General features: G+C 34.1%; 2 protein-coding genes across 2 annotated transcripts; one reads left to right on the top strand and one right to left on the bottom strand.

The window, feature by feature from the left end:
- Window positions 1–34,899: 34,899 nt before the first annotated feature.
- Window positions 34,900–51,020, top strand: LOC129887624 (uncharacterized). The gene is made up of 14 exons (XM_055962791.1): window positions 34,900–35,337; window positions 38,538–38,701; window positions 39,794–39,897; window positions 40,547–40,613; window positions 44,073–44,165; window positions 44,254–44,418; window positions 44,507–44,647; window positions 44,748–44,825; window positions 47,326–47,438; window positions 47,568–47,628; window positions 48,841–49,008; window positions 49,441–49,542; window positions 50,310–50,399; window positions 50,580–51,020. The coding sequence occupies exons 1-14, from the start codon at window positions 35,052–35,054 to the stop codon at window positions 50,640–50,642; spliced, it is 1,695 nt and encodes a 564-aa protein (XP_055818766.1). The 5' UTR covers window positions 34,900–35,051; the 3' UTR covers window positions 50,643–51,020.
- Window positions 51,021–52,737: 1,717 nt separating this feature from the next.
- On the bottom strand, window positions 52,738–60,656 carry LOC129887623 (mRNA-decapping enzyme-like protein). The gene is made up of 8 exons (XM_055962790.1): window positions 60,377–60,656; window positions 60,112–60,152; window positions 58,971–59,020; window positions 57,797–57,941; window positions 56,576–56,632; window positions 55,650–55,773; window positions 54,687–55,154; window positions 52,738–53,156 (listed from the first exon to the last, which is right to left on the bottom strand). Exons 1-8 carry the CDS (start codon window positions 60,533–60,535, stop codon window positions 53,100–53,102), a joined length of 1,101 nt encoding a protein of 366 aa, XP_055818765.1. The 5' UTR covers window positions 60,536–60,656; the 3' UTR covers window positions 52,738–53,099.
- Between the last annotated feature and the right edge of the window lie 11,433 nt (window positions 60,657–72,089).

The following is a 72,089-nucleotide window of genomic DNA, read 5'->3' as shown; positions in this document are numbered from 1 at the left end:
TGGTGATCCAAATTGGTATCTAACTACTTTTACTCTCTTATCCATAGATGGTTAATACAGGCTATAATGGTGTTTAGACCGTAGCTCAAGTTAAGCCAGAGGAGGAACCAGCTGTTCGAGGGCACGGGTGAGTAAAAACAGGATAGGGAGACGCGATAGAGGGCGAGGGAGAGAAGCACCTTCCAGGGTGAAAGTTCTGATTGAAGAAGTGCCAGTATGTGAGGCCCCTCTCATTCTCCAGAATAAGTTAGAGAAGAATCTACAAGTTGAAGAGGAGGAGAATATTGAGCATGTAGAAGATAACCAAATCGGGGTTGCTGATCTTCCCCCTCTGACCCCATACTAGCGCAACAGATCATGGACTTCTTGAGTGGGTTGGCTAGCACTGGAGCCATTCCCTCCATGCCCGCAGCACCACTCTCTATTGCTCATCTTTTTGGTTCTGCAACACTGCTAGTAGATGAGGTAATAGGCACTGATGTCTTCTTCAGACCACTTATGGGTCCTGTTATGACCGATACTGATCATAACATGCTCACCAAGTTTCTAAAGCTCAAGCCTCCAATATTCCATGGTACTGAGAATGAGGATCCTTATGAGTTCATCCTTGACTGCTATAAGAGGTTACATAAGTTAGGTATAGTACATCAGCATGGGGTAGAATTTATGACTTTTCAGCTACAGGGTGAGGCCAAGCAATAGTAGAGGGATTATGTGGAGTGTCGCTCACAGTGTTGCCTCCATTTACTTGAGTTCAGTTTCATGCTTTCTTCCTAAAGAAATATGTGCCACGTACCTTGAGGGATCGCAAGAAGGATGAAATCATGGCATTAGAGCAGGGAGGTATGTCAGTAGGTGCTTATGAGGCCAAGTTTCATGCGTTGTCCAGGTATGCTACCCAGTTGGTAACTATGAAAGAGGAAATAATTCGGTTATTTGTGAAGGGGTTGAACCCCGAATTGCAGGTGTTGTCAGTTCACATGACTTCGTCAGGCTAGAGTTTCAATGATATCACTGATTTTGTGAAGAAAGTAGAGGGTGTGAGGAGAGATAGATAGGCCAAGGCTTTGGATAAAAAAGCCCAAGAGCATAGGTAATTTTCAAGGATCCTATTCTAGAGATTCAGGCAGGCTGGTAATTACAGCCCGATCAATTCAGTCAGCTCTACCCGCTTCTACTGGCAGTTTTTCAGGTACTTCACAATAACATCTAGCCCTTAAGTGTCAAGGAGCATCGTTCCTAAGTAGTAGGTCATTCTTAGATCATGATTATTTTAATTGTGGAGAGCTGGGGCATATAAGGAGAAAATGTACTCACCTCCATATGATAGTTTTAGCACCCTAGTAGGCCGGAGCAGTAGTACATACATCCGAGAGAGGCAATGGTAGAGAGCATCTATAGGGTGGGCGAGGAGGAAATCAACAAGGTTGTGGAGGCCGGGGTAATGGTAGTGTAGATCGAGGAGCAGCCTAGTCAGGTAGGGAAGTGGCCCATCAGGATGATCGAACTCATTTTTATGCATTTCCGGGCAAGATCGAGGCTGAGGCATCTGACACAGTAATCACAAGTACTATTCTTGTCTGTGACCAGATGATTACTATTTTATTTGATTCGGGGTCTATTTATTCTTATGTCTCCGTAAAATATACTTTGGGTTTTAATGCACTATGTAGTATACTTGATGTCCCCGTTTATGTTTCTACCCCTGTTGGAGAGTCAGTCATAGTCACCCATTTTTATCGTATTTGTTACGTGATGTTTATAGGATTCCAAACTTGGGTTGACTTAGTGATTTAAGATATGACCGATTTCGATGTAATCTTAGTTATGACTTGGTTGTCCCCTTATTTTTTTGTACTTAATTGTAATGCAAAAACAATGACTCTAGAGATCCCGAGAAGGGAAAGGCTAGAGTGGGAAGGGATGTACAATCCTAAGCTAGCTAAGGTCATATCCTTTCTCTAGGCTAGATAAATGGTGGGGCATGGTTGTTTGGCCTATCTGACCCATATTCGGAATGTGGATGTAGATTCCCCCTTTATTGAGTCTATTCCAGCAGTGAGCGAGTTTCCAGAAGTGTTTCTTTCAAACTTGCCTGGTATTCCTCCCGACAGAGTCATAGACTTTTGCATTGACTTAGAGCTGGACACTCATCCAATTTCTATTCCTCTATATTGTACGGCTCCGACGGAGTTGAAAGAGCTTAAGGCTCAAATCTAAGAACTCCTTGATAAGGGATTTATCCATCCCAGTGCTTCTCCGTGGGGAGCTCTAGTGTTGTTTGTTAAGAAAAAGGATGGTAGCATGAGAATGTGTATTGACTACCGACAACTTAATAAGGTTACCATCTGAAATAAATATCCCTTATAGCATATTGATGATGCCTCAGTCTTTTGAAAGATTGATCTCAGGTCTGGGTACCATCAATTGAAGATTAGGCCCGAAGATGTGCCAAAAACAAATTTTAGAATCAGGTATGTGCACTATGAGTTTTTGGTGATGTCTTTTAGGCTGACCAATGCACCTGTAGGCTTCTAGATAATATTTTGGTGTATTCAAAGAGTGAACAGGAATATATAGGCCATCTTCGTATTGTTGTAGGTGTTCTGGCAAAGTAGAAGTTATACGAAAAACTCTCTAAGTGTGAATTCTGGTTGCCTTCAGTTGCCTTTTTAGGGTATGTTGTTTCCAAGGAAGGGGTAATGGTAGACCCATAGAAGATTGAAGCAGTTAAGAACTGGGATCAGCCTAATTTTGTGACTGAAGTTAGGAGTATTATGGGACTGGACAGTTACTATCACCGGTTCATGAAGAACTTTATTTCTATCGCTACTCATTTGACCAGACTGACTAAAAAGGAGGTTCCATTCGAGTGGACTGATAAATGCAAAGAGAGCTTCCAAAAGCTTAAGACTCTTCTGACTACAGCACCTATATTGACCCTGCCGGTCGAAGGTAAAGATTTCATTATTTATTATGATGCTTCACATTCAAGTTTGGGTATTGTGCTGATGTACGATAAGAATGTAGTAGCCTATGTTTTACTGCAGTTGAAGGTGCATGAGAGGAACTAACCTACTCATGACTTGGAGTTAGCAGCGATAGCGTTTGCCTTGACAAGCTTGAGACATTTTCTTTGTGGCATCTGATGTGAGGTATTTAATGACCACCGCAGTTTGCATCATGTGTTCACCCAGAAAGACTTGAATTTGAGATAGTGGATGTGGATGGAGTTTCTCAAAGATTATGATGTCACCATCCAGTATCATCCAGGTAAAGCTAATGTGGTAGCGGATGCATTAAGCCAAAAACGAATTAGCATGGGCAGTCTAACCTGTTTAGGACCCTGCAAGCATCCCCTTGCTAGAGAAATCCAGGTCTTGGAAGCCAGGTTCATAAGTCTAGGCATTTGAGAGAAGGGTGGGGTAATGGACACTGTTGATCTAAGGCCTACTTTTATAGAGGCGATTAACTCCAAACAGTTTGAAGATGTAAGCTTGAATGATATTAGAGAAAAAGTGTTGATGGGCAAGGCCCAAGATACAGCACTTGATATAGGTGGAGTGCTCAACTTTAGGGGAAGGATTTACGTTCCCCGAGTGGATGGCATAATTCAGAAAATTCTGTCTGAATCACATGGTTTGTAGTACTCTGTTTACCCTAAAGTAACCAAGATGTATCAAGACTTGAAATGTCTATATTGGTAGTTGGGTATAAAGAAAGACATAGTGGAATATGTAACCAAGGGCTAGAATTGCCAACAAGTGAAATATGAACATCAAAGACCTAGAGGCTTACTTTAAAGCATGTTCATTCCTGAATGAAAGTGGGAGAGAATAGACATTGATTTTATGGTGGGACTTCCCAAAACCTTGGGGAAGTATGATTTCATTTGTGTGGTGTTTGACAGGTTAACGAAGTCAGCACACTTTATTTCGATTAGAGTGGACTACAATGCACAATAATTGGCAAAGATTTATGTGAAGGAGATAGTAGGGCTACATGGAGTGCCCCTTTCTATCATTTCAGACCGTGGTATGCAGTTCACTTCTAAATTTTAAGGAAAGTTGCATGAAGAGCTGGGCATATAACTCACTTTCAGCATGACATTCCATCCATAGACAGATGGGCAATTAGAAAGGACTATCTAGTTGATGGAAGGTATGTTGAAGGCATGTGTGATTGACTTTGGGGGCATTGGGACAAGTTCTTGCCCCTGTATGAGTTCCCCAACAACAAAAGTTACCACTCCAGCATTGAGATGACACCCTTAGAAGCTCTTTACGGGACGGGATAGAGGTCTCCTATAGGGTGGTTTGAAGTTGGAGAAGTAGATCTATTGGGGGTATACTTAGGGAGGGATGCTTAGGATAAGGTAAGGAGCATCCAAGCTATGCTTCTACCAGCTCAAAGTCATCAAAAAGAGTATGTTGGCCGTAAGATAAGGGATATGACATTTGAGGCTGGTGAGAAAGTACTTCTAAAGGTGTCAGCCATTAAAAAGATAATGAGGTTTGCTAAAAATGACAAGCTCAGTCCTTTCTATATTAGCCCTTTTGAGATTCTTGACTATGTAAGGCCAGTTGCGTAAAGATTAGCCTTACCACCTAGCTTTTCTGGGGTGCATCCGGTGTTCCATGTGTCAATGTTGAAAAAGTACCATGGAGATGGGGATTTCATTATTAAATGGGACTCAGTCTTGTTAAATAGGGATCTTAAGTATGAGGAAGAGCCCACTGCAATCCTTGATTGTGATGTCTAATAATTGAGAACTAAGGAGATCAATATAGTAAAGGTTAAATAGAAGCATCGTTTGGTGGAACAAGCTACTTGGGAAATCGAAAAGGATATATGAGACAAGTATCCTTAGTTGTTCATCGAAGCAGGTACTACTATATCTCTACCTTAGCCCTATTTTCCCTAGTTGGTCACTCGGGGAAGAGTGATGGGTAAATTAGTATCTATTATAACGACCTGTCCCCATCGTTATGGATAGGCTAATAGAGAAGGAATTTGGGCCAAAAAACTTCAGGTAGTAACTTCAGAAAAATTTAAACTAGGCCAGACTTGGACGAATTTTGGGTCAAGTGAGGTCTAGGGTGACCTTGTGATAAGTGGAGGATCAAATCTTTAATTTGGTTGGGTTAGCTGATATCCAAGATGATACAAAGCATTTATGTCTTTAGGAAATCACATTCGAGTGAGTAAAACTCCCTGAATTATACTTGGCGTGAGGGGTATAAATTAAGACGTCTTGAGGAGAGGGTATGTTGTCAAAGGGGAGACTTGGAATCTCTTTACGAGCTCTCTATCTCCATCTATCTTATCAGAATGGGATTAGTGTCGCTAGGGCGGGGCCTCCAGAGTGGGATGATCCCCTTAGAGCGGGACAGTCGCGAACTTAAAGACGAAAAAAAACATAAAATGGTTTATTTTATTCCCACTTCGTTCTTTTAAGACCAGAAAAAACCTAGGGAGATTTCCTACTGGTTCCACTCTAAATTATCACAAATATAAATATTTACTCCCTAAACTTGTGAATTGATTCCTAGAACCCATAATCTATGGTAGGTGATCTTGAGGGGAGGTTTGGCTTGAAAACTAACTGTGGAAAGTAGCCCTAGAATAAGGGTTAGGATCATGGGGTTGTCCTAGGATGAGAATTGCGTTATAATTTATATTAGTTAGACCATTTTGTTGATCCTTTGTGTGTATTTACTATTTTTAGACCAACAACAAGCAGAACGAACCCGAAAAGGAAAAGCTCTTACATCTTAAAGTGGTTGAAGATCGAATTCGAGGTAGATTATGGTTTTGTTTCCTGTATGAATTTTATCTACTTGTTAAATTACTTCATGGCATGCATATGTGTATATAAATTGGAAAGCATGCTAGAAATTATGTGAAATGATCACTTACTAGCCTGATTTGTGATGAACTTGTTCTTGGTGGCATTATTTTGACTACTGAATATAATTCTGGCTACTTGTATATTTGAATCGGGTATCAAATTCCGACACACATTTGGATCGGGTGTCACGTTTTGACACACATTTGGATCGGGTCAAGTTTCGACACAAATTAAGTTCTTGCAAGTCCCATGAGAGGATCCTTATATGAAGTTACATAAGATTGAGGTTGTTGAACTTTAATCTTGCCGAGTACCAATTGATATGGAAATGATTAAGCTTATACTATATATACATGCTTACTATATTGAGTTTACTTGTCCATGATCTGTTAACTGGATACCCGCGTGATCCTACCAATACACTGTTGATTTTGTATACTGATACTATATTTGTTCTGTCTTTGTTGAGTACAAGGCATATTCAGCCGGCTACGGAGAGACCTCTCCTAGAAGAGTGAATTTGTTCGAGTTCAAGGGTGAGCTATTCTTTCAGGCTGTCGTGGACTCTCCCTTCTATTCTAGTCCTTTCTCCGGGACTTAGATTTGAAACACTTTTTAGTTTTGATGACTATGTTTTTGGGATTGCATTCCCTTGTCTTAGAGTTGACGTTGCTAGAGTTTTGGTACATTCTACTTTCAATTCCTAAGAGTTAAATTTCTCATACATATTGGGTTGTTGACTAGATTATTTCTAAGTTTATGAACTGAGTATTTTTTATTGATTAAGATTGCTTTCGTATCCTTATCTTGTTTATTTACTGCGTTAGCTAATTGTTGGATAGTTGAAATGGTTCTCCCACCGAAGGGTTAGTATGGGTGCCAGTCACAGAGGTCCGGGTCATGAAAAAGTTGGTATCAGAGCCCTAGGTTCATTGATCTCGTCATACCAAAATAAGTCTAGTAGAGTTTTGTGGAATGGTACAAAGACGCCTGTACTTTTCTTCTAGAGGCTACAAGACTTTAGGAAAGTTTCTCTATATTCTTTCCTTCGTGTTATAATTTGATTCAAATTGGTATTTGGTGATCCAAATTGGTAACTAACCATTTTTACTCTCTTGTCCACAGATGGTTAATACCAGCTATAATGGTGTTCGACCCGTAGCTTAAGTTGAGCCAGAGGAGGAGCCAGCTGTTAGAGGGCGCGGCTGAGGTAGAGGCAGGAGAGGGAGACTCGATAGAAGGCGAGAGAGAGCATCACCCGCCAGGGTGAAAGTTCCGATTGAAGAAATGCTAGTAGGTGAGGCCCCTCCCATTCTCCAGAATGAGTTAGAGGAGAATCTATAGGTTGAAGGGGAGGAGAATACTGAGCATGTAGAAGACAACCAAACTGGGGTTGCCGATCTGGGCGGCTCGGGGTCGTGACACCTCCCCTCTCGGATACCCTCTCTGATACATATCTATCCCCTTTCTGATGCATCCCTCCCCTCTTGGATATATCTCCCCCTTATTTATCCGGATGTCTATTGATGTATCCGGAAGTTCAGTTATGTATCCAAAATCCATAATTTTTTTAAAAAAATTATAATTTGAAAAAAAGTAGGGAGATAATGTAATTAGCACTTAACACCATGAGATTTATGTAAATAACACATAAAAATAATTATATTCGCTATATATATTGATTTTGTATAAAATATGTATATTTTATATTGATATACAAAATATATATATTAACTGGCTATTAATTGCGGAATTTTCACATATAGCAACTTAAAAATACATTAATTATGCTTCATAACTATAATTTGTTAATTACAATTCATAGCTATAGTTATAGCAACGTTTGTATATGTTTGTATAATTCGCTATACAATTCACAGTTTTTGTATAGCGTTTGTATATTTCACTAAATAATTCATGAACAACGTTTGTATAATCGCTATACAATTTGTATTGTTTGTATATTTCTCTATACAATTCGATTCGCGTACAACGTTTGTATAAATCGCACGAATTATACAAAATCCAAACTGTATTCGCGCACAACATTTGTATAATCGAGTACAATATTTGTATAATCGCGCGAATTATACAAAATTCAAACTGTAATTACAGCTAGATATTTGTCGCGAACCGTAATTAATTCAAATTATATCTATGTTAGCTAATTAACTAGTATATATTTGCTTATCCGCGTAATTTTCCCTTATTTTAATGAGATAGTTAAGTAATACAATGTAAAATTTCTTTTTTAAAATATCAAATGTTGAAATTCAAATAAAGAAATTAAAGCCTTTATGATGTGGAAAATCGTCATACAATTAAAACGTCAATCTTTTTTACTTTGGTCTATGTTGTTTAGACTCCCGGCAATCATGCCGAATTCTCTTAAAATGCATTACTTTTAAAGAAATCTAACACACATCTGTCGACATGCAAAGAGAAAGTTAAGAGTACTTGAATTGAGAGATGTCCTTTTTGGGATGAAAGAGAGGAACTAACCAAGCCTATACAACAGCGTAATCCGATAAAATATTGTAACTAATTTATTTCTTTCATAGGTTAAGCTTAAGGAAACGAATGACTCGAGTTCAAGTAGTTTGGCCAAGCCGGCAAGAGAGATGAAAAGAGCGGATTAATCTTCCGCTTCCCAAATGCTTTGCCTTAGTAAATATCGGAATGGATCATGAAATTGATAAGGAATGTGATTGGGTTTCATTGTTTTCTCCGAGGGGCCTATATCATATTGCAATTGGGAGAGGCACCAAATTCATAGACAAGACAGTCCTGAAAAAGAAAGTTCATACTCTCGTGCTTTGGAATTCCAACATTCGAGTTGAACAACAATAGTTCAATGTTATGAAGTATTTACTCTTCTCTAGATATGATCTTTTCAATAAAGCTAGATATGCAAAATCTATATTACATACAATAGATGTGTCGATCAACTAGATCAACTTATGTGAGGCAATGGTCGATTTTGAATACAAACTACAGATTTACAAGGACTCACTAGTTTTTACCCATATTCGGTATATATGTAATGAGAATCATCTTGAATATTTGAATATAAATTAAACTTAGTTACTATTATATATTAGTTTAAGATTATTTGAAAAATTCATAAACTTGAAATATTGAAGACCTTTTGATCTTTATTTTTGATGGTTTGAAGACGTCTTTGTATGTGTGATTAATTTATTTTTTATAATTACTGAGTGATAATATAAAGACAATACTCACAAAGTTACACAGCAAGTTGTGTGTGTTTATTAAAGAAATGATGTACCTCCAAACTTTCTAAATTCCAATAATTTGGATAATATGCTAGCTAGCCCATTTTTTATGAATCAAGACTTAGTGAATGCATTTTTTTATTGGTTATGTGAAGAGTCTTATATTGACGGTACGGTACAAAAGAAAAGAAGTTAATTATAAAGTGTCTAGCTTTTGAATGGATTGGTTTATATTTTGCTCCTCGTATCTCAGGTGTTTAAGTTTTGCTTCTACTATTTATTTAATAAATCAAATTCCTCGACATAAATATAGAATTTTTATTTTTTGAAATTGAATTTTTATCTTGCTTTACATAAGTTATGGAGAAATTAATTTATGCAATATAAGTTGTGCAGTATTTTTCATAATTTTATTGTTGTGTTAAGAAACTAGAGTTATGCTTCTGGGGACATGTATTTTTTCTAGGAAAAATTACCTAATTAGATAAATATTTCTACCATATTTATTAATTTTCCCTATAATTTAAATTAATTATATATTCTCACTAATTAATAATTTCATACCAAATTTCAAGTCAAATACACCTAGATACATGTATTTTTGCTACTAGATATACTAAAATAGGCAGAGAGGCGAGCGAGATCCCCAAATACATGCGAATCGCATTAGATACATGTATCTAGAATACGATATGTAGGGAGAGAGGCAAGCAAGAGAGGAGAGTGACGAGCGAGATAGGAGAGAGGTGAGCAAGAGAATCAAAAATATGTGAATCCACTTGGATACAGTGTATCTAGAATAAATTACACTTAATTTTGACCCCATGTATCTAGACTCACCATATATATGTATTCGAAGTTCAAAATCTGATAAGATTCGTAATATTATAAATCAACATGTATTTAAGTAATTAGCTCCTAAACTAGTGGGAGTTTTGTAAGTCACTCATTTTTTAAGAGAATTTTTCTTTTGATAGCTTATATGGGATAATAGAGTATATGTAGGGATCTATGTGATATTTCTTTATAAAATATATTATGTCCAGGCATATCTTGTGGGATATTAATTATGAAAATATATAAACTATGTTATGAAAAAGTCGTTTGTTATTTTGGTGTTAGGGACATAACTTTTTGTGCCTTTTACGATATTACTTATAAGAATATTATGATATGAATAAGCAATTTGCAGGAAGAAAACGAAGTCTTTTCTTTCGAAATCCATTCTTGAAGTCACGTCTTTTAGTACTCGGACTGAAGTAAAGTACTTTTGAGTTTCTCTTTGCCCAAAAGCTTTCCTTCTGACTTAGTTAGAAATATCAACTCTAAATAGCTTTAGCATTTCTTGAGTTGAAAAGGTATTTATAGATTTTAGGAGAAAATAGCCTAAAAACCCCCAACCTATACCCGAAATTTCAACTACACACTCCAACTACATGAGAGTCCTATCAACCCCCCTGAATATTTTTTAATCTATTTTTAGCACCCGTGAATGCTGACCTATCCATATAAACCAAATATAATGAGTAGCGTGTATACACGCGCAGATTTCACTTAAACATTATGACATTAGACCCACTCTTTTCTCTTTTCCTTTTCCTCGATCAGGGAGCAGGCGAAGCGTGTCGTTCGTAATGGAAAGAAAGATACCACTACTTCACATCTTTGTTGGACCGTCGGTGCGAACTCTTGAAGACCCACTCTTTTTTCTTTTTCCTTGATTTCTTCTCTTTTTTCTTGATTGATTACGCATTTCTGGATCATTCTTGTGTGTTTTCAGCTTAATTTTAGTGAAAGTTATCTGCTTAATTTCAATAAAGGTTAGTTCTTTGTTTCTAATTTGAATTTGTGCTTTATTAGAATTTTTTGTTAATTCAAAAAATTAAGAGTAACATTGTCTGAAATACTATGCGTGACTTACTATTATAGTGTGTAGTTGTTCAATTTAAGGTTAGTTATTTGTTCCTATTTTGAGTTTGAGCTTTATTAGGGTTTTGTGTTAATTCAAAAAAGAGCTTAAGAACAAATTTGTATGAAAAATCATGTGCGGCTATATGTTCATTAACTTTGGATACTATTTCTTTCTAGTTCATAATGTATGTTTTGTAATTACATTTCTATTTATTTGGTTGCCTCGAGGTAAGAAATGAATGGGTTTACTTTGATTACTTTAAGGTGGTACCATGGTGGAGCTTAGATTTTAGTAGTGGAGAATCAATATATAATGGTGAAAAAAATACAGAATTTTTGTATAGTAATGTAGATAAGATGTCATATTTTGAGTTAAAAGACTATATTAGAAAATTGAGATATAGCACAACTTGCACCTTTAATATTATATCACCTAGAAGTTGCATTTTGGTAGATGTTGATAATGACATGGACATTTTAGACATGATGTGTTCCTTGAAATATGGGAGTATTGTGGTGGTATATGTTAATCATTTGATTGATGAGGCAATTGTGGGACTCGTATTATTAGAAAATGATAGTCATGTGGATATGGGAGAATCTGATTCAACTTTTAATACAAGGCCTAATGAGAGTGAAAACTTTAACTTTGGGGTAAGTGAAGACTATTTAAACAGTGAAGACCCTTTTGCTGCTTTTTCAACCTCTTCTTCTTTCACTACCACACTTCATGCTACTGTAGAGGGTGCTACTACAGATGGTGTTACTGCAGATGGTGATGATATAAATATTGGTCCTGCTCGGCCTGATTTCTCAAAAGAAGAAGTAGAGGGTTCTGATTATTCAATTGAGAATAGTGTTGAGTCTGAAGCTGAATTAGTTAGAGATGATGAAGAGGAAGATTATGGTAGTGATGTACATAAGGAGGTTAGGGAGTCGAGGGATGAAAAGCAAACTTTTCAAAGAAGAAAGAGAAGGGAGAGAGTACCAGCTGACAATAAAAAGGTAGTAGGTGAAGCTGGACCAGATCTAGATTTTGATGTAATTGAAACAGGTAAAAGAAGTCATGAAGGAAGGCTAGGAGGTGATGAGCCTTACATTACAAGTTCTGATGAGGATAGTTTTGTGTTAGAAGAAAATGAGTGTTGTGATGATGATGAACTTGAAGTGGCTGAATCTAGTAGAGTAAGAAGGGTAAGGTTGTCAAGAAAGAAAAGGACAACAACAAAAAAATCATTCATGACTTCACTGCAAAGAAAGTTGTATAGCAGTTGAGTATGGTATTTAAAGATGTAAAAGAATTTAGAAGTGCAGTCACTAAATATGCAGTAAGAATGAGGGTTTAGGTAAAGAAGTGTGTGAATGAGCCAAAAAAAAGTTAGAATTAGATGTTGTAAAGATAGTTGTCCATGGCTTTTGTATGCATGTCTTGACAAGACAACAAATGATTTCATTATAAAAACTTACAACCTAAAGCATACTTGAAACAAGACAACTAAAAATTACTTGTGCAATGCAAAAATTTTATCTGAAGCCTACAGAAAAAGAATAACCAAGCAACCAAACATAAGAGTCTTCAAGTTGTAGGAGCTGATACAGAAAAAGTATAAGCTTTATGTTAGTCAGACTACTGTGAGAAGAGCAAAAGCTAAAGTGTTGAAAGATATAATAGGTGATCATGTTTTGAAATTTGGAAGAATTCTTGAGTACAAGGATGAAGTGTTGAGGATCAATCCAAGAACTAGTTGTGTTGTAAAATTTAGTAAATTTGATGCACTTGGCAAATTAAAATTTCAAAAATTTTACATTTGTTTTGATGCTTTAAAGAAGGCATGGGTACATTGTAGGAAGTGCATAGGTTTAGATGGTTGTTTCCTTAAAGGTGTTTGTAAAGGTCAATTGTTAGTTGTTGTGACCAAGGATAGAAACAATCAGATGCTGCCACTTGCTTGAGAAGTAATTGAAAAGGAGAACAGAAATTCATGGACTATGCTTGTCAAGTGCATAAGGGATGACCTAGGACTTGGAGATGGTGAAGGTCTCACCTTGATTATAGATATGCAAAAGGTATGTGAACAGTTTTGTTGTTATTTGTATATAATTGTGAACTATATGCAGGGACTGTAATTGTGACCTATCTGCAGGGACTTTAATTTTTACTTTTTATATGTAATTATGACCTATTTGTAGGGACTGTATACAATAATTGAAGTGGTATTACCTCATTGTGAACATAGAAAATGTGTTAGGCACATATTAGCTAATTGAGCTAAGAATTAGAGGGGTCTTTAGAGAAGACAATAATTTTGGAAGATAGACAATAGTACATTTGAGTCTCAATTAAGAAAAAATATACAGAAGATGAAGTTGTTAGGTCCAGAAAAAATGATGGATGACTTGATGTATTACAATATTAATTATTGGTGCAAAGTTTACTTCAACATTGAAGAAAAGTGTGATTCTGTAGACAATAACATGTCTGAGTGTTTTAATGCATGGATCTTGATAGCTAGGCACAAGACCATAATTATTATGCTTGAAGAAAGAAAAGTGAAGATGAGACAAAAATAACCAATTTAAGGGAGTTTTCAAGTTCTTGAAAGTGTAGTTTCTGTCCAATGGCTTTAAAGGTTTTAGAGGAGAACATTACTAGGTCTATGGACTATACCATTGATTTTAATGGAGTTGCTAGATTTGAAGTGAAAAAAGGGCTTTGTCAATACAAAATGGATATTTTCAAGAGGACTTGTAGTTGTAGGATGTGACAGTTAAAGGGTATACTATTTGCAAATGTTGTGGTTGCATTATACTTTAGGAAGTTTTCTCTTTATGACTATATAGACAACTCCTATAGTAAGGAAACTTACTTAAGGACTTATTCCAATGTTCTTGAACCACTCACAAATATTGAGATGTGACCAGTTTCTACAAAGTCCACTATTTCACCACCAGAAATAACAAACATGCCTGGTAGGCCATCTAAGGCTAGAAGGAAAGAAGCTGGAGAAACTAAGAAATCTGAAAAGCTGCCTAGAACTGGACTTGCAATGACATGTAGTATGTGCCATGCTAGAGGACATAACAAGAGAGGGTGTCCTAGTGCACCATCACCAATACCTAGTGCACCATTATCAACACCTACTGCATCAATAAGGGCAGAATCAACAAGTTCAGGCAGGGAAAGAGGTTGGCCAAAGATAATATTTAAACTTTTTTTAAATATTTACTAACTATTTTTCTTAGTTTATAACTTTTTCTTTATTGTATGTATATAAAACTCCATCAGCACCATCAGAAGGTGAGCCTCCACTAAAAAGAGAAAGACCAAAAATGCATCATCAATAGCACCTTATTCACCTCCTCTACCTACTACACCTATTGATTTTCCTACATCTTGTGCTGCTCCTTCTAGTTATCATGCATCATCTTCACTAGCTAGTACTATAAAAAGAGGAACAGGTAGGAACAGAGAAAAAATAGCTTCAAACAAAAGGCCAAGAGTCATGGGAATGGGTGTGTTCCAAGGTGCAAATAGATTCAAAGTTATGAATGTGAGTCTTTGTTATATCTTAAATTATTTTGTTAATTTAGACAATTTAAATTTTGAATTATATTCATAATCTTATTGTAGCCTGGCATGTCAAGCAGTAAAACCTACTCGACTGGTCAAGCAAAAATGATAAGTTCAGCTGATGTAACTGATGACATTGGTTATACACCAAGTGCTACAAGTAAGCTGAAATGGAATGGCAAAACAACAATCTCTACCAGAAAACTTCAAGAGTTTAGAGAAAAACAAAGAAAGAAGATAGTGAAAAGTAGTTCAAATAATTCAAGTAAAAATAGCACTTCTTCACATTCAAATATGCCATGAAAATTATAGTAATGTTGATGTATTTAATCACTTTTTAAGTTAGTCCAGTAGACACGATAACTATTTCTTATTTTGCTTTTTAGAATGAAAATGTTGAAGTAATTAAAGGCCTACTATTTTTAATTTTGTTTGTTGGTAAATTCTGATATGAATATTACTTTATTTTGGTATTGGATAGTAATGTTGAAGTATTAATGTGAAAGGTGATATTGTGTTCAGATGTGTTTAGAGATGGTGTTTCAATTATGTTGGCTATTCAGTTTGTTTACAGATGGTATTGTGTTGGCTATTCTATTTGTTGACTAGGCAGTATGCTATTCAATTGTAGATACAGGTGGTGTTTACTTGTGTTGACTATTATAGATGAAAGTGTAAGTAATTTAGACAAGCTTCAATTGGCAACATAGATTGAGAGAGAGATACAAAATTTGTCACAAATATTGAAAATTATTGTGAACATAGCAACAATACGAATCTATATTATTTTGGAACAGATTGGTTGCTGATGAACTTAGCAACAACACAAATCAAAATACACAAAAATATCATCCTATTGAACCTACATCATTTTCACCTTTCATTGAGCCTCCTCTCCAATATCGAATTAAAGTTACTCAAGTTGTCAATATGAACCTGCCTAATCAACAATTATTGCTCCAACTCATTGATTTTGTTCACCAATCTTGAAAGGATAAAATTTGATCTTGGATCCACTTCTTCTTTGTCCCTCCACCGAAAAAAATTACAATTTTTAGACTAAAAAATAGAGAAAAACAAAACACTAGCATCAATTAGATATAAAGCGAAGGAAGAATACTAGAAAAAACACGTACACCATAGCATTGGCAAGACCAAAATCTTTTTTTCGGATTTGATTTCGATCAAGAAGTTTGCAAATTCAGCAAAATTTCATGTTTGCATCTCACTTCTGCGTTGAGCAGTGGGTCTGATTCATTCATACAAAGCTTATTCAAGTTTACATTTGCCATATTTAACGAATTTAGAAAAAAATTAAAATTCAAATTAAAGACCCTAAATAAGAAATTTGAGCAGATTACAAACCATAACTTCAAGATTTGAAGTAGAAAGTAGTATTAACGACAAAATCCTAGCTATTTTTGGAAGAAAATTGAAAAACAATGAAGAAGAAAATCGTGTAAATTGTGGGGAAGAAGCATGGCTATTTAATGTTGGGAAGACGACCGTTGGAATTTCCCCCCCCCCCCCCCAAAAAATTACGTAGGTATACATGTGTATCAGGACTGCTGGGCAATTTGGAGCTTTTTTCCTCATCTAACGCGCCTAGAAGAGATGTTCTCACCTCTTATGACAGGTCATCATTTAGGAGTGTCAAAAATAGATTAAAAAACTATTTAGGGGAGTGATAGGACTCCCGTGTAATTGGATTGTGTAGTTAGAATTTCGGGTATAAATTGAGGGGGTTTTAGGCTATTTTCTCTAGATTCTAGAGCTCAAGAATAGATTTGGAACCCTAGTAGCACAATGAAATCAATTTACTGTAAACTTATGCCCCAATAAAAGTTATTTGCTATTTTGGTGTTAAAGATATTTTTGATCACATATTTATTATTTAAACACAGGGGAAAAAATGCCTTCATATTTGATGGCCAACTTAAAAATCGCCCAAAGGTCAAAATAAGTGAAAGACCCATTAGTTGTTGGGAAATTTAGAAAGATATACTATATTAATAAAATATTTATCATTTATAGAAATAATATTTTTTTCATTGGACACTTATAATATATTTATAATATAATTTTAATACATATTACTGAAATTATTTATAAAGTACATATAATACAAGTTTTATTATGGATAATACATTTATCACACACTTTAATACACTTATAATACATTGTATCAGTTTCTTACCAAACATGCATAATATATTTTAAAACACTTTTAATACATTTATATTGCATGCATAATTCACTTTTAATACATGACAGATTTATCATAATATTGCTATAGATGATGATAAATAAAAAATATCACTAAAATAAGTAATTATATATTAAAAAGTATTCATCGAGGTAGTTTCCCAATTGTTGGGATACACTAAAATGGATTGACATATAATCATTTCTAATCATGCAAAAATAATATTCGAACAAAAGTATCCCAACTCAAAAAAGCAATAAAATTCATTTTTTTTTAAATTCAAATGTTCTATAATTTGGAAATTCCTTACATGTTGTCACGATTTAAATATGGCACTTGAACCCTGACAGGTGCTCACTATCATTAAAAATTAAGGTAAAATAAATAAATTGTTAAGTGGAATATCCACATATTAAGTGGAATGTCCACTACATATTATATTAAAGTGGGGCCCACTAAAAGTGGGAAGCCCACTAATCATTTTTCTTCATTCATTTTTCTATATATACATTGCCATGAATTGGCAATGAAACAACGGTGAAGAACAGATACAACAAAAGTTTTCCTTCTCAGTTTTTCCTTTCTTCTCTGTTATATTTCTTCGCCTTATTTTGTTGAATTTAGTTTATTTCATAACACGTTATCAGTACGAGGCTCTAGCTATTTGTTTTTGAAGGTAACAAAAAGTGGAAAGAATTTTATTTAATTTTCTTTTCATATAATGGCAAATATTTCAAAAATTGAATTTGTTGCTTTGGATATCTCTGGAAAAGATTACTCCTCATGGGCACTAGATGCCGAAATTCATCTTGAATCGATGGGTCTGGCAGACAACATCAAAGATGATAACACGGCATCTAGTCAAGACCGTGCAAAAGCTATGATTTTCCTCCGCCACCATCTTGACGAGGTCTTAAATTACAATATCTTACATTAAAAGATCCCTTGAAATTGTGGAAAAATTTAAAAGAAAGGTATGACCACCTGAAGTTGGTCATGCTTCCACAAGCACGTTATGACTGGTTAAATTTGAGACTGATGGACTTTAAAAATATAACTAAATATAATTCTGTTTTATTTAGAATTATAGCTCAGTTAACTTTATGCGGAGATGAAATCACGGAACAAGATAAACTTGAAAAAACATACTCCACATTTCCACCCGCGAATATGCTCTTGCAGCAGCAATATCGCGAAAAAGTCTTTAAAAAATATTCTGAATTACTTTCTCACCTTCTTATTGCTGAAAGACATAATGAACTATTAATGAAAAATTATGATAGTCGGCCAGTTGGTTCTTTGCCACTCCCTGAAGTGAATCAGGCAAATTCTAACCAACGAGAAAAAGGCCATGGCCCCAGTCGTGGTCGTGGTCGTAGTCAAAGAAGAAATTTTAATCATGATGATCGGCTGGCACCGAGAAATAACCAGCAATATAAAAGGCAGGGTAAAAAACCAGAAGCTTTATCGAAGAATAATTCAGAAACAATATGTCATAGATGTGGAGGTGTGGGGCACTGGTCGCGGATTTGCCGGTCATCAAAATGCTTGGTTCAGCTATATCAGGCATCGTTAAAGAGGGCAGAAAATAATCCAGAGACAAATTTTATCTTTGAGGACAATATTGAGCCCATGCATCTGGATGTAGCTGATTTCTTTAATTTTCCAGAAGTAAATATGAATGTTGATAAGTCCGATAATATTTAAACAATTCTCTTTGTTGTTGTATGTATTAAATATTATGTTTGTATTTTTCTAGATCCATGTAATAAAATAAAAATTTGTATAATAAATTATGTATTAATTATAATATTTACTTTCTTTCTTTGTGAAGAAAATATGGAAATGCCTCAAATCTTGTTTGGATCAATTATAAATCACGAGGATATTTGTGTAATTGATAGTGGAACAACCCATGCTATATTTAAAGACGAGAAATATTTTTCGAATTTACTTAGAAGAAAAGCTAATGTTACTACAATTTCTGGTAATTCAAAAATGATAGAAGGCTTCGGAAGAGCTACTATAATTCTGCCTAAGAGAACAAAAATTGTTATAGAAGACGCACTATTTTCTTTTAAATCCCCAAGAAATTTGTTAAGTTTTAAAGATATCCGCAGAAATGGATATCATGTTGAGACATTGAATGAAATAAATATTGAATATCTTGGTATAACCAAGAGTGTCTCAAGCCAGAAATATATTTTGGAAAAATTATCAACTCTGTCATCTGGCCTATATTATGCAAAAATTAGTGCAATTGAAGCAAATATGATCGTAAACCAGAAGTTTACTGATCCAAATATATTTGTGTTATGGCATAATCGAATAGGTCATCCTGGATCAATAATGATGAGACGAATTCTTGAAAATTCAACTGGACATCCTTTAAAGAACCAGAAGATTCTTACAAATGATGAATTTTCATGTGCTGCTTGTTATCAAGGCAAATTAATTGCCAGGCCATCGACCCTGAAGGTTGGCATCGAATCTCCTGGATTTTTAGAGCGTATACATGGATATATATGTGGACCTATTCATCCACCAAGTGGATTGTTTAGATATTTTATGGTCCTAATAGATGCATCATCTAGATGGTCTCATGTGTGCCTGTTATCATCTCGCAACCTGGCGTTTGCGAAGTTGTTAGCACAAATAAATAGATTGAGAGCGCAATTCCCAGATTATCTAATTAAGGTCATTCGCCTTGATAATGCTGGAGAATTTACATCCCAAGTATTTAATGATTATTGCTTATCAATTGGGATAAAAATTGAACATCCTGTTGCTCATGTTCATACTCAAAATGGCCTTGCAGAGTCATTTATAAAGCGCCTACAATTGATAGCAAGACCTCTACTAATGAAAACAAAATTGTCAATTACTGTTTGGGGTCATGCTATTTTACATGCAGCGGCACTTATACGTCTAAGACCGACACATTATAATAAATACTCTCCGTCATAATTAGTATTTGGTCATGAACCAAATATAGCCCATTTAAGAATTTTTGGTTGTGCAGTATACGTGCCTGTAGCACCACCACAACGTACAAAAATGGGCCCTCAATGAAGGTTGGGCATATATGTTGGGTTTGACTCACCCTCCATAATTCGATACCTTGAACCGTTGACTGGAGATTTATTCACTGCTCGATTTGCAGATTGTCGGTTTGATGAAACAATTTTCTTGCCATTAGGGGAAGAGAAAAAGGAACCCGAAAAAGAAAAGGAAATTGCGTGGAAAGTTTCATCACTATCACATTTTGATCCACGCACCCGCACATGTGAGCAGGAGGTCCAGAAGATCATCCACTTACAGAAAATAGCAAATCAAATGCTAGATGCATTTACTGATTTGAAACGGATAACTAAGTCACATATCCCTGCAGTGAATATACCTATCCGAATTGATGTCCCAAAAGGACCATCTACAAGTATAATAGCTTCTGAATCCCAAACACACCAGAAGCGTGGTAGACCGTTGGGTTCAAAGGATAAAAATCCTAGAAAAAGAAGCGTAAGAAATAATAAAGATGATACTACACACAAACTTCCTGAAGAAGGTCAAGGTTTGAGTAATCCTGATATTCCTGAAGAAATCAGTGAACCCGATACTCAAGTGAATGAAGAACTTTCAATAAGTTCTACCGGTGATGAGATAAATTTAGATCGATCAAAAATTATGGTGGATAATATTTTTGCGTATAATGTTGCAATTAACCTCATGCAAGATAGTGAAAGTCTTGAATCTAAATCCGTCGAAGATTGTCGACATAGATGTGATTGGCCAGAATGGCAAAAGGCAATTTCAATCAGAATTAGACTCACTTGCTAAACGTGAGATTTTTGGACCTGTAGTCCAAACCCCTGAAGGTGTAAAACTAGTTGGCTATAAATGGGTTTTTGTTAGAAAAGGAAATGAGAGAAATGAAATTATAAGATATAAGGCACGCCTTGTTGCACAAGGATTCTCTCAAAGACCCGGAGTCAACTATGAAGAAACATATTCACCAGTTATGGATGGAATAACATTTCGATATCTTATCAGTTTAGCTGTACATAAAAATCTTGAAATACACCTAATGGATGTGGTTACATCTTACCTTTATGGTTCACTTGATAATGAAATTTACATGAAAATCCCAGAAGGATTAAAATTGCCTGAAGCATGTAAAACGTCTCGAGAAGTATACTCAATAAAATTATAAAGATCATTATATGGTCTGAAACAATCAGGGAACATGTGGTATAATCGCCTAAGTGAGTACTTAACAAATGAAGGCTATATTAATGATGTTATTTGTCCATGTGTCTTTATTAAGAAAACGGAATCAGAGTTTGTTATACTCGCTGTTTATGTTGATGACATAAATCTCATTGGAACCTCTGAAGAGGTCCAAAAGGCAATTGAATATCTAAAGAAAGAATTTAAAATGAAAGACCTTGTAAAGACAAAACTTTGTCTAGGTCTGCAAATTGAACATTTAGCAGACGGAGTTTTTGTCCATCAATCTGCCTACACTGAGAAAATCTTAAAAAGATTTTACATGGACAAAGCACATCCATTAAGTACTCCAATGGCTGTTCGATCACTTGAAGTGGAAAAGGATTAGTTTCGACCTCCAGAAGAGGATGAAGAAATCCTTGGTCCTGAAGTACCATATCTCAGTGCTATTGGCGCACTTATGTACCTTGTTAACGCAACTAGGCCTGATATAACATTTTCTGTCAATTTGCTAGCAAGGTATAGTTCATCCCCAACGCGAAGGCATTGGAACGGTATCAAACATATTTTGCGATACCTGAAGGGTACTATTGATATGGGTTTGTTTTATACTAACAAAGGTTGCGCAGACCTTATTGGTTATGCAGATGCAGGTTATTTATCAGACCCACATAAAGCTCGATCTCAGATAGGTTATCTGTTTACACACGGAGGGACTGCTATATCATGGCGATCTACAAAACAGTCCATTGTTGCTACTTCTTCAAATCATGCTGAAATAATAACAATTCATGAAGCAAGTAGAGAATGTGTGTAGTTGAGATCGATGATACAGTTCATCAAAGAAAGATGTGGTCTAGAAAATAATGTTAAAATACCCACAATTATATTCGAAGACAATGCCGCGTGCATAGCACAATTGAAAGGTGGCTTCATAAAAGGAGACAGAATGAAACACATTTCACCAAAATTATTCTTCACACATGATCTTCAGAAGAATGGTGAAATTGATGTACAACAAGTTCGTTCAAGTGATAATCTTGCAGATTTATTCACAAAGGCATTACCAACATCAACCTTTGAGAAGCTAAGGCATAAGGTTGGAATGCGCCGTCTCCAAAATATCAAATAAAGCTTTCATCAGGGGGAGTAAATACGCGTTGCACTCTTTTTTCCTTAACCAAGGTTTTGTCCCACTGGGTTTTCCTGGTAAGGTTTTTAATGAGACAACAATCAAGGCGTATTATTAGATATGTAGACACAACATCAGAATAACTTAGTATATTATTTCTTGTAAAGTATTTTTATGTAAACACATTACACGTGGACATCCAAGGGGGAGTGTTAAGTGGAATATCCACATATTAAGTGGAATGTCCACTACATATTATATTAAAGTGGGGCCCACTAAAAGTGGGAAGCCCACTAATCATTTTTCTTCATTCATTTTTCTATATATACATTGCCATGAATTGGCAATGAAACAACGGTGAAGAACAGATACAACAAAAGTTTTCCTTCTCAGATTTTCCTTTCTTCTCTGTTATATTTCTTCGCCTTATTTTGTTGAATTTAGTTTATTTCATAACATAAATGACCTTTTGATCATTGTTATAACAAATTATATAGCCATATAACTTTATTTTCCTCCGTGTTTTCTGCTTCATCTTCCTCTACTTCACTTCCTAAATTCTTTTCTTCCTTATTTGGTCTTCTTTTAGCCATTAATGATAACTTTCCTTCTTCTTCTTCCTTGTTTATTTGTTGCTTTCCTTCTTCCTTTCTTCCTTTCTTCCTTTCTTCCTTTTTTTTTCTTCCATGTTCAAAGCTTGTTGCTCGATTTTAAAAATCGACGTGCCGTAAATTTGAATCGTTTTGAATGAAAAATATATCAAGACTCAAAAATATTGACAAAGCTCATATCTAAGTTTTAAAATTGTTTAGAGAATATTTGAGTTAATTGGCATTGAGAAAACATCGATCTGCAATGTATACTTAATGTATACTTTAGTGTATTAATAATGTACATAGATTAGAGGTATCAAATGAGCGGAATGGACTGAATTTGGTCAAGTCAATAACCTGCCCAAAAGCTTCTGGTGTCAAATGAGCAGAATGGACTGAATTTGGTCCGGTCAAAATGAATTGAGTTAGTAAATGAGCAGATTATTGACCCACCCAAAAGCTACTTTGGCTGAAATGAGCTAAAATGCAGATTATAACTCAATCCGTGCAATTCTTACTAAATTTTAATTGTTTTATTTGTTCTTTTATAAATTTTTAGTACCTGATAAAATTATTATTATTCTTTATTATGGTTATATATAACATATCAAATAAAAAATGTATTTAAAAAAATATTCTGATAAGATTTTGCATGAGTTAATTTGAAATATATATCAATTCAATTTTTAGTAATTTGAATGGATTGAACTGAAATGGGCTTGTGCTAATAAATGAACCTGCCCAAACATACATGGGTGGATAGTTAATTTTGATTTTGTCGCTTCTAATATAAATACATATATATCTTTGATATATAGTTATACATTATTTATATACGAATATACAATATTAATACATTACATACACACATAACTATCTTGTTGAAAAATATTTTTATTGCCTATACATACATCGCTAGTTTTGACTATATTTTATGTAAATGAAAGTTTAATATTTGACGCAAATAAAATAACTTTATTATATATTTATGAAATTTACCCTAAAAGTTACATCTGAATGCATCAGATTAGGAATGGCAATAACTCAATATGCATATAGAAATTTGTTCTTTCTTTGTTTTGACTTGTTTCTCAGTTTTTCTATAATTTTGTTCTCCAAGAATTTGGTTAGAGATTAGTTTTAATAAAAATATTTGTAGGTATTGAGATAAGAGTTCCTAAAAAAGGTAATTCAATGGTCCTCTAGATCAAATGCTTTATTAATTAGCCAAAATTTCCTCCGTTCTCTTTTACTTGTTATATTTAGATTTGACACATTTATTAAGCAGAATAATGGTCAATATGACTATTTTACCACACTATCTCTATTAATTAATATTTGATTGATAATTTGGGGAATAAATAATTAATGCTAAGGATAAAATATGAGAAAAATAATTATCTTTTCTCAATATATTAAAAATGACAAGTAAAAATAAAAGTCTATTTTTGAAATAACGAATAAGTAAAAATAAATCAAAGGAGTAATACTAGTCTCTTAGATCCGTCTCATTTTATGACTTTCTCATGTGTTACATTGATGATGAATTTCATGTGAAAATTTCACAAATAGCTACTATAAAAATTTTAATAGGCCGAAATAGCTACAGTTTAGATAATTACATTCCGTAACTATAGCTATGACAATTGTTTGTATAATTTGTATATCCGTTTATATAATTTGCTGAGAATACACAAATTTGTTTGTATAAATGCTGGCAATATACAAACAGAGTAAGTATATTCAAATTCTGTATTTATATATTTTAGGAATTTTTCAGAACTTATACAAATCAAAAGTATCAATATTATAATTATATACATGGTAGGGTAAGCATATACAAAATCTGAATTTATTCAATTAGGAAATTTTGAATTTATACAAATAAATTCTGAATGTATATAATTGGAGCTTAATTATACAAATTCTGGATAACTATAGCTATGTATATTAATTATTGGAAAAGATTTGCCGCGAGTGAGAATTAACTTAAACTATAACTATATATATTAATTAACAAGTATATATTTGATAATTTATGTCATTTCCCCATGCAATCACTATTATTTAAGATGATTCAATAAATTAAACTTTAATTAATTCGAAAGCATAAATATGAATGCAAAATTTAGCTTCTAACTTCAAAGTGTATCGATTTTTTTGTGACTCCTAAGTTGACCTTCTATTTTAGTATATCTAATACTTCTTTTTATTTTTACTTGTCATTTATCTTTAAAATAGATTTTCAGTTTTAGTTGCAATTTTTGACATATTAGAAAAAAATAATTATTTTTTATATTTTATCACTAGCATTAAATACTATTCTCTAAATCATTTTACAAGATATAATAATAAACATTAATCAATAAAGATAGTGTGGTAAAAATACTAAATCATGTTAAGTCAAACAATGACAAGTAAAAATATGAACAGGGGAAGTAATACTTTTTCTCTTCATTTTTATCTGTCCACTATTTTTAAAAGTATATTTTGATTTTTACTTGTCAATTTAGCATATCAAAAAAAGATAATTTTTTCCATAATATTAATTATTTATTCCTCAATTTTTCAAGACTTAATATTAAATATCAATTAATAAAGACAGTATGATAAAATAATCATATCAATCATTATTTTCTTAATGAGTGTATAAATCTAAATATGATACGTAAAAATGATCATATGGAGTAATTTTATTATATACAACAACAATAACATATCAGTGACAAAGTAGAGTATGGAGAGAGTAGGGTGTACGTAGATCTTACCACCACCTCGTAAAAGTAGAAAAACTGTTTTCGAAAAACTCTTGGCTCAAGTATATCGATCCCAAATAGAAAAAGAAAAAAACAACAGAAAAAACATAATGATTAATAAAAAAAAGTAGTATAAATTCTATAGGAATGAAATAATAACAATGACAAAATCATATGATAATTAAAATACAATAAATGATATATGATAAAAATTACAAGAGCAAGACTAATCCTACATCAAACATTAAATCTCTCAAGGCAAGACAACACACTATCCGTACTACCCCGCTCAATAATTATATTATATACCTCACAAATGTTATAAATTAAACTAACTTAGCAAAATAAGAAAAGAAAATAGTAAGAGAAAGAGAGAGTTGAGAAGATCTCAATGTGTATTCATTCCATAACACATAAGGCTATTTATAGCCAAATGTGAGTTAAGGAGAAAACTATAATAATAGAAACATAATGATGGTCATTAAGTGATAACATCATTGTGTAGGGAAAAAGAAGAAGAAACGTTTCCTTCATTAGCAGTCTCAATATGATAGCCATTTTGACGAATAACCTTGAAACTTAATGAGTTTCTTTGAGACTTACTACAATACAAAGTTTTATTAATAGCCAATATTGTTCCCCCAGATAGTGATAAGGCTAGTCTTCCAGAGCCCTCAATAATTTTTTTACTACTGGATATTGTATTAACATTGACCCTTTTCATAACCAAATGAGAGAAATATTTCTTTTTTTTAATATAGTGTGCGTTGTAGCACTATCCAAAATTCACATATCTCCATTACTCATTTCGGATTCAATTGAAGACTGAAAAATTTATTTATCTTCATAAAATAAAAATACATTATAAGAGATAAAATAAGTAACAATATTGCTTGAAAACATAAGTCCTCCTTTTTTTCCCTTTAAATAAATAAACGTATAAACATGATAATCAAAGGTAAATAAAAACGACAACATATTGTAAATCATACAATAAAATTAAACATCAATTATGATTCCTAAAGAAGTCTTCAACCTCCAAATGAGTAATATCATTGAGGTCATTAAAATCGTCATCCTTTAAAGCCAAATTCACTTCAATATTATTATTGTATACTTGCGAAAGTCCTGCCTTAACATTATTTTCAAATGTCAAGTGTGACTCTATCCGAGGATTAGAAGAAGAGGCACCACCTTTATTTGTCTTTCTTTTGAAGAAATTTTGATAAAGCCTAATAAAATGCTCAGGCGTCCGACATTTATTTTTCCAGTGGCCTTTCATGCCACAACGATGACAGTTACTTCTTGAAGGACCACTTTGAGAACTCATATTGTTCACTACGACGATTATTATATCGTCTTCTGTCATTGCCGCGTCCATGCACATTATTGTGGCCTTGATTTTTATTTTATTTTCTTTCAGACTGGTCATGTGCTTCTACCACATTTGCTTCCGGTAATGGAGCAGTTCCAGTGAGACGAGTTTCATAATTTTTCATTAAAAGAGCATTATGTTGCTCAGCTATCAGAAAGCATAAGATCAATTTAGAGTATTTCTGAAAAACCTTTTTCACGGTATTGCTATTGTAATATCACATTATAGGCATGAAAAGTAGTTAGTGTCTTTTCCAACATATCCTCATCATTTATAGTTTTCCCACATAATTTCAATTGAGAAGTTATTCTAAATACAACAGAACTATACTCAATTACAGTTTTAAAATCTTGAAATCATAAGTGCATCCACTCATAACGAGCCCTTGAAAATACCATTGCCCTAAGGTGGTTATATGTCACGACCTAACCCCGTGGGCCATGACTAGTGTCCGAATTGGACACTCGTATACACACTTATTATCTATAGTCAATCAGCAATTAAACATGATATAGAATTTATACGGACAACACATCGTCTCAAATTATCACTTATATATATACCAAAATCAACTATCCCGTGGGGAGTCTTAATTATCAAAAATACGATAACATAATACGTAAGTCGATAAGGCTTTCACTCCGAATGTAAACGTCCAAAAACATAATCCATACTAGTACACTGAATAACATCTATACACAACCCACTCATGTGTCTATAGACCTCTAAGAGGATTAACAATAGCATATGACGGGACAGGGCCTCGTCGTACCCTTAAATACGCAAATATATACATTATAAGGATTAGTACCAAAAATTTAGGCTCCGAGACAATGGAGCACTTTAAACTCGTTGAGTAGAATCCTAAGCTGGCGGCTCTCCAAAATGAGTATCTATACTTGCGGGCATAAAACGCAGCCCCCCGAAGAAAGGGGGTCAGTACGATATATGTACTGAGTATATAAGCATAAAATACAATAAGAAACATCATAGCTAAAGTAGAGATTTCCCGAGACAAGTATGATACTCAAGAAGACACTGTTCCTGTACCTTATGAAATAAAGTCATGCATGCTTATATCATATATCATATCCGGCCCTTTAGGGACTCGGTGAATCTGTCGTATACATACATATCATATTCAGCCCATCATGGCCTCATGTCATATCATATATATATATATACCGTACCCGATCCTCTAGTGAAGAACTCGGTGAATTATGCAGTGAAACTGTGCACGAATACATACCCAGCCCGGGGATCGGTGAAAGTGTTACATTCCGTATTTTTGCATCTTGAATTATTCGTAAGCTAACGGTTATAAATTCAAGGACTTTTAATTTTGAATTTTAAAAGGACATGATTTGTTGTAGATGTCAAGTTATATGAATAATTTATGTGAAGTAAAATACATCTCAAGAAGGACCCTTGAGCCAAATTAAAATAGAAGCCATCAGATATGTTTTTCTTAAAGTCACGTTTCGGGTAAGCTGACTTCGGGAGGCCATAACCTCTTTAGAATTTGGGAAAACTCTCAAAATGAAAGTTGTAGATAATGGAAATATCTTTCCAACCATAGGTCGTGGGATGAAATAAGATATCGGAGTAATAAGATATAGACATTTTAATTCTGACAGGCCAAACTAAATAGTGGATTCGGCCCAACCCAATTCTAATTCGGGTCAGGCCCAATGCCCACGAAATTAAATCTAATTTTTTTATATCTATTCCTTCATACTTTAGACCAAGACAATTCTGGAAATTTCCAGAGAGAGAGAGAAAGGGAGTTCTTGAGAGAAATATCAAATACGACCAAAATTTGAGTCCCGAAATCCGAAGCTCATGAAGAGAAAATTGTTGTACGTCGCGTTAGCTTCAATTTGAGGTAGATATCAATCAATAAGGAGAATATTCAATGTGGTCTCTGCAAATTTAAGATAATATTAAAGTCTTCTTTTCAATGTTAACAAGTTTAGTAAGAGTTTTAACGGATTAGAACGGAGAAAATAGTGTTATAAACTCGTTTGATGATTTGTTGAGACTTATGGATTAAAGGGTTGTTTTAGGTAGCTTAAATAGATGGAATTAGCTTAGTAATAATGTATAATAATGGTTGATATTGTTTTGATGTTGTTGACGAGTTGTTGTTCTTGAATTTGGAAGAATAAGGTATATGAAGATTATGAATGTTCAAATCCGTTTTTGGAATTGTATAGCTGGTAGTAATTCTAGAATATCTCATTGTGTAGACCTACGATTTTAGATATTAAATATGTTTTGGAAAGCTAATACACGTACCTACAACTCTTATGTTTATGTTGTAGTCGATATCTGCTGTTATTATGTCGAAAAATGAGAATGAATCATAAGCAAAATTCTGTCCAGATTCTGGTTTGAAAAATCTCTCATGTATAGCTGTTAGTGTTTTGATGATATCGCTTTGTAGAAAATGAGTTTTGAGTTGATTTCTTTTTCATTGGAAACTTAAGACAGAGATCTAAACATTTCACGAAGGTCATAAAGTCCAGTTTTACTGTTTTTATTTTCAAAATTTAGATACAACTTGAGGTACTCGGCTTTCCGAATTTACTGCTTTGGTAACATGAGTTGGGTGGAAATATTCTAGGCTTATTGTCAATAATAAATCTTATTTTGTGTCAATATTTTGGATTGTTGATGTTGCTTAATGATTATATGGCTGGTTTGAAAGTGGGAAAAGTGAGCGGTATAGAGAAGGTGCTGTCCAATTTTTTTTAGAAATAACCTACTAACGATAGAGTACGTTTTATTCTTCTTCATAGCTTAACCATAGTGCTTAACATTTTAATATAGGTTGAGACAATATTGAACAGCATATACGTGTAAAAACTAAAGGTATGTAAAGTTAATATTTTCTTCTTTTGGCATGATCAATGTGAAACGAACGAATGACGTATGCTTAAATTCCAAAGAAACTCTTATTCGTAGATACACTCGGATGGCTAACGTTCTTGATTTTCAGAATTTATATTGTTATGTCTTGACTCATGTGTATGATTCCATCCATCCTCGTTGGTATAACTCATGTTGTGATATAATTTATATTTTAGTATAATCCATAATTGGTGTAATTCATAATGACTATTGTCTTGGTTGTCAAATGATGGACTGTTTTAGTTATTCCATTAAGTCTCCGATAATGATCAAATTACACAAGGTTGCAAATGATATCCTATTCGTGCATATTGTTATGGTATTATTCACCGAGTCCTACGATAGGCCGGGTATGTTATCATGTATGGATTCCGTTATATTATTCATCGAGTCACTTACTAGAGGGTCGGGTACGTGATATGATAATATGATGTTAGGATGATATGACAATATAATTATGGCATTGAGTCCCATAATGGGACAGGTACGGTATCAGTGTACACTACTCTATTCACCGAGCCCCTTGCTAAAGGGCCGGGTATGGTATATATATACATATAATGATATATTGATATAATTGTGACACCGAGTCCCATAACGGGCCGGGTATGATATATGCTGATGATATGTATGTCTTCATTTCATAAGACACAGGTACAGTGATTAGCTCCTGAATATTTATTGCAGATGTGATCTCCTTTACGGTATTTTATGCTTTATATACTCGGTACATAGTTCGTACTGACCCCCTTTCTTCGGGGGGCTGCATTTCATGCCCGCAGGTACAAATACTCATTTTGGAGAGCCGCCAGCTTAGGATTCTACTCAACGGGTTTGAAGTGCTCCATTGTCTCAGAGCCTGAACTTTGGGTACTAATCCTTATAATGTATATATTTGTGTATTTAGGGGTACGACGGGGCCCTATCCCATCATATGCTATTGTTAATCCTCTTAGAGGTCTATAGACACATGAGTGGGTTGTATATAGATGTTGTCCGGTGTACTAGTATGACTTATATTTTTGGACGTTTACATTCGGAGTGGAAGCCTTGTCGGCTTATATATTATATTATTTTATTTTTGACAATTAAGACTCTCCAAGAAATAGGTGATTTTGGTATATATATAAGTGAAAGTTTGAGACGATGTGCTACCCATATAAATCCTATATCATGTTTAATTGCCGATTGACTATAGATAATAGGTGTGTATACGAGGGTCCAATTTAGACACTAGTCATGGGGCTAGGTCATGACAGAAAGATACATTAAGGCATGCACGAGTAGAGTAGTGGGTAACCATATGTATTTAAATCATCATTTGAGAATCAATAGAATATTTCAAATGAACAATCATTTGAAAATCAAGACAATATTCAATTCAAGTAACCTCCGATTGACATTATAAATTATTCCAAATATGAATTATACAGAAGTATGATTTATACTAAAATACGACTTATACCAACTTGGATGGTTGGAATCATACATATGAGTCAATACATAACGATATAAATTTTGAAAATTAAGAACATTCGCCATCCTAGTATATCTAGGAATAAGAGCTTCGTTGGAATTTTATACATCCGTCGTCCATTTATTTCATAAGATCATGCCAAAAGAAAGAAAGGTTAGCTTTACATACCTTTAGCGTTTATACGAATATGTTGCCCAATATTTTCTCAACCTATATTAAAACATTAAGCACTATGGTTAAGCTATAGACATGAATAAAACGTATTCTACCGTTACTAGGTTATTTCTAAAAAAAATTGGACAACACCTCCCCTATACCGCTCACTTTTCCCACTTTCAAATCAGTCATATAATCATTAAGCAATATCAACAATCCAAAATATTGACATAAAACAAAATTTATTATTGACAATAAGCCTAGAATGTTGCCACCCGAATTATGTTACCAAAACAGGAAGTTCGGAAAACCGAGTACCTCAAGTTGTGTCCATATTTTGAAATTGAAAACGGTAAAACTGGACTTAATGACCTTCATGAAACTTTTAGATCTATGTCTTAAGTTTTCAACTCAAAAGAAATTAATTCAAAACTCATTTTGTACAAAAAGATATCATCAAAACACTAACAACTATACATGAGAGATTTTTTTCAATCCAGAATCTGGAGAAAATTTATCTCATGATTCATCCCTTTTTTTCGACATCAAAACAGTAGATATAGACTACAACATAAACTTAAGAGTTGTAGGTACGTGTATTAGCTTTCGAAAAAATATTTAATATCTAAAATCAAATATCTACACAATGAGATATTCCAGAATTACTACCAGCTATACAATCCCAAAAATGGATTTGAACACTCACAATCTTCATACACCTTTTCCCTCCAAATTCAAGAGCAACAACTTATCAAAAACATCAAAATAGTATCAACCATTATTATACATCATTAATAAGTTAATTCCATCAATTTAAGCTACCTAAAACAACCCTTTGACCCATAAATCTCAACAAATCATCAAACTAGTTTATAACACTATTTTCTCTGTTCTAATCCGTTAAAACTTTAACTAAACTTGTTAACAATGAAAAAAGGACTTTAATATTACCTCAAGTGTGCAACAAACAAATTAAATCTTCTCCTTATTGGCTGATATCAAGCTCAAATTAAAGCCAACGCGACGTACAATAATTTTCTCTTCATGAGCTTCGGATTTCGGAACTCAAATTTTGGTCGGATTGAGATTTTCTCTCAAGAACTTCCTCTCTCTCTTTCTGGAAATTTATGGATGTTTGATTATTTGAAGATGAAGATAGAAACTTAAACAAATCCCTTAAGGATGTGGTTATTGGGCCTGACCTGAGTTAGAATTGGGTTGGGCCGAATCTACTATCCAGCTTGACCCCTGTGTCTTAAAACATGCATATCTCCTTATTCCGATGTCACCTCCAGACCCACGACCTATGGTTGGAAACATATTTCAATTTTCTACAACTTTCATTTTGAGGGTGTTTCCAAATTACCAAATTATAAAGGGGTTATGGCCTCCCAAAGTCAGCTTACCCGAAACATGACTTTAAGAAAAAAATATTTGATGGCTTCTATTTTGATTTGGCTCAAGGGTACTTCTTGAGATGTCTTTTACTTCACATAAATTATCCATATAACTAGTCATTTACAACAAATCATGTCATTTTAAAATTCAAAATAAAAAGTCTTTGAATTTATATCCGTTAGCTCACGAATAGTCCAAGAAGCAAAAATACGGAATATAACATTATACCTCCCTTTTAAACCTTTCTACAATTCAAGTGGATCTTTCACTGTCAAGTATTCAACCTTCAGGCTTTCATCCAGATGATGACGAAGGAAAATCATAGCCTTCGCTTTATTCTGACTTGATGGTTCATTTCCTTCGATTATAGCATCACCAAGACCCTTAGCCGTAAGGTGAATTTCGGCATCAAGTACCCATGACAAATAATTTTTGCCAGAAATATCAAGTGTCATGAACTCTAATTTTGACAAGTTTGACATGATGAAAACTATTATAAACATATTTAAATTAGATTAAACTAATAAAATTTTAACTATTGAAATTTAAGATTAACTTATATGATATTTTAATAATAAACTTTATTTTCATTAATTAATAAAGTCTACTACCACCTTATATTATATGAATAAGTGCATTAAATTTCAAGAAAATATATCTCAAACTCCATGTCATTTAATCAATATGTCTCTGATATTAATAATCGACCTTTCATTTTATTTATCTTTTATACTTGTCATAACAGTTTGTTGTTATGTATAATTGGATATCCTTTTTCGCAATAATGCAAGGGAAAGGCGGCCATGCAACAACAACACATAAAATAAGGGACCCAATTTTGACAATTCTTGCACTCCAGCAACTTGTTTATTCAGAAACTGATCCTTTAGAGCCTAGTGTCATGACCCGTCACTTGATCATGAAGACGGGGGAAAGATCTAGAGTCTTGGAGAGGTTAATAGAAAGCTCTAGAATATCCAAGAGAATTCTAGAAGAAGGTAGAGGAATCTAGAGTCTTGGAGAGGTTAATAGAAGGCTCTAGAATAATAATAAAAAATGGCAGTCCGGTGCACTAAAGCTCCCGCTATGCGCGGGGTCCGGGGAAGGGCCTAACCACAAGGGTCTATTGTACGCAGTCTTGCCTTACATTTCTGCCAGAGGCTGTTTCCAAGGCTAGAATGTTCAAGAGAAATCTTGAAGAAGGTAGAAGAACCTAGAGTCTTGGAGAGGTTAGTGGAAGACTCTAGATTCTTGTAGAAGCTTGTAGAGAAGTCTTGAAAAACTTGAAATTCTCTAGAGTGTAAAGAGAGTTCTAGAGTAGGGACTTCTTTGTAAATATGGGAGGACTTGTATAGTAATTTTTATTTACACTTAAGCCCCTTAGGAGTAGTATAAATAAAAGGGGCCATTCATTTGTAAACCATCCAGAAATCAAGCAAATAAGCATTCTTCCAAAGCAATATAAAAGCCTTCTTCATAAAAGCTCTCTTGTCTTTCTTGCAATCTAGCATTCCCTTAGCGATCTAGTCTTAAAGGCTTACTTGAGCTTACAAGATCGTGAAAGATTCATGAGTAAGTTGTCAAATGCCGCACGGAGGTCTTAGTTGAAGTCTAAATCCGTGACACTAGGGTATTTGTCAGTTGTTCGAACAATTAAAATATAATTTGCTTTTTGTTCAGAATCCTAATTCCAAGTAGAAGGATGTAAATATTTCTGTTGATTTGTAATACATGCAGTATACAATAAATCATCCATTCAAAAATATTAAGATGAAGATAACTTCACATACCTTATACGAGATTTCGTGCTGAAAATATGTTATAAATTAAATTAACTTAGTAAAATAAGAAAGGAAGATAGTAAGAGAAAGAAAGTTGAAAAGATCTCAATGTGTATTTATTCCATAACATATAAGGCTATTTATAGCTAAATATGAATTAAGGAGAAAACTATAATAATAGAAACACAATGATGCCATTAGGTGATAACATAAAAAATAAATAAAAAATATTAGTGTACAGGGAAAAGTAATAACAACAACAAATATATTATATCATTTTCACCTTCAAACCAAACTGACACCACTTCAATAGTACAAACTGTCGAAACATTATTTTAACATATTTTCTGAATCAATTCATCAATCAAATTGGTGAAAAAATTGATTTTTTTAATCAAAATTCATCATTCAGATTTAAATCCAACATTTATATTTCTGCAAAACCCTAACAACACTATCAATTCTTCAATGGCGAATTCTCTCAGAAAACCGGCAGTATTAGACCCGATGTACTACCCTATCATCGCTTTACTCATCACACTTATCGCCTGTGTTGAACTTTCCTACGCCGTCACCGCCGTCGACGTTTACCGGCTTGTTCAATATGATATCTCCGGTGTACCTTTCGGTTCTCGGCTAGCTTCTCTTAATCATCACGCAGGCTCATCGATTTTTGGTTCTGGCTCTAGTTCTGATCTCTCCCGTACGGTTCTCATTCTTCCCGTTCGTGAATTGAACCTTACTCTCATTACAGGTTCGGTTCCGATAACTGCAGTCAAAGTTTTCATTTTCGTTTTGAACTAGCTTGAATTAAAGCTTAATTGTTGCTACGATTATGTTAGGTTCAGGTGAGGATATGTGTGAGATTTAGAGAATCTCACTCTCAGTGATGATTCTGAACTTCATTTTCATTTAAAGATTTGTTATTCAGACTAGGTAATAATAATTACTTGGGATTAGTGGAGATGCGCACAAGCTGGTCCGGACATCTCAGATTATAGAAAAGTTAGTTGGGATTAAAGTTTAGTCGTTGTGCTGCTTATGTTAGGTTCAGGTGAGGATATGCGTGAGATTTGGAGATACTCACTCTCAGTGATGATTCTGAGCTTCATTTTCATTTAAAGATTTGTTATTTCGACTAGCTGATAGTAATTAGTTTGGATTAGTGGAGATGCGCACAAGCTGGTCCGGACACTCCAGTTATAGAAAAGTTAGTTGGGATTAAAATTTATTTGTTGTGCTGCTTATGTTAGGTTCAGGTCAGGATATGTGTGAGATTTGGAGAATCTCACTCTCAGTGATGATTCTGAACTTCATTTTCATTTAAAGATTTTGTATTTCGACTAGGTGATAATAATTAGTTTGGATTAGTGGAGATGCGCACAAGCTGGTCTGGACACTCCAGTTATAGAAAAGTTAGTTGGGATTAAAGTTTAGTCGTTGTGCTGCTTATGTTAGGTTCAGGTGAGGATATGTGTGAGATTTGGAGAATCTCACTCTCAGTGATGATTCTGAATTTCATTTTGATTTAAAGATTTAGTTGGGATTTGTGGAGATGTGCATAGGCTGGTCCAGGATCTCCAGTTATAGAAAAGTTAGTTGGGATTAAAGTTTGGTCATTGTGCTGCTTATGTTAGGTTTGGTAGGATTTAGTGTGAGATTTTGGAGAAGCTCACTCTCAGTAATGATTCTGCATTTCATTTTCATTTAAAGATTTGTTATTTCGACTAGATGATACTAATTAGTTGGGATTAGTGGAGAATACACACAAGTTGGTACAGACATTCCGGTTATAGAAAAGTTAGTTGGGATTAAAGTTCAGTCATTGTGCTGCTTATGTTAGGTCTGATAGAATTTAGTGTGAGATTTTGGAGAAGGCCACTCTCACTAAAAGGTGCGACTTCATTTATTGCTTTGAAGTGTTATTTTCATCTCAAATGTTTTTTCAACTAGGAAATACGAGTCATTGGATTAAAGGTTAGTTTATTACTTACACTAAGAGAGTCCCGATTTGCCTTAAAAGATACACATTGTTATTAGAAGTCATTCCTTTGTTGCTTAAAGCGCTTAAGCAATCCAAGCGAGGGGTTATCATTGATAAAGCCATGCACTTTCAAATAATATATCACAAAGTTATCGAACAGAAAAAGCAGTGGTTCTTTGAGTCTCAACTTTGATGAATTGGAATGTTGACATTATTATATATTGAATGCTGAGATTAGTTCATCTAATGGCAATTTTGATTATTATTATACTAAATTCATGTATGATTGACATTTGTTAATTTTACATGAATAGTGTGCTTGACTTCTAACATGTTGCTTCAAATTCCACAAACCATGTTGCTTTCTTTTCACTTATCCCTTTTAAAAACATCGTACTTACCATGACTTACTGTTTTAGAATTTCATTATTGTCAGGTATATTTGGTTTTTCAACTAGGCAAAACTAAATAGTTGGGGTTAAAGCTAGGTTTGTTAGTCTACTTACATTAGGTGCGAATAGGGATAACTTTGAGTTAGGAAACCTCATTCTCATTGAAAATGCGGTTTAGTTTACTTCTTCTGAATTTCATTTTTATCTTGAATTTCTTGCTTTCTTTTTTAACTAGGTGACACAGACTCGCTTGATAAAAAAATATTAGGTGATACAGACTCGTTGGGTATAAGGAGTAGTTTGTTGTTACACTTATTGGCGATGAAAGTTGGCATAGAAACCAGCAAGTGAAGTAATGGATTCTTTGAATAAAGAATCTGATGTTGACAACTTGTTGTTACACTTATTGGCGATGAAAGTTGGTATAGAAACCAGCAAGTGAAGTAATGAATTCTTTGAATAAAGAATCTGATGTTGTCAGTGTTGTTAAAGGTGCGCTTAAAGCACGTTTAAGCCCTAAAGCGAGGTTCAAAATGTGTTGAGCGTTCCGCGTCGCTTAATGTGTGTTTCTGGATCATCATCAAGGTTCTAAGACATACTTTTCCTTGCCAATGAGCCTCTTCTGAAGAAGCGATACTAAAAAGTTGATCTTTCACTTTATCCTAAATTTTTTTCAATTTCTTTGTTCATATATTTGTCATTCATGCTTATAATTATTAATCTTGGACTAAACATATATATTTGATTTTTTTATCCCTTGGAGCTATATTTCATTGAAGCCCATGCTTTGTTTGTACTTAAAGCCCCAACAGACCGTAGAGATGCTTTTTGCTTTTGATAACACTGGATGTTGTTGTTTGTCTTTTTCTTTGATGATTTTGCATTATACTCATAAAAATATCTTTGCTGTTGTTATGATTTTTTGGTTGTGAACTATGCACATGCCCACCTATAGGAGAACATTTGAACAAGTGCCCTCGGAATTATAACTGAAAGGCTAAATGCTCAACTCAATCTATTGAGTCAGCTTCAATGCAATGGAATGTAGCAGCCTACGGAATAATCCCTAGGGAATCTTCTGAAGTTTCGAACAATAGTCAAGAAATTTGTTCTCTTTGAATTTTGTAATCTATGTTCATGAACATTCTGTAATCAATTCTGTCATGTGCCAAATATAGGAGCTCTAATACTGATTACTGTTTTCCGGAAGGTAATGGGACTATCCACTTGTAGGTAAGAAATATGGTCAGACTATAGATTATGTCACTCTTGACAACAGAGGGATAACATAGTGGTAAGGATACCCTCCGCTTCAAACAATTAGGTTGGTGGTTCGTGTACAAAGGAAGCATAAGTGGAAAGGCCACCTCTTGGTTACGACGGTGTGGAAGGTGGTGTTTCCATATAACAATTTTTTTTTTCCAGATTTGATTACTTTTCTAGCGCGCTTCTTGCTTGAGACATTACTGACCTTGTTTGTGATGATCATGTTAAAGGACGATTCTCTGTTCCTCATGCAATATGCAGTTAGATTGTCTCTTCTGATGGGCTTGCCCTCCCTATTGGCTCTTATTGCAGAATATATTGAACAGAAAAAGCTATTAGGGGGTTTGCTGCTTTTACTCCCCCCAAAATTTAGTCCAGAAAATATAGACAGCACATTTGGTGCTGATAAGGATATTGACAGCTTGAGGAACAAATTGGTCGAGTTGGAATGGCTGCTTACACATTCTAATATTCCTGTGAGTGCAATTAATCTCCATGCTGTTTTGTTCTTTTGGCCGAGGGTCTTTCGGAAACAGCCTCTCTACCTCCTCGAGGTAGTGGTAAGGTCTGCGTACTCTCTACCCTCCCCAGACCCCACTTAGTGGGATTTCACGGGGTATGTTGTTGTTGTTGTTATTGTTGCTGTTTTGTTCTTTTGGAATATCTTTCTGTTACAATGCATAGTGTGCACGAGCACATGGTTCATCATGTTACATGAGTTTTATTTGTCTAGTGCTTGTTGGGATGGATGATCTTACTTGAATTAATTAATTTTTTACTAAATCATTTGTTTAGTCGTACTTGATGTTTGGTTACTCCTTGTCAAAAGCTTGATCCTTGGTTACTGCATGGAAAACTCGATCTCATTATCTCGTAACCAACTATTAGTGCCATAAAATCCATTATTCTTAAATGATAATTTGTTCCCTACAATCACTTTTTGTCGAATAATATGACAATTTATATAATCTAGACTCATTACTGTAATTCCCTAATTGGTAGAAGAAAATGCTGAAAGATTGATTCGGTTAGCTTCTAAAGAAGGAAAAAGAGTTTAATCAAGGAGGAGCATGGAGATGTCTGCAGGCTGTTTCAGAGCTGAATGGAGGGAAATGTCTTTTCTGTTTATCTTTTGGAAATTGCCTTTGAAGTTCCCTTTGCAGGATAAGATGAAATTAAACAATAAACATTTTTTGTTAAAGTGGCAGCCCTTGAGTCCAATCTTTCTATCATTTGCAAACTGGTTCGTCCTTCCCCAGAGTGATGAGGAGCAATTTGAGCTAGTTTAGTTGCTATATTGACATATGTGAGCTATGAGTGTGTAGTGCACATTAAATTCAGTGGTGAGATCTCTCCAAAGAAATTTTAAAATTAGTACTAGTCTCTTTTTCCCTTGAGATAGTTTTTATCACCTGTCTTTGCTTAATGAGGGTACTGACATTGCCTTACTTCGGTTGTTTGAATGAGACTTCCAGTTTATGTGCATATCCTTCATCTTGAATTTTTGTCATTTTTTTACCGTCTATAACAAAATAGTGAATTTTCAACCTTCTGAAATTCTGTTTCAGTATCCTGTATATTTTGCTTTCGAGGATGATAATATCAATGCTATATTAGCTGAAGTTAAGAGAAATGATGCTAGTGGTCAACCTGCAACAGCTACTACAGGCGGGTAAGTTGAAATGTCATTTTTGTTTTCGAGAGAAGAGTTGCCTCTTTCGTTTGGCTTATGTATGCCATAACATTAAAAGATTATAATGTATTCTAGAGATCTCTTGACATAGTCTGGACAAAATTCTTCTAGTATAGAAATGCTTGTGCACTTCTTAAGTCATCTTTAATCATATTATCAAACAGTTAAAGATTCCATTCAAATTTATATTAATCCCATTTAGTAATTTCTTTTGTCAAAGTAAGTGTTACTTTGTGCTACTTGACTCTGTTGGTGCAGCATGGATACAGGCTCTGGTTTGAGTTGCATATTATTTGTATAGTAGGGTTTAAGTTAAAAATTGAAGAATGTATACAATCTCGTTGTGGAAGACAAGACACTACTTGATGTGTACTTTTTGTTGTATCTGAATTCTTGCATAGTGTTAGCAGTTTTTATATTATTATTTTTTCGACTGTATCAAAGATTTATGATGTCCGACATGGAAAATGTATCTAATGACATGGGGCCGAACAAGTTTTTGGGACTTGAGTTATCCTTTCTGATATTGGATGTCAATATGAATTTGGAAATTTGCACTTCTTGTTTCCTTTTTTCCCTTTTTGGGATAAATGTCCTGCAAATGATTCAATAACACACATGTCTACAGCTACAAGCTTGTTGTTGCTGCCTCAGATCCCAAGAGAATTGCATCCCCCAACCTTGCAAATATTCAGGTTCTAGTTCACGCTCTTTCTTAAAACTAGAAGCAGATGGATTTACTATAATTCTTAAATTGTTGTTTGTTCTAGGAATGTTGATTTGACTTAATTGCCTAAAGTGTTAGTTCTAAATTGCTTCACATACAACCTTTTTCATCCATCTCAAAAAACTCGATCTGTTTTTATAAATAACAATTTTATCTCGCTTCAACAATGCATATACATTTATTAAAACAAATTAATACAAACTAATACTACATTTGGATCATTTAAAATTTGATTTGACATTTTTCAACTAACTACTACTTTAATTGATGCACATAGTAGATCGTCTGCTATGAGACAGAGGTAATAATATCGTAGATAGCTAAGCTTGTAACTTTTTCGGTTTGTCCTATGCTCTTGTCAATTGTTTTCTCCATCAATCCTTTTAAGCTAGAAATTGTTGTCATTTCTTATGAGATGTTATGGGACTTAGGATAATTTGAGGTGACAACTTTTGTGGTTGTCAAACTATCAAAGTACCAATTTATGTACAACTGTCACTTGCCTTATTACAATTAGCATTTGATGGAACTAAGGGGTCGTTTGGTGTAAAACATAAAGTTAGTTAATCCTGGGATAAATTTTGAGTAACCTTTAGGGGTCGTTTGGTTTGAATACAAGTTATGATGGGATTAGTTATGATGTGATAAGTTATGCGAAGATTAGTTATGATGAGATAAGTTATGCTGAGATTATTTCTTATTGATTGTTTGGTTTGTGTTGTATTCAAAATAATATGCATTGAATAAATTTTACGAACAAGTTGTTGTTTTTACAAAAATACCCTTCACTTTATTTAGTTTTTTATATTTTCTTTGCAAGCTTTAGTTTTTCATTCTTAAAAATAAAACTTTTATTTTATTTAGCTTAAATATTTTTGTGTGTGCATTCCCATGATGGTACCGTATAAATTTTAAAATAAAACTTTCATCTTATTTAGCTTAAAAATAGAACTCCCATCTTAAATTTGTTAAAGTAAAAGAGGATTTATTATTTATATCACTTCACTTAAGCACATATCACTCATAAATTAAAATATTAAAGTTTTCATTTTAATTGATATATAAAATACAAGCATTTAAGTGACTAAAAGAATATATAATTAAAAATATGTAATTTAGTAGTAGAGAAATCAAAATATAAATAAATATAAGAATTAGTCAAATAAATTAATAAATAAAAATTATATTTATGTAGTGTAGTTTTTTAATAGAAAAATATGAAAAAGAGTAGTGAAAGTTGTGAATGTTATTGTGCATGGTATTAAAATAATATGAATATACATGAATGTGAAAAGTGGTGTATAAAAATGGTTTAAAGGGATATCTTTGTCATTTTCCCTATTTTACCTCGGGATTACTATACTAGGAGGGATAACTTATCACGATACTAATTATTAATCTCGGGATAAGTTATTCCGGACTTGCCAACCAAAAAACAAATTAAGTGACACCATAATTTCATCCCGGGACTATGTGGTGTTATCCCTATCTTTGGGTGGAATATTAATCTTCGGATAATTTATCCCGGGATAAAATAGGTAAAATGACAAAGATACCTCTTTTGAACCCTTTTTATATATCACTTTTCAGATTCATGTATATTCACATTATTTTTATGTCCATGTATAATAACATTCACAATCCTCGCTACTTATTTTTATGAAAATTTTCCATATTTTTCAATTAAAAAATTGCACTATATAAATATAATTTTTATTTATGAATTTATTTGACTAAATCTTATGTTTATTTATATTTTGATTTCTCTACAACTAAATTACATATTTTTAATATTATATATTCTTTTACTCACTTGAAAGTTTGTATTTTATATATCAATTAAAAAGAAGATAACTTTCATATTTTACTATTTAAGAGTGATATGTGCTTAAATGAAGTGATATAAATAATAAATACTCTTTTTCTTTAACAAACATAAGATGGAAGTTATATTTTTAAGCTAAATAAGGTGAGAGTTTTATTTTTAAGAAAGAATAACTAAAGTTTGTACTCTTCGGGGTGACCCGGTAATTTGGGCTTGAGAATTCCATGTTGGAGGTTTCAAGTTCGAAATCCTTTGCTAGCGAAAGCAAAGGGTTTGCCTTCTGGGTCGAGCTCGTCGCACCGGACTTGCCTAGTGCAGGTTACCTCTCCTGTGTGGTTTGCGAGCTGCTCACCAAAGGGTAGTGGCTATAGATTTTCTAAAATAAATAACTAAGCTTGCAAAGAACATATAAAAAGCTAAATAAAGAAAGGGTATTTTTGTATGCTGGGATTAGTTATGATGGATAAGTTATGTTGGGATTATTTCTTATTGACTGTTTGGTTTATTATATTCAAAATAACATGCATTGAAACAACTTGTTCTTAAAGTTTATGCAATGCATGTTATTTTGAATACAATAAACCAAACAGTCAATAAGAAATAATCCAACATAACTTATCCATCATAACTAATCCCATCATAACTTGTATTCAAACCAAACGACCCCTAAAGGTTTAAAATTGAGTTTTCCTTGGGGGCTACATACAGTTCCCTTTAGTTTGCCCTTTCTTTAACCCCTCCCTAGGAGCTCCCACCTTTTGTCCCTTTAATTTCTCCTTCATTATTGTTATATTCTTTATTTTGTACGCTCAGAATTTCATTATTGTTATATTCTTTATTTTGTACGCTCAGAATTTCTTTTTGAATATTTATGTGTACTTATGTATTTTCTTTTTTCTGTACTTTGATTTTGATATAATAGTTAAAAGAAAATCAATCAGTACTTGTCACTGTTTTGTTAACTTCTATAGCTATTCAGACCAGCTTAGTATATTGAATTATTTTGTTCATCTTATTTTAGTTGTAAAATCATTTTAGGTGTAAGGCATTCTCTATCATTTCCTTATTTTTATACCTTACTTTTTCACTTATACTTTTGTTTGGTATGATTATGGCATGACACACTACACTGGGTATGTTGTTGTATGGCACAAACGAAAATGGAGAAACATGATCAATGAAGATTCATATAGCCGACCCAACTTGTTTGGGACTGAGGCGTGGTAGTAATAGTTTTTATGAATCTCTATGCACTTAACTGTACTTGTTTCTATACATGCTTTTCCTTATAATGTAGTCAGGTGAATCAATTCAGTAATTGAAACTCTTCTTTTACTTTTAATAGTTAGTCGAATCAAGGTTAATACATTGAATTACTTTTTTCTTATTCTAGTGATGAAATCAATTTAAGTATATATGGATGCATTTCCTTATCGTACTGACTCGAAATTTTTTCTGTTTCGTTTTGCCACAATCCTATTGTTTATGCAGATTAATTTTTAAAAATAATGGGCAGGGCATGGCTTAATAGATAGTTTAAATAATCAATGTGGTAGACTGTTATCTGAAAGTTCATTTATTAGTACTTCTGTTAAACGTCAGGGATGGTTACCAGGGCTTAAAGTTGATGGAGACTCGAATCAACTACCAACTATTGCTATAGTGGCTTCATATGACACGTTTGGGGCTGCTCCGGTAAATAATAACTTACTCTATTAAGTTTTGAGCTGTCATTTGATAATAAATGACCTTAAATCACTTTTTTCTTTTATTGAATTTACAGGCATTGTCAGTGGGAAGTGACAGCAATGGAAGTGGTGTAGTGGCACTTCTTGAAATAGCTAGGTTGTTTTCTGCTCTGTATTCAAATCCTAAAACTAGAGGTAGATATAACTTGCTCTTTGGATTGACATCCGGTGGCCCGTATAACTACAATGGAACTCAAAAGGTGCACCAGTCCTTCCCAAATTTTTTGTCCTGCCTTTTTAAGTTGCTGCTATCTCGTTCTGTCCTTTATATGTGTAAGCTTTCTTCAGTGGCTTCGGAGTTTTGACCAACGTCTACGTGAGAGTATAGACTATGCCATCTGCTTGAATAGTGTTGGGTCCCTTGGAAATCAGTTACATCTTCATGTTTCTAAACCTCCAGAAAATGCCTACATACAGCAGATATTTCAGGTATGCAACAAATGGCGTCAACGAGAGAAACCTAGGAGAATTTTAGATTTTATTACTAATACTATTACCCTTTCTAGTCTAAAAAGGTTGATTTATGCAGGGTTTCTCTACTGTAACAGAAGAACTGGGCCTTCAAGTGGGTCTTAAGCACAAGAAAATAAATATCTCGAATCCTCGAGTAAGTATATATACTGCTTAAACAAAAGTGCACATCCCTGCTTATCTGTTTGTCAAACATAGTGCACGGTTTTCTTGCTATGTTCTCAGACTCTTGGAACTCCATCTATGATGAGCTTCACAGGTTGTCCTAACCCCTAAGTCTTGGATAAATGTGGAGAATTGTGGTAGGTTGATGGTCAGTGTAAAAATCATCTAAATATTATAAACCCTCTGAATGCAGTCTGATTTGAGTGGAATGTACTGTATGGAGTGCAATGGATACAAAGATTTATATAACCAAACCCAACTGGTTTGTGGTTGATTGGTTATTCTCAAACCTTGGACCAACTCTAGAGATTCAGATTTTACATTTGAAAATGATGCTTAAATTAGTTTTTGGGCTATGTCTACAGTTTGAAGTTTGTAGACTGCTTTCTGTTGTGGTGGTACAATTGTTTCATTTTGTTGCGTGAAGTTGCTCAAATTTTCATTAAAAGCTACAAAGCATACCTTTTGGATCGTACTTGTGCTTACTGCTTTCCTCTCCAATGAAATCAATAATTGCTTACCTCAAATGAATCCTTGTCATTGCTTATGGTAAAGTAAAAGTTGGTTATTGTGGTTCGAAGCCTTGAGTGTGGTTGAAGTAGCTATTGTGGCAAAAATGATAACAGAATGAGATTTGTATTTAATGCACAGTTTGGTCACAATCTCTGATCTCATTGACAATTCATGGCTTTGTGCATATGCAGTGGTTGCTTGGGAACTATTTGTGCAATTGTAGTCGCTTAGTGATCGACACTGATCGTTCCCTCACTCTCCTCCTTTTTTTCCCTTAGAAATCTCTGTCTTTGAACTAATAATTTATTTAAGCTTTCTGAATGTGTAGTTTACCATATTGAAATGGAACTTCAAGGCAAAAGAAAAATATTATAGCAAAAGGCTTCCTATGCAGCGTGTTTTCCTGAGTAGCCTTCATATCTGATCTTATGCGGATAGCAACATCTCCATACTCCTTTTTAACCAGCCTCTGTATTACCATGTACATGATAGACTGACGCTGGCCTTGATGGAAGAATCTGGAAAGAGAATATTAATCGCATTTCTTTCCCTACTCTCTCCATATTGATTTATAATTCCAAACATTTTGCATTCTTGGAAGGTCATAATAAGTAGCTAGTTGAAGGTTTAGACCAATCGCAATTCATCACTACCTTGCCCGCCTCCAATTGATGACTGGCTGTTACATAAGTGTTGACCTAATCTCCTGTGCGAAGTGGAGTGTCACCTCAACAAACTAGATACACACGTCAAGACATTCTGCCAACGAGCGAAGACGATCACTCAAGAAAGGGGATTCAGCCCTCACAAATGTGATGCAGTGAAAGATGTTGCAGACTATGTGGCCTGTGACGTAAAAGATAGGCCGATACCTAACCAACTCCACTTTCTAACAATGTTAAGGCGTGACCTAGAAACTTCCACTATGACAAAAGCTCCCGATAGGCCACGTAGCAGCTTAAGGACCGAAAGCTACTCGACTAGACGGGAGAGGCGACCAAAGGAAGCTGGTTCACCTTCTCTCCACTGTTACAACATAGGTCATTCCAATCCCGTATGAAATTATTCCAAAACAAGAATTTTGATTAATTGAATCCGCTGGCCTAGGCGATTAAAGTGCATTGAAATGCCTTAAAGTTGAATATGGTTCACGAAACATCGGGCTTACTCACAATCTTCTAACTAGTCATGCCTTCTCTGATTTAATCAAAGGGCTAATCTGTTCGGCCAAGTGATCTTTTTGTTCTCTAATCTTGGCCAATTCAAATTGATCCAAGGCTCTTTCGATCTCAGACCTATCCTCTGGATCTTCTTCAGCCTCAGGAAGACTTGTCAATATGGGAACTTCAACTGAAAAAGAATAAGAATAACAAAAATTACTTAAGGTAGTCGCTTCTTTTATTTCAGTCTACTACTCGATTGCTCTTTTTCTTTTCAAAGGACAAGGAAAAAATTAAACTTCATAGTGAATACCATTAATTTTTCAGACTTCCTTTCCAAATTTAGTCTGCAAAGTAGCCTTAGTCTTTCGTTTTGGATGAAGAATGAGCATGAACTTGAGGAAATGGAAGATTTTTGTCCTGTTTCCTTGTTGGTTAGTAACTAAATGCATTTATAAATTTTTATGCATTGTAATCTGTAATTTTGTCATTGATAGAAGTTAACTGATGTAATTTGCATGGAAGTTTTTGACAGTTCCATTTTTTATTGTGTTACATAAACCAGCTAGAGAGCTTGTTCTAAGCTATTTTGTTGACTACTACGTGACAGACAGTCACATTCTGTAGACTAGAGATTACGCATCCCACTTAACCTGAATAGTCTCTATAGTCTCCCTGTTAAAGCTGCTTGTTCTTACTGGTTGCTAAAACAGTCAGATATACCTTCTTTACTTGTTTAATTGTCATTGTATGAAATATGTCGTCTTCTTACTTTACTAAAGCTACTAAACGGTGTAGGTAGCCTGGGAGCATGAACAGTTTTCAAGGTTGAGAGTCACTGCAGTAACACTTTCTGAACTTTCAACTGCACCTGAATTACTGGAAAGCACTGGAGGTCTGACTGATAACAGGTTGTGGTTAGCTCTTTCTTTTCTTTTTTTTTGAGAAAGAAAGGTCATAGCCTAGCTTCTAATACCTCTTTGTACTATTTATGGAACTTCTCTGATGGACATCTATTGAACTCCCGGTTTCCTGTGTAGGCATTTTACAAGTGAAGCCTCAATCATTCAAAGTGTCAAGCTTGTTGCTGAAAGTCTAGCAGTAAGGACTTTAGCCTTCCTCTTTGCCCCTGGAGTACAAAATTTTTGTTTCAGCCATTGCACTGCTGATTGCATAAATTGCTAAAACCTTTAACTTCCAATAATGGCATTGTTTTCTATATGAGAAATAAACAATGGCAGACGAACAGTAAACTTGAGAAAGGAAGACAGGAGATTTTTGGCCTCTTTATCGTCTTGTCATGCATGCTTCTTTTGAGACCTAGTTGCTTCTCATCTGGGTAGTTTTTTAATGAAGTTACATATTCTGTTCAACATCAAGGCATAAACTTTTAATTTGAAGTATTATCATAGTGCCGAGACTACTGGGAAGATAGTGTTTGTAGTCTCAGTTTTCCTTGTGGTTTTGAGAATCTCTTGATGCTATGCTAACGGTACGAGCGAGTCTATAGCTAATAAAATCATAATTCAGTAGCTACCCTTAATCTAGAATAACCCCAAAGTTCCTTTTCTTTGACATTCTTTTTGGGTTTTCCAGGTCTAATACTCTGGAAATTCTCAATGAACTTTCCTATAAAAGAAAAAGAACTCTTGAAACTTCTGCTGGTTCATGAGTATTATTTACAACTAGTTTCTGTGCACTCTTTACTTTATTAATTTAATGAGCAACATGATTGAATTTTGAGTAGCGGCTTGTACACGGGGGTACCCCATCATTAATAATATTATTTACTTCATAAAAAAATGATCGAGTTTTGAGTAGTTCTGTCAGTAGACTATTTGAGATTTTCTGGATCATGATTTTATGAAAGATGTATTTATTCTCTTCATTACATTGCTTAGTCCTAAGTGTCTGACAAATTATGAATTATGATTCGGGAAACATGTATACTTCTGTAGCATTTTTTCTTTTGGGTGGTGAACTGCATGTCGAAACCATTTGCACTTCTATATATAGGATTTTGTTTTGCATAGGAAATAAATGATTTTGATGTCCTGGATTACTTTTGAAGAATCGGGTGATTGATCAATTGATTCAGGGTTTTAGATAATCAAAGCTTTTCTCGTATATGCTTTCTTTCTCCTTTCTTCTGCAGCTTCGTATGACTTAAATTTCGGTAGATTTTCCTTTATGTAATTGGAAGGATGTTCTACTATTTTTCTTGTTTCAAGCATTTTTCATGTATGAAATGAGCTATCTCATGCAGACTACTGTAGTTTTGCAAGTGTGTTTAACAAAATTCTTTGTACACAGAGACACATTTACAGCCAGGAGAAGAAAAGCATAAGCATATTTGCAGATGACAGTAGCTTAGCTGTCAATCCTTCCTACATAAGGTCTTGGCTAGATCTCTTATCCACAACACCTCGAGTGGCACCTTTTCTTTCAAAAAACGACCCGCTTATTAAGGCACTGGAGAAGGTATTTGAGATGCATTTACGCTTAAATATACTGATTAGTTAATTGATTATCTTTTTTCCTTTTAAATATCCTCATAATGTTTTGGTGTATAATATAAAGGACATCTTTGTGTATATCATTATCCCTTGTCATGATGGCTTGCCTTTGTCATTTTGCTTTGGCAATTAATGTTGTAAAAGTGAGTAGAATGGCAAGTAATTTTACCTATTACTTGGTCACAAACTAGCTGGTCTATCAGTTTTATGCACATCTTTGACTTGTAATGGCGTCCCATGCCACTGGTGAACATGGAGATGTTTGGTTGGATCAAATTATCTCTTCAGGCTTTCTTTTGAGCACTGACATACTTCAATTTGAGCTCCTTAACGTAAATGTGCCTTTTATTTTCTTGTTTTGACTTTTCACCAACATGTGCTTTCAATGTCTCTGCAGGAATTAGCTGATCATACTGCCGAGGTGAATGTACAGCATGAGACTCTAGATGGAACGTTCACTTTTTACGATTCAACTAGTGGCAAGTTGCATATATATCAGGTGCATAAATAACTCCATCCCCCTTGGCTGAGGTTCCTAACATTATGCTAATAATAGTATAATTTTGTAGAAGTTCGAACAACAAGTATCTGCTTAAATGTATTGAATGAAGACATTTTTGTACTCTATCAACACTTCCAAAAGCTGCCTATATAAAAATATTCATCAAAGCTTTCATAAATGAAGATGTTCAAAATAACCAACTACATAAAGACGAGCCTGTAAAATATAACAATATACTAAACCTGACCTTACCATTATAAGCAATTGAGATCTATCTCTTGAGCTGGCATGCAGAAAGACAAGGGAATGTAGGAGTAATAGTTGTTAAGTTTGGTTTAGTGGGGCCAGTTATTACAGTAGTACAGATATTTGCATAGTTCACTTTGTATTTTTTGACTTGAAAGAGTTATTATATGGATAGAAGCGGTCGTAATAGTGCATCCCTCTTCTTGTCACCAGTGTTCCATGTCTCATGTGGTGATGAATATGAGCATTTCCGACAACTTATTTTTGTCAGGAAAAAGAAAAGAAAAGAGCATTTCTGACCACTGTGATTTCAACTTTCAGACCTACTATGTTTGTAACTCAAAGTTTTCCTATTTCACTGGTTGCTGATTTTAAGTTTGAGTGGCCTGTCAATTTTTTTAAACACCAGTATTTATGTTAGTCAGATTGTCTACTCCATTAGTTATTCTGCAGTTAAATCTTTCTTTCTCCATTCATTTACTTTGTGTAATTAACTGCTTAAATTGTTCCCGTTGCAGGTTGCCAGCGTGACATTTGACTTGCTTTTGCTGTTGGTTCTAGGATCATACTTGATTACACTTTTCAGTTTTCTTTTTATCACTACCAGGGTACGTATTCTGGTTTTACTTGATCCTGATTCCCTTATTCGTATCTACAAATTTTGTGGTTCCCAAATACTACCAATTTATAATGGAGACTGAAACTTCCTTGACTTGTGTACCAATCAAAATATAAAGACAGAAGAAAATGTAAACTCATCTAACCAAACTGATGGTATTCTTCGACAGGGTCTTGACGATCTTATTAGTCTATTCCGTCGTCCCCCATCACGGAAAGTAAAAACCGCTTGATTCCTGAAGCAGGACATTTCTGCATCAAGCGCTTGTGAATCAAGAAGCAGGCGTTACTTTTTGTAACCTTAAGGAAGCTCATCTTTAGCCAAGTTTATCAGTGGTTCAATGGGCAGTAAACGTTTAGCATTTCATGGAAAAGTTCCACATATTTTGCTTCCGTAGGTGTCCCATAGTCATTTTTTCTACTGAGATTAAAATGTCACTCTCGCAGTTGGTTTTTCTCATTGAATTATGAGTTCTAAACTTGTAAACCAGCTGACGTAGAGCGTCAATTTTGGCGGATTGAATGTATTTATCTTCTGAAAAGATGCAGGGGTTCTGTTTTGTTAGAGAATCTTTTCAAAAACCAGTTAAAGTTAATGCTGAGTGAGTTCACTTACAAAAGTAGATTATTTGTAGTGATTGTCTTGCTTTCAAATTAAACAGGTGAACTAGTATACCCATACCAATATAATTTTGGGATAACTTTGTCCGCCAATCAAAGGACTCCAAAAGCTATTAGGATCGAAATCTTGCATAAAATATAGTATTTGGTTAGTCACTTAAGAGGAACTAATGGGTGTGTAACTAATGGAGCCTTGATTGTGGAGGTATTAAATGGGAAAGGATATATGGATCAAGTTATGTGCAAATTTACCCATTATTTCATTTATGTATTACTTTATACTGAATAAATATAAAATAATAATGTGTAATAGAATTTAAAGATAAAAATGCTCTTAAGAGTTTGAGATTATTTGCTATGTCATGTGACAGATTGAATGTGTATTTAAGTTTAGATAGTCAATTAGATGGGTGTTTTTACGCTTGTCAATAGTTTGAAGACGAAAAATAATAATTTGAGTAAAGTTCGGGAGTTTTTTTAGTACTTCTCTCTAATATTATTTCATTAAAACATAACTATAGTATTTTTGCAAACATGCCCGGCCTCCCTGAAATACCAAAAAAAATATAGGAATTTGTCTTCTCATCCACATCGACCACCATTGCTTTGTCAAAGAATCGTTGGAGCTTCGCCGAAACACATCTCTATACATTATCTCATAATAGTTGAAGAGTTTCAAAATTCACCTTGAGGTTTCAAGCTCAAATCATAAACACTACTCGAACCTCCTTAGTGAAAATTTGGATCCGCCGCTATGTACAAGGATCCATTACTTGAATGTCAAAGAGAGCACACTCATGACTAATTGGCATTGAGTGTACACTCGTCTAACAAACAGTCATGTTTTGCAAGTTATTGCGTTTTGTTTCCTGTACGCGTGTTGGCACGCAATCATATACTCCCTTTCTTTTAAGTTATTTTTCTGGTTTTGATTTTATATAGAGTTCAAAAAAATAAAGAAGACTTTTAAATTATATGATTTTAAATCAAAAAAAGTTGAATGTATCAAAATGTTATTTAATCTTATGGTCTTAAATATATCTTGAATAGTTAAAATTAGAAAGTTGCCAAAAAAGAAAAAAATGCATTCTTTTTTAAACTGATTAAAAAGGAAAGTAAGACAAATAAGTTGAAACGGAGGGAGTATAAGTGTTGGGGTGATGGTGGTTGCCATTTATCCATTAATTAAGAGGCGGGAATTGAAGCTATAGTCTAAGGAGTCGTTTGGTATGAGAGATAAGGCATAACAATTCCGAAATAAAATGCAAGTTATTTCATTCGTCGTGCATTTGATTGGAGGTATTAGGTAGTCCTTAGATTATTTATCCACCAAATATTTATACCATGATGATGTGATAAGTTATCCCATATACATGGTGGAACAACTTATCCCGAAATAACTTGTTCCTAATCAAATGACCCCCAAGTATTCTGTGATAAGAGCCTTACTCCCTCCATCTCAAAATACTTGTGTTTTTGTTTACACATCTCTTAAAACAACATTAACTAGGAGGGATATTTGACTATTTTATCAAACAAATGTTTGATAGATTCGCTTGCCTTCTGGTTACGTAATAGCAGCTTGAAGTTGGGAGGCGAATGTGACAAAAGAGGTAGATGTGTACTTTGAAAAAATTAAGATGGGACATCGAAACGAAAGTGTACGAGTTCATGAGCCATTGGAAATGTAATTTAAGATAGTAGGACTTCCGGGCGCGAATCCAGATACTTCTTTCAATTCATCTGATCATAACACTAACTCTTGCAGAGACCAAAGCTGAAAATGCAAATACAGCTTTCACATGATTGTTTATTGTTTAGCGAACAAAAAACACATAGATGGAACTTGGCTAAATGAAGCATTGGAGTTCCAGACAAGTAAAATCCACAAAATATAAGGTAAAACATCAAATCTAAACTAGTAAAACTAAGAGCATAATACTATATACAAGGTGGGTCTCAAAGACACTATAAACAGAAGGAATCCAATAGCGATAAACTTGATGCCATCTTTCTGCTAGTAACCCTGCTTAATGTCATCAAGTGAAGCGGAATGGTTCCTCTATTTATCATGTATGGTGAGCATTCAAAATAGCGCGGTATACCATGTCAATAAATTGGTCATCCTGTTATAGAAATAGAGACAAAAATCAGATGTATAGTAGATAATTTATATCAAATCATGGGTCCTAATAGAGAAAAATAAGCACTAAATAGGTGAAAATCTCAAGATGTGAGTATCCAAAAACAGCCTAGCTTAATCAACTAGCTACACCAACAAAACTAAAAGCCAATGAATAGTGAGCGAGCTTATTAACTTGTACCTTAAAATATCTTATTCCCAACTATTTGCGGACTCCATAACTAATTTGCAGTACTACAAAATGCCCAATATCAGGAAATTACATCCAACGGCTTTGAAAATGGGAGGTCTTAATCTTTGATCCCTGCTTGCCCCATGGGCAAATCATTAAGATCAAAAGTCAAAAGTTGAAGTTTTGTCCATGGTACAAGCAGGGTCAAAATTTCAAGACCAACCACCTCTAAGGCCATTCTTGTAAATTACCTCCTCAATGTGACCTTGGCCAATAAAGGCACGTCCGGAATTAAAAGTTTATGAGTTTCTTCAGTAACCTCAAGCTAATACAATAATAGCTCAGTTCATAGACAAGGAAGAGAATTTCGAGTGGAGAACTCTCTTAAGGAATGGGAAGGTCAACATGGAAAAGAGAAGAAATGGCGACAGATTGCAAACAATTAAGAGGAGCTGAAGGGAGTTGGAAATAGGCGGATATTGACGAGTGCCAAAATGGTTAGGGAAGAGATTTAGGGGTTCAGGAACTTTTAGACATTTCATCCAAGGATTTGTGGGAAGAACAGTTCAATTTATTTTGGACTTTTGATAGATTGCCCTTCAGATAAAACATTTGGTCCTTGAGAAACTAAGGTGCTTCAAAACTACAAACATCCTTATGTTCCCAGATGGAAAGGCATCCAGACTATGTGACAGATAAGAAGTCAGATCCCATAGGAATAAGAGAAGCAACCAAAAACCAGTTCCAACTTCCAACAGAGAGTCTCAAAAAGCAATTGTTTGCATACTCATCTCTTCTTTTTCTTTTTTTTCGTTTTACTTCTTACTTGAGTACTCTTAGTAACGTTCTAATGTGGATTTCCAAGCCATATAAAGGGACCACCCATCCCATTATAGACCGATGTGGGACTTCTTCAACACCCCCCCCCCCCTCATGTTAGGCTTGGACATCTAGAGTGTGGACAATTTTAATACGGAGGCCCAACATCGTGAACGTGAATTGGGATGCATCCTACTTTGATACCAAGTAAAGAAATGGATCTTGGCCTTAAGTCAACCCCAAAAGCTAGCTCAAGAAGTGAGGATTGCTCAAGGCATATAAAGAGACCACGCATCCCATAATTGACCGATGTGGGACTTCTTCAACAACTCCAGTACAGTGGAAGAAGCTGCTGGAAGTTTTTTTTCTTTTACTAAATAAACGCCCCCACAGCAGACCCCTTTGCTTTGAATATATATTTTCGTTATCAGAACAAATGTTAGTCAATTGCAGATTTCTAAAACTTTTGAGCCATCAAAAAGTTCACATAACAAAGTAACCACCCAATTCAGGAACACTTACTTGAACAAGCATCACAAGTGCCTCATGCACTTTGTCTCTGTTAATAACAAGTCCGTTGTTTGGGCTAGGAGCAGAAGTAGGAGTGAGAGATGGAGGCGGATTGGGAGGAGGAAATGGCTGAAGCAAAGGAGCTCCGTAACGGTGTTGTAGATTCCCAGGGGAATGAAGTGGAGGAGCAGTAGGCACAGATGAAGAAACAGGAGGTATAAGTGGAGAAGAGGAAGGAGGAGGACCAAAGAATGATGATGGCTTCACAAGATTTGAAGACCTAGCACTGGTATCAGGTTCAGGAGCATCAACAGTAGGCATCAAAGTGGAAGATGTAGAAAGAGGAGAAGATGGAGACAGTGCAGGTGCTGAAGAGAGAGGTACAGCAGGAGGACGGGGAGGAGGTAGGACTACTGCAGATGAGTCATACGGCTGTCCCTGAACTGCAGCATTTGGAACACTCCCGATTCTCATAGCATTCTGCAAAACGAAATGCTAGAACTTCAGTCAAGTTAACAATGTATGCAACAAGAACATATACAAACAAAATTTTCATCTCTAACATGGTACTAGTCCAGAAGTATGTCCACTTAAAACACCAAATACATGATCCCAATATAGAAGGGTGGAATAATGCATCAAATGAGTCAGTATTACTTCTTTAGGAGAAATAACAGGGAATCTCAGTTGGTCTCCCTTGATAGATGGATTTCTTAATGTTTGGAATGTCACTTAAAGTTCTTAACAATAACCATATGGTTAATTAACATATTGTATACATCTCATACAGTCACTAAAATTTTTGCAGGAATGCTAACAAATGATCCCAAAGCAAAGGCTAATGATAAAAAGTATTTAAATCTTCCAAGGGAACTGACACATTGAGAAGACATTATTTTATGCAAGATAAACGCTGCATAACAGCCATATTACGTGGAGAAAAAAAGAGCAAGTTTTAGGGAAGAAAGGGCATACACTGAAGAAATTCACAAAGGAACGATCATCTGGGACATCTGCAGTATTTGATGTAGTAGATGATGGCTCCAAGGGACCATCCATTACTGACATGCTTGGAACTGCTTCCAGCTCTTCAAATTCACTGTATCAAAATTACATAAAACCCAAGTTCCTCTCAGAATCCAACTGATTGCAATTTGCCTTCAGTCACAGATTATTTTGAGCAAATGGTTAAAAAGCCAAACCAACCCACCAAACTATTCACCTCTCCAATGATCTTGTAGCTTGCGTGCAACTAAAAGCTTTCACTTCTCACAAAATAATGTCTCATTAGCTTTTCGTAGTCACTATCACCATGGATATAGCTAATTTTTATGAGCAAGTTGGCTATAGAAAGGACACATGGTAGGACTAGGACCAACCTATTCAAACTGTATACAAGACCCAACAATTCAAAGGCACATTCAACACTACTCACATTTCACTAAAAGCATACTTCCACCGCAGATACCAACATTATCCTGCTCCTCTCAGGACACTCTGATTAACTTTCTTATTTCACAGTTCTGCTGTCAAAATCATTCGGTGAACTTAGATTTTAACTATATCTATGAGCATCTACAATTATTGTTAACAGTCTTTGTCACTCAACTGTTCGACCCCTGAAAATTCAAACAGTATCTCATTGAACGGGTTCTTTAGGATGACATCGATTGAAATTTATTATGCTTTCTCTCAGTCATATTGCAGTTCAAGAGTTTAGCAAACAGAGGGAAGACCAAAAACTTTTTAAGTGCAAAGTTAAATTGCTATATCTGAGACATAAATCAAGGAATAGATCAACGTCGAACTGTTTAGAAATAAAATGCTTTTAACACTCGAAGAGAATCTATCATTTTTTTCAATAAATATATTCTGATCTTAACAAATATGCACTGAAATACCTCAGGCTGGATGGTAATTTGAACTTGGTAGGCACCTTGGAATAAGCACTCAGTATCCTGATCACAAGTAAATATCAAAACAGATTATCAGGCATAATGAGATAATGTTAACAAGAAAAGGCAAGAGAAGATTGGCATGGTAATCAGTGCACAGAACAACCAAAAAGGGTACTTGTCTGATCTGTTCCCTTCTCATTACAGTGATAAATAGATAAGAGGGAAGCAGTGAAGAAGTTGTTTTGCATCGATGTAAGCTTGAATCTCTACCCCTTTCCCCCCTTTCTGATAGATGCCTTTGCCTTAAAGTTTCAAGTCATAAAAAATATACACTCAACTTCTCAATAGCTCTATGAGAAACTTATTTGAAAAGATGAGATGAAGATCTACCAAACCATTTCAGCTTGTATATAGTGGGTAATATGGAAAGAGAGGAGTTGGAGGTGTTCTGGAAGGTAAAAGAAGAAACCTCCAAGCCAGAGTAAAACAGTTCAGGTGTTTTGGAAATAAAACGGAGAACAACCCCAAGCCAAAGTAAAACAGCTTATCTCTTTACTGATCAGGAAAGATGCAATGAAAACAAAGCTGCAAGTTTAAGTCGGAATGCCATCTAATCATTCACCTAATTAAAACAATGACTAAGCCAAACATACCATTCTGCTAATCATTGGGCTATTAACTACAACAATTATAGATGTAATAGACAGGTTCTAGAGGAATCCAATCTATAGGTAGCAGAACTAGCAAATTCTACTTCCATAATCATGGATCAATTAGATTACAAGGACATACTCCAAAAGAATGATTGCGTAGGCATTTGAGTCCTCAATGTTCCACATTATGCAAATCTAATACTCCTTCCATTTCAAAATAATTGAATTGTTGGGGTGTTTCACACCCTTTAAGAAAAGAATATTAAGACATTAATTAGACATTGTTTTTCATTTTTATCCTTATTAATTATTGTCAAATTACTCTTTAGAATGATTATACATTAATTAAAGTTTCTTGAACACATCAGATAGGAAATTCAAATGAAGGGTAAAAATGGAAGAATATTCTAAAATTATTCTTGAAGATTGAACAATTAAGTTAATTTGAAATATGAAAAAATGTCTCAAAATGTCTAAACACACCCACATACAGAAAAGAAGAAGGGAGGTGGGGATGTGGGAGATGGGGAAAAAATGATTTATGGAGGGAAAAAGAGATTCAAAAGGTCACCTGTTAAAGAGATTAGCAACTTCTTCACATTCACGTGAATTATAGAACCATATTCCATTTACTTCTTGGGAAGAATTTCGATATAATAAATATGGGAGTTGGAGCTCAAACTCAAAATCGCCCAAAAGATCCTCCACCAAATTATCTGCTTGTACGAATAAAATCATATCTTTAACATGAGAGAACTAAAGATACATGCTCATAGAAAGCAAAATTTCAACTTTTTGTACCAACTTATGAGCAACATGAAATTCACGTCAACATGGCCTATTTCATTCCACTACTAGGAACTTCCTAAATCTAGAACATTTTCAAATATTATACTTATACCCTAAGTTGCTCGGACTAGGGTGCGGATCTAGAGGGTGGATCCTCTATGATCTAAATTTTAAAATTCGGGGATACGGATCCATGTATCGATACGGGTGCGGTGATTCGGCTAAAAATAATTCAAATAACTAAAAATAAAGTTATAAAGCCTAAATTATGAGATATTATGTGGAAAACTTGAGGAGAAAATCTTGATCAAGAGGAGAATCCTGAAAAGAGATAAAAGGAAAGGGAGTGACAATAGAAATTTATATATACAAGGTATTCCATTTTCTTCAATTTCACCTTAGTTTTTGTTTTGCGCACAAAAATCATTGAATTTGTTCAAAATTTCTCCCTCGAATTTGGTCAAAGTACTCGAAACCTGTTGACCAGATCGGGTAAGGATCCCACACCCCCGTCATGTTGACGCGGGTGCGGCACCAAAAGTGAAGAGTCCGAACAACTTAGCTTATATCAACATGAATATACAAGCTCCTAACCAAAAAGGTCTCCTACCAAACACCATTCCTAAAGTTAAGTGTTACAACATCAATTAAGTCTTAATCCTAACTAATTGCTATCACCAATGTAGATTATCTGCTTCCATTGTGGTTTGTTCTTAACTAAGTCCCATTGACTCTAAAAGATATAATGTCATCAATTGCCATTCCAGTGTTCTCCTACAAATGAGACTACTTCATTACTATCTCTTGACATGAATTGAGTGTCGGGTTAACTACTTCAGGATTCTCCAAAGTAACTTACATCCCCTTGAGATTGATCAACATCAAAGAACCTTGCAAAAGTTCTGGAAGGATACAATCCAAGCAGAAACATTTTGGACAGAAAACAGATAACTAACCTGTATTTCTGCGGTTCATAACTATGAACTGAAACCGAGGTTGAGCACTCCTGTAACACCCGCCAAAGAAATAATAAATATCCCATATAGCCATAACATTCAAGTCAACTGAGGAAGAAGAATAATGCATTAAATCTAAAAACTTTCAATCAATTGATCAACTTAATTCTAATCTAAGACTAGATGAGGTCGGCTGTAGTAATCCTGTATAATAATTTTGCTCTAGTGTGCTCAGCTTAATTCCATTATTAGTAAATAATTTGACTATTAAGCAAATTTACTACTCCAAAATGCAGCTTCTTCAAAATTCACACTTAACACTGTGACATACAAGTTTTGACCATATTATATCTAAAACCTTTCCACACACAAAAAAACTAGAAATACATCAAACCCTGGAATGGGTCAGAGAAAGAAATGCCTAAAAAGAAAAAGCAAGTCTAGAAACCCAAATGCTTATGCACCCAAGGTTGTGGCCTAGCGGTCAATGAGGTGGGTTAAAAATCTCTCAGGTTTAAATTCCAATAGAGACAAATAAAAAAATACAAGGTGATTTCTTCCATCTGTCCTAGCTTTGATGGACAGAGTTACCTAGTACCTATTGTTATCTATTGCTGAAGCAAATCCAGAAACCCAAATGCTTATGCACCCAAGGTTGTGGCCTAGTGGTCAATGAGGTCAGTTGAAAACCATGAGGTCTCACATTCAAATTCATGCACAAACAATAAAAACACAAGTTGATTTCTTCACATATGTCCTAAGTCCTAACCTTGGTGGACAAAGTTACCTAGAATCTATTGTTACCTATTGCTAGGGAGGTACCCCATATCCCATAAAATTAGTTCAGGTGCATGCGGGTAAGTGCCCAAGAAATTTCATACTAATAGCCTATTTGGATTGACTTTTTTTTTGACTTATAAACAGTTTTCAACTTATAAACTGCTTAAAATAAGTTCATCCAAATAAACTCAATTATTTATTGAGATTTATTTTAAGCACAAAATGAATTTAAGTTGTCAGTCAAACACTAAAAAAAAAAAGCAACAGCTTATAAGCAATCCAAACGGGCCTCTAACTACCTTCCGATCAAAGCAGGCCCGAACACCATGTTCATAAAAAAACAAAAAAAACAATTGCTTACCTCTTGACAACAAACAAGGATCCTTCCACATCCTTTCGACTCTACAGAAAAAGATCAAAACAATATCAGTACTCAAATAAGAATACTCAAATACAAGTTAATCAATAAACTACACTCAATCCCAAACTAGTTGTCAGTTCAAATACAATAAATTTTATCATTTTCTCAACTTCAAAAACGAAAAGGTTTTGCTAAAATCTCACACTTGCCCCACAAAAAAAAATAACAAATAAAGATTCAATTTTTTAAAAAAGAAAATGAATACCCATTGGCTATTATCGATATTGAATTCGTATAAAGTAACATGAGCAGCAGTAATCAATATTTCTTCAACAAATGGATCGATTCTCTGAAGAACCGTTAAGTTAAGGAGCTTTGTACTGTTTTGGTCCAAATTCGGCATTAATTTCCCGTTCTGAGACATTATTTTGTACCGAATTTAGTAGCTGATTTTACGATGATTGCTGAACTTGCGGAGAAAACCCTAGAAATCCTCCCAATTGGGGCTTGCTGTATATATATTACTTGGGAGATTGCCTATGGAAGAAGATACTTGTCTTTTATAATTATAATATATTACGAAAAATGTTTAAACTACTCTCAAACTATTAGAAATAACTTAAATATATCATTTAATTATTTTTTAGATTAAATATACCTTGTCGTTATTAAAAGAGACCATAAATATTCTTTCACTTAACGGTTGACCATTAAAGCTGACATGACAATATCATAAGAAAAAAAAAATAGCCACATGGACGACCACGTCAGCCTCTCTCCCTCTTCCTCTTTAGTTTGAGATATTGTTGATCTTTTTTTTTTTATAAATTTCCTACACCACCACATACTCCCTCCCTTCATAACCCTCCTCCACTTTTTTTAATTATTAATTGTTATTTTTTTAAATTTTGTACAACACCACATACTTTCCCTCCTCCCCCACCCCCCTACGCTGAACTCTCCTCCAAAAAACATATTTTTAAAAATTTTATATTTTTTTTCCAGAAAGTGGGTATAAAGAATCAAAAATAAAAACTTCTCAATATTTTTTTTGGAGGGTTGGGAGTATCGATCGTGGAAGAAGGGGTTGTGGGGTAAAAAATAAAATAAAAATTCAATCTACTTCATATTTAATTTACCTTTTATAAAAAAATATTATAAAAATTAAAAGTTTGAGTGGTTAAAGATTTAAAATTTTGGAAGAAATGATGCGGGGGGGGGAGGTCATGGGGTTAGTGGTGTAAAAATCCAAAAAAACAACTTAAAAAACTTTTTTTAAGAATTTTTTTGGGGGTGAGGGTTGGGTATGTGGTGGTATAGAAAATTCAGAAAAAAAATTAAAAACTTTTTTAAAAAAAAATCGGGGAGGGAGGGGGGGAAGGGGTTTGTTAGGGGTATGTGGTATTATAGAAAATTTTAAAAAATAATAATTAATAATTAAAAAAAAGTGGATGGGGTTGTGGAGGGGCGAGGGGTATGTGGTGGTGTAGAAAATTTAGAAAAAAAATAAAATTATAAAAAAGGGTCAAAAATACCCCTGAATTAAAGAGAAAGAGGTAGAGAGGCTGACGTGGCCGTCTATGTGAATATTTTTTTCCATGTGGCACTGCCAACGTCCGCTTTAACGGACAACCGTTAAGTGAATGAGTATTTATAGTCTTTTTTGGTAACAACGTTGATATATTTAATCTCAAAAATAGTTGAAGGGGTATATTTGAGCTTTTCTGTATATAATATATATGTATACTAGACACACTACCTGTGTCACTACGATCCAATATATGTTACTCGTTTGGTCATAATTTATGTGATATCATTAGAATTTGGAGATTTATTCAAATTTTTATACGATTTTTAAATATTTTAAATTTTAAATTATTATGATTTATAATATTTTTTTATATTATTTTTAAATAATATATATTACTCTTTATTCCTTATTAGTAGGCGCACTAGCGCACTATAATTTCTTGTGCTTTAATTTCTGTTATTATATACTACTCTCTGTACTTTGATTACTCTATTTTATCTGTGTCGCTTTCGTTATTTGCTTTCACATAACGCTTTGAACTTCTTGTACTTCTTAGCAGTATCTGACCTCTTTTTATGCTTCTTTTGAGCCGAGGATCTCTCGAAAACAGTCGTCCTACCTTGGTAGGAGTAAGGTCTGCGTACACTTTACCCTCCCCAGACCCCACGTTATGGAATTTCACTGGGTTTTTGTTATTGTATATATTACTCTTTATGTCCCAATTTATGTGGCACAGATAAAATTTTAAGAGTTAATCAAATTTTTTATGTCTTTAAAATCTTTCAAAAGTTATCAAATCAAGTTTAAGAAAATTGCTACTATAAAATAAGATGATATCAATCAATTAAATAAAAATATAAATTTAAGTATTTGAATATACCCCGATAACATATAAAAATAGTATATTTAAAATAATATCTTATTAATTCAATTAATAGAGAATAGAGAGGGGGGGGGGGGGGATTTGACTAATCCCATAATATATCTAGAATATTCATATTTTCAAGATAATACCTTACAATTCGAGTAATAAAAAAATAGAAATAAATTAAAGAACAAGAAAATATAATAAAAAAATTATTGAGAACTCGATAATTAAATATTAATTTTAAATACTTTTTTATAAAAATTTACAGCTATTACGTCATTAATAGGTACCGAAAATTATATTTCAAGGAATAATTATCATATATAGAAGCTAACAAATTTGGCTGACTTTCAAAAGACAAAATAAAATTAAGTAACTATAGAAGTCAATTACCCTAAATTGAGTGACTATCCATGTTTCAAACTCAATATTTATACATTTGTAAGGTATTAGTGTCACGTTCCGAGTCTACACCCTAGAGACGTAACACGGTACTTGAAATCACAAGTGGCCCCAAGCTAACCCTCCCCAAGCCAATCTTTGGCCTGGCATGAAACATACAACTCAAACTGAAAGAAAATGCGGAAGCGAATAGATAGGATGAACTCGTATAGCATAAACAAATACTAAAAAAATTAATGTGATTGAAATATATATTTATTTGAAAACTAAATACAATTATTGACTGATTGTCTGTAAAGCCTCTACTAATACTGACAAGCAGGCGAGACAAATCCCCAAGCTACACTAAATAACTGGTAAGAAATAATATAGACTATGAACGCTAAATGGATTTGCCTTCGACTCACCATCTACTGATTGGACTCGTTGCACCCTACTAGTCACGAGTTTTAAAAATAGACGTCAGAATCTACATTATAAAAGGATGCAGTGCAGAGAAAAGTATGCATTAGTACGTGAAATGTACTGAGTAAATAAGGGACACTAGCATAATCCTAAAAATAGCATAACGAGTACAGTGAAATAAGGTCTTCAAAAATCATATACATAATGAGAGAACTTGAAGAGAAAACAGTTGGAGTTAATGTCTAAATACCATTCAAAATCTTTTTTCAAAAGCATAAATAGAGATGAATCTATTTCAGTGATCTTGCATAAAACATATACATAAAATAGCATACTTAAAATGACCATAATAAGTGAAGAGCATATCATAAAAAATGCATAATACCAGAAAGTTTCTTATAACCGACATACATCATGTGGGCTCATGATGTCTAACTTATAATCCCAGTTGGAAGAGCTCCATATACCTTGCCAGAGGCTATATGGAGTTGTCCAACAAAGCGGTATACTCAAATCCTAAGATGGCATGTAGTTATGAGATTTGGATTTTCTAAACCTGTATCCTCCCAGTGCTAAATAGTCCTCCCAAAATAACATACATAAATATTATTGCTCCAAATACAAAGAATATCCATTTATTTGAAGCATATATGAGATTAAACTCAAAGTCATATCTAACATAACCTATATTGAGGTTGAAGACCATATCATGCAAATTTTCATACTAGATAACCATAAAGATTTAAATGACCAGAGAAATAATGCTAAATCACTACAATGAGATTTTAAAGACTAAAACATTTTAAATATTAGTTCATGTGAAAATCCTAATTTTTCTATGCATAGTTTCATAAAATCCTTGAATTAATATACTTTAGGAACGAGAGTGAAAGGATACTCTTACATACCTGATTATGAAGCTATTAGATTGAAAACTTTGGTGGAGACTTGTTTTTTCTTGAGCTTGAGAAAGAACACTAGCTTTCTTGGAGAAGATCTTTGATCATGGAATTTTGGTACTTAATCTTGAGAAAAGAAACTCTTTTATGGAGATCTTAGAGTTGAGGAACTTGGAAAAACCTTGGATGGAAGGCTTCTCTTGTTTCTTGAATTTTTTTGACTTGCAAGCTTTAGGGTTCTTGATGAAGAAGAGGAACCCAATGTGAACTTTAAGAGAATTTCTGAAGACTTGAATATTTAGATTGTGTTATAAATTAACTAACTTGACAATCTTATAAAGGAAGAAGAACAAGAGAATAATATAGAAAGTATTAATAGAGAGAGTAGTAATATAGAGAGAGTAATAGTAATTCTCTTCTTTTATATGTTTTGTGTGTTTTTACATTGAAGTTTAAGGCTATATTTATAGCCATATTTACAAGTGGAGGAAAATATTAGTGGGCATTTTACCCACTTAAAAAGTAAATGGATTATCCACCATTTTAAGTGGACAACCATTTTACTTGGTTAATAATACTCCCCCTTGGATGTCCACGAGAAATGTGCCTCGTTAAAACCTTATTAGGAAAAACCCAGTGGGAAAAAGCCTAATGAAGGAAAAAGAGTACACATATCTGACAATACGCCTTGAGTGCTGCCTCATTAAAAACCTTATCAGGAAAACCCAGTGGGACAAAACCTTGACTAAGGAAAAAAGAGTACAGCGCGTATTTTGTTCCCCCTGATGAAAATATCACTTAATATCTCGAAGACGACGCATTCCAATTTTGTATCTCATTTTCTCAAAGGTTGAAGTTGGCAATGCTTTGGTGAACATATCCGCCAAATTGTCACTTGAACGAATTTGTTGGACATCTATTTCACCCTTCTTTTGAAGATCATGAGTGAAAAAGAATTTTGGTGAAATATGTTTTGTTCTGTCTCCTTTGATGTATCCTCCCTTCAGTTGAGCTATAAATGCAGCATTGTCTTCATACAATATTGTTGGAGCGTCTTTTGTCAAAGAAAGACCACATGTTTCTTGAATGTGTTCAGTTATTGATCTTAACCAAATACATTCTCGACTTGCTTCATGAATGGCTATTATCTCTGCATGATTTGAGGAAGTGGCAACCATAGTTTGCTTTGTTGAACGCCATGATATAGCTGTACCACCACATGTAAATAAATAGCCTATTTGCGATCGACCTTTATGGGGATCAGATAAATACCCCGCATCTGCATAACCGATCAATTGTGACATGGAATCATTTGAGTAAAACAATCCCATATCAATGGTACCTCGAAGGTATCTGAATATATGCTTAATTCCATTCCAGTGTCTGCGTGTTGGTGAAGAACTAAATCTTGCTAACAAGTTTACTAAGAAAGCTATATCTGGTCTAGAATTGTTGGCAAGATACATTAATGCACCAATTGCACTAAGGTATGGTATTTCAGCACCAATAAGTTCTTCATCATTTTCATAAGGCCGAAACAGATCTGTATTAATATCAAGAGATCTCACAACCATTGGAGTACTCAATGGGTGTGCTTTATCCATATAAAATCTTTTTAAAATATTTTCAGTATATGTTGACTGATGGACAAATATCCCATTTGTAAAATGTTCAATTTGTAGACCAAGACAAAATTTTGTCTTTCCAAGGTCTTTCATTTCAAACTCCTTTTTCAGGCATTTTACTGCCTTTGAAAGTTCTTCTGGAGTTTCAATAATATTTAAATCATCAACATATACTGCTATTATGACAAATTCAGATCCAGACCTTCTCATAAAGACACAAGGGCAAATTGGATCATTTTTATATCCTTCTTTTAGCAAATATTCGCTAAGACGATTGTACCACATTCGCCCTGATTGTTTCAACCCGTACAAGGATTTTTGAAGTTTTATTGAGCAATTTTCTCGAGAATCCTTGTATGCTTCAGGCACTTTGAACCCTTCGGGAATTTTCATAAAAATGTCGTGGTCTAATGAGCCATATAAATAAGCAGTGACCACGTCCATTAACTGCATTTCAAGCTTTTCATGAACTGCCAAATTCATTAGATACCTGAAAGTAATTGCATCCACCACAGGGGAATATATTTCCATATAGTCAATGGCAGGTCTTTGAGAAAAACCTTGGGCTACAAGTCGTGCTTTATATCTTACGACTTCACCCTTTTCATTTCGTTTACGCACAAAAACCCATGTGTGCCCTACTGGCTTGACACCTTCAGGTGTTCGAACTATTGATCCGAAAACTTCACGTTTTTCAAGTGAAGTTAACTCTGCTTGAATTGCATCCTTCCATCTTGGCCAATCATTTCTCTGTCTGCATTCATCGACAGATTTTGGTTCAAGATCCTTATCTTGTTGCATTATTTCAATGGCAACATTATAAGCAAAAATATTATCGACCACAATATTATTTCGGTTCCACCATTTTCCTGTCGAGACATAACTTATTGAGATTTCTTCATTCTCATTATTTTCAGGTACTTGGACCTCCTCGGTGGTATCACCATTTGTTGTGTCTCTGGGCTCTTCTTGAGCACTCGCCTCCAAATTATGATCTTCTTGATCATTTATTCCTTTCCTTTTCCGAGGATTTTTATCTTTGGAACCAAATGGTCTTCCATGTTTTAAGCGTGGTCTAGACTCATTTACCTGAACAAGTTGTCCTACCGGGACATCAACTCGAACTTGAGCATTAGCAGCTGGGATATGCGATTTAGTAACCCGTGGAAGGTTAGTAAATGCATCCGGCAGTTGATTTGCAATATTCTGCAAATAAATCATCTTTTGAACTTCTTGATCACATTGATTTGTTCGAGGATCTAAATGAGATAGTGACAATGAATTCCAATCTATCTCATTTTTCATCTGCTTATGTTCTCCCCCTAATGTTGGGCATACTGATTCATCAAAATGACAATCAGCGAATCTTGCCGTAAATAAATCTCCAGTCATAGGTTCCAGATACTTTATAATAGAAGGAGATTCATACCCAACATATATTCCCAACCTTCTTTGGGGACCCATCTTTGTGCGATGCGGTGGAGCAATTGGGACATATACCGCACACCCAAATATTCTAAGATGGGATATATTTGGCTCCCTTCCAAACGCTAACTGTAATGGGGAAAATTCATGATAATTTGTTGGCCTTACGCGCACAAGTGCTGCTGCATGCAAAATAGCATGCCCCCATATTGAAATAGGAAGTTTTGTCCTCATTAGCAATGGTCTAGCTATCCATTGGAGGCGTTTAATCAATGATTCCGCTAGACCATTTTGTGTATGTACATGAGCGATCGGATGTTCAACTTTTATTCCAATCGACATACAATAATCATTAAATGATTGAGATGTGAATTCACCAGCATTATCAAGACGAATTGTCTTTATTGCATAATCTGGAAATTGTGCTCTTAACCTTATAATTTGAGCTAACAATCTCGCAAAAGCCATGTTGCAAGTTGATAATAAGCACACATGTGACCATCTTGTAGATGCATCTATCAAGACCATATAATATTTAAATGGTCCACATGAAGGGTGAATTGGCCCACATATATCACCCTGTATACGTTCCAGAAACGCAGGGGATTCAATCCCAACCTTAGTTGCTGATGGTTTGATAATCAGTTTTCTTTGGGAACAAGCAACACAAGAGAATTCCTTAGATTGAAGAATTTTCTGATTCTTCAAAGTGTGTCCATGTGAATTCTCAATAATTCTGCGCATCATATTATAACCGGGATGGCCCAACCGGTCATGCCAAATGATAAAATCATTAGAATCAGTAAACCTTTTGTTTACAATGGCATGTGATTCAACAGTACCAATATTTATATGGTACAACCCAGAAGAAAGTGCAGGTAATTTTTCGTGCACAATTTTCTTCTCCATATTTATTGTAGTAATATAAAGGTATTCAACCTTTCCTTCATTTGCAGTCTCAATATGATAGCCATTTTGGCGAATAACCTTGAAACTTAACAAGTTTCTTTGAGACTTACTACAATATAATGCATTATCAATTACCAATATCGTTCCTCCAGGTAGTAATAAGACTGCTTTTCCAAAGCCTTCAATTAATTTTGTACTACCAGATATTATATTGACATAGGCCTTTTTCATAATCAAATGACAAAAATATTTCTTTTCTTTTAATATTGTATGAGTTGTGGCACTATCCAAAATGCACATATCTCCATTATTCATCTTGAATCCAATTGAAGACTGATAAATTTATTTATCTTCATAAAATAAAAATGCATTGTAAGAAATAAAATAAGTAACAATTTTGCTAGAAAAACATAAGGCCCTTTTTTTAAAGTTAAATTATGGTAATTTAGAATTTAAAAAATTATATGATTCAATTATGATGAATGTTACAATAATTTAGTTTATGAAATTATATTCTTATTAACCTTAAATAAATATTATACACAAGTATTAAAAACAAATATATTATAAAACATTAATATAATATTATTCATCATGTATAGATAATTTGTTTATTGACAAAAATAATACAATCATTATATATTATTAATGTCTAAAACATTAACAAGAATAAACAGTTAGTATAATGACATTAAATAAGGCGAATATTATTTTTTAGTAAAAATATGATATTAAGATTAAATAATAGCACACTAATAGTAATTAATTACAATATTGTAAAATAGCACAATTTAATAAACAATATACAATTATCATAAAAATGTGACCTTGATTATTATTTTTTTTTCTTCAAATACATAAACGTAAAAACACAATAATTCAAAGTACATGATAACATATTGAAAAACATGAAATTAAATATCAATTAAGATCCTTAAAAAAATCTTCAACCTCCAAATGAGTAATATCATTGAGGTCATTAAAATCATCATCCCTTAAGGCCAGATTTGTTTCAATATTATCATTATTTAAAGGCCTTGCCTCAACATTATTTTCGAACGCCAAGTGTGACTCTATCCGAGCATTAGAAGAAGAGGCACCACCTCTATTTGCCTTTCTTTTAAAAGAATTTTGATAAAGTCTTACAAAATGCTCAGGCGTCCGACATTCATTTTTCCAGTGGCCTTTCATGCCACAACGATGACAGTTACTTTTTGAAGGGCCATTTTGAGAACTGATATTGTTCTCCCTTTTATGTTGACCACCACCACGACGATTATTATATCGTCCTCTGCCATTGCCACACCCACGCACATTATTGTGACCTTGATATTTATTATGTCTTCTTTCAGACTGGCCATGTGCTTTTACCATATTTGCCTCCGGTAACGGAGCAGTTCCAGTGGGACGGGCTTCATGATTTTTCATTAAAAGGGCATTATGTTGTTCAGCCACCAGAAGACATGATATCAATTCAGAGTATTTTTTAAAACCCTTTTCACGGTATTGCTGCTGTAATATTACATTAGAGGCATGAAAAGTAGTTAGTGTCTTTTCTAACATGTCCTCATCATTTATATTTTCCCCACATAATTTTAATTGGGAAGTTATTCTAAATACAGCAGAATTATACTCAATTACGGTTTTAAAATCTTGAAATCGTAAGTGCATCCACTCATAACGAGCCCTTGGCAATACCGTTGCCCTGAGGTGGTCATACCTCCCTTTTAAGTCTTTTCACAATTCAAGTGGATCTTTCACTGTCAAGTATTCCATTTTTAGGCTTTCATCTAGATGATGACGAAGGAAAATCATAGCCTTTGCTTTATCCTGACTTGATGCTGTATTTCCTTCAATTATAGCATCACCAAGACCCTTAGCGGTAAGGTGAATTTCAGCATCAAGTACCCATGACAAATAATTTTTACCAGAAATATCAAGTGCCACAAATTTCAATTTTGACAAGTTTGACATGATGAAAATTAATTTGAAAGTAACAAAGATAATTTAAAAATTAAATTTATTTAGTAGATATACCTGATATAGAAGTTAATTTTCTGAAAAATTAGAGCTTCGTGCTGATAACGTGTTATAAATTAACTAACTTGACAATCTTATAAAGGAAGAAGAATAAGAGAATAATATAGAAAGTATTAATAGAGAGAGTAGTAATATAGAGAGAGTAATAGTAATTCTCTTCTTTTATATGTTTTGTGTGTTTTTACATTGAAGTTTAAGGCTATATTTATAGCCATATTTACAAGTGGAGGAAAATATTAGTGGGCATTTTACCCACTTAAAAAGTAAATGGATTATCCACCATTTTAAGTGGACAACCATTTTACTTGGTTTATAATAGATTGATGATTATGAGAGGAAAACTAGTTAGTTGTTGTTACACTCGATAAAATTATAAAAATACCCCTAGACTAAAGAACGCTCGCACAACGCATCATCCTTAACCTTTTTTTATCAATCCGAGGTTGGAATATGGATCATGAAGAAAAATCACGTGGGAAAGTGATCTCTGTTGAATTTTAGGCCAACCGAATTAAAAGATAATTTTTTTGGGAAAAAATGCAATTCCATAGAAGTGCACGCCAAGTCCGCGGGTTCAAAAATCACCGTGGAAAATTTTTAGAAAAAAATGAACTATGAGGGAACAAGTTCCCACAAGCCAATCTTTCTATCCGTTCTTAATTTTAAGGAGGGGCATTTGGGTCTTTTCTCCACCCTTTCTATACTTAACCTACGATTGATCTAGGTCATTTTCAGCTTTAAAAGACTTTTTAAATATTCCTAAATCCATTCTACACATTCTAACTGGAGAACTAAGGCTAAGGAATGGAGAAAAGGTTAGGGTTCAAGAGATTGAAGCGATTTCTTGCCATGTAAGGTTAAACTAAAGCATGAACTTTGTTCTTCCATCTGCCCCATGATTGTGATAGGTTGATTTATGAATGAATTGAATCCTCATGATTGTGATAGATTGAATTGTGAATGAATTGAGTCCCCATGATTGTGTTTCTTGAGAATTTTCCTTAAACTTAATATATTTTTACATAATATTGCATAATTGATGATTTCTATGATTTTATTCTTGAACAAATAATTTTTGACTATTTACTTCATAAACCCACATGATATTTTGACTAATATTGGATGAATATGATTAAGAATTGTGTAACACCCCCTAAAACGTTGTATGTCGGTATTTTAATTCTCGATGAAAATGATAATGTCTCTGTATTTTGGGCATAACTTTTTATAGAATAGTCTAAATTAGGTGATTCAAATTTCTAAGTAACCACAATATTATTACCTATAACTTTCATGAAGAACATATCTTAAGATTTGGATTTTAAGTAGATCAAATAAATTAATCTTTGCAAGACATATTGATGTGATGGAATGGAGTATTTGTAGAATAAAATTCATATCTCGATGTAGCTTGCTCCAAATTGGATGATTCTTAAACTAACTGAAACTAGAATTCTATATCTACAATTCTTATGAGTTGAGTTGCGTAATAGCAGATTCGTAGGTCAATAAATCATTGGATTTGAAATCGAACTCTCTATCTTGGGCGGATAGGAATTGAGACTTTCAATGGTCCGCTCTTCTCTATACACCAAATCCTAATAAGGAATTTATCTTATTTAAACGCAGCTTCAAAAACGGATATTCCGTTAAAAGAGATCTCATCTCACCTATCATAGAAAGATCTAGAACCATTTGACATCATCCATGACATCAAAATCCTCCATTGAATTTTCAAGATCATCCTTTATAATTAATTTTATTTATCGTTAAGTCCCTCCTCCACACCTATAAATATCCACTTTATTTTCTCATTTTATTCATCAAGCTTTCTTAAGCAACTCTTCTCTCTATATACTTCTTTACTCATTCTC

Source organism: Solanum dulcamara, chromosome 4 (genome assembly GCF_947179165.1).
Source record: "Solanum dulcamara chromosome 4, daSolDulc1.2, whole genome shotgun sequence".
NCBI lineage: Eukaryota > Viridiplantae > Streptophyta > Magnoliopsida > Solanales > Solanaceae > Solanum > Solanum dulcamara.
This window is presented reverse-complemented; position numbering and strand designations above follow the sequence as displayed.

Coding starts and splice junctions, on each gene's coding strand:
- LOC129887624 (XM_055962791.1), top strand. CDS start 35,052: ATGGCGAATTCTCTCAGAAAACCGGCAGTATTAGACCCGATGTACTAC. Junction 40,614..44,072: donor CCAACCTTGCAAATATTCAG/GTTCTAGTTCAC, acceptor GTTAAACGTCAG/GGATGGTTACCAGGGCTTAA. Junction 50,400..50,579: donor TTCTTTTTATCACTACCAGG/GTACGTATTCTG, acceptor ATTCTTCGACAG/GGTCTTGACGATCTTATTAG.
- LOC129887623 (XM_055962790.1), bottom strand. CDS start 60,535: ATGTCTCAGAACGGGAAATTAATGCCGAATTTGGACCAAAACAGTACA. Junction 60,153..60,376: donor ATATCGATAATAGCCAATGG/GTATTCATTTTC, acceptor CTTTTTCTGTAG/AGTCGAAAGGATGTGGAAGG. Junction 55,774..56,575: donor AAATTACCATCCAGCCTGAG/GTATTTCAGTGC, acceptor ATTTTGATACAG/TGAATTTGAAGAGCTGGAAG.